The sequence below is a fragment of the Beta vulgaris genome, chromosome 5 (genome assembly GCF_026745355.1).
Source record: "Beta vulgaris subsp. vulgaris cultivar EL10 chromosome 5, EL10.2, whole genome shotgun sequence".
NCBI classification, from domain to species: Eukaryota; Viridiplantae; Streptophyta; class Magnoliopsida; order Caryophyllales; family Amaranthaceae; genus Beta; species Beta vulgaris.
In genome coordinates, this window is record NC_079206.1 from 21,216,681 (window position 1) to 21,285,398 (window position 68,718).

The following is a 68,718-nucleotide window of genomic DNA, read 5'->3' on the forward strand; positions in this document are numbered from 1 at the left end:
TTTGCTCATGCAATTGGAACTTACTAACAGGGGTACCCACTAATGGGCACACGTTTCAGCCGCAAATGGCACAGGAAACACTTAATCCTAACTATGTGCATCGCCAGGATATATCCATGGGAGGTTATCATAATCAACCTTTAACTCCTAATCCCAATCATATGTATGATAAAATGGGGAATATGAGAAATGGAAGTCCAGGCCATTTAGGGAGAAATCAAGATCCCATAGCAGCACAAGTTGAGGCGCTAGTCCAAAGACTAGTAGGAGATAACTCTAGGAGGGGTCATAGGCAGATAGGTCAGAAGCCTTACCCTGAATGGATTGATAGAGCTAATCCATTCCCTAAGACATTCAAAATACCCGACTTTACCTTATTCTCTGGCAATGATAGAGTGTCAGCCGAGGAACATTTTGTTAGGTTCAATTGTCGGTGTAAGGAGGTGGCTGACAATGAAAATTTGAAATTCAGAATGTTTTCTATGTCTTTAACTGAAACAACTTTTTGGTGGTACACAAATTTATCACCCAATTCTATTAACTCATGGCAGGATATGAAAGTGCAATTTACTAATCATTTTGAATGCACTGAACCTGGAGTGACTCTGAATGACTTAGCCAGAATCTAACAAAAGTTAGGAGAGTCTGTAGAAGACTACCTAGCTAGATTCAAAATGACTAAGATTAGGTGTCATGTTAGGATCCCTGAGAGATAATTCGTACAAATGGTTCAGGAGGGGATGTTGATTCAGTTTCAAAAAATGACTAACATATATCTACCTATCTCATCCCCCCGGGTCAATTAGCCTTCTACCCGCTCAAACAATGTTTTTGACATGAACCTTACCAAATTTTGGAGATGGATTGGTGGATAAATTTTGCATTACAATGTTGGAGGGTGAAGTCATGATTTTCATCCCCCGTGATGGCATAATAGGTATCGCGGTGGTGGTAGTTAAAGGGATGCCCAACTCCCCCCGACATAGGACACGAAATATTCTAGCAAACTCTGGGAGGGTTAGGCGGAAATCCTGGTTAAGTAGTCTATAGGACACATATGATACGGGTCCAGTTCGGGGTCTAGTGACCGTTAGACTAGTATAGAATTCATATACAAGTACGGGTTATGTGTTAACATGCATAGTAAAAAAGCGCTTCCATCCTGATTATTTTCATAAAATCCTTGAATTCGGAGGAAATACCCAATTTGCTTAAGATTTTAATATTAAGGAAAGGTGTAGGACTCACCTGGCGCCCTTTTAAGTGCTGAAACTGTTCCTGCTGTTCTTCCGTGGTGAAGATAACATTCGGAAAAGTGTCTTCTTGGAGGATGAGCGGTGGTGGTGGTGGCGGTGGTTGGGATTGTGACCCGATGCCAAATTTTCGCCCCCTCAAAAACATGTTGTCTGATTACCAAAATTGTAGGAAATTTGTCACTCACTCTAATGGTGGAGGAGGGAAGAAAGCTTATGCTCACTCACTTTAATGGTGGAAGGGAGGAGGAAGAAGTTGGAGGTGGGAGATAGAGGGAAAGAAAGTGAAGAGAATCAAGTAAAAATTAGTAGGAGATAATGAGGGAAGTAATTTATTTGGTGAAGATTTAGGAGCTTGAATGGAGTGTTTTAGTACTGGAGGCTGAATTTTAGGGAAGAAGCTGAGAGAATTTGGGGGTTAGGGTTTGAAGGAGAGAGAGAGTGTCAGAGAAAGTGAGAAAAAATCGGCTAAAAAACACCCCGCTGCCTCAAGCCCGATCGGGCATTAGTGCCCCGATGTCATCGGGCGTCTTTTTTCCTAATTTTTCCTTCAGTTTGGCTTCTTGTTGCGGGCAGGATCCGGCGAGATTCCCGATCGGTTGGACATGCATGCCAATTAGGCGAGTGCCTCGATTTTTGTGCATTTTTCAATTGGACAACAATCCAGCATTTAAAGTGATGATTAGTACCCTCTCACTCTCTCACCAAACTACAAAAAAATAGTAGAACAAAAAAAACTGAAAAGAAGAAAAGAAAAAGAAAGAAGGGAAATCAGGTTGCCTCCCGATCAACGCTAGTTTATAAAGGTCCCGCACGACCATAAGGATTCATCCCTCAAGCAGAAGGGGATGCGGGTTCAAGGTATACTTCCTCCACAGATCCAACATGGATTCTTCTATGGTACAGTTTTAAGCGTTGACCATTAACTTTGAACTTCTCACCGGTTGCATTCATTACCTCAATGGAACCAAAACTGTTAGTATTAGTGACTGAAAATGGACCAGACCACCTAGCTTCAACTTACCAGGGAAAAGTTTTAGTATGGAGTTGTACAATAAAACCTTGTTACCAATAGATAACTCCCTACTCAAAATTTTCTTATCATGCCATCTCTTAGTGCGCTCTTTCTAGAGACGCGAACTATCATATGCATTCAATCGTAGTTCATCAAGCTTATTAATCTGCAATAGGCGTTTTTCTCCTGCTAATTTAGCATTAAGGTTTAGCTCCTCAACAACCCAAAAAGCCTTATACTCCAGTTTGCTGACAGGTAGGTGACATGCTTTCCCATAGACTATCTTGTAAGGTGTGGTGCCAATAGGGGTCATAAAAGCAGTTTTGTAAGCCCATAAGGTGTCGTCTAACTTATCACTCCAATCCTTCTTAGATTTGGCTACCACCTTCTCTAAGATAGTCTTTATTTCACGATTAGACACTTCTACCTGCCCCACTTGTCTGAGGATGATATGCTATACTAGTCCTATGGCAGACACCATATTTCTTAAGTATGGCCTCAAAAGTTCGTTTGCGAAAATGAGATCCACCATCACTAATGACAACCCTTGGTACCCAAACCTTAGAAAGATAATCTTTTTGAACATTTTTATGACAACTTTAGAGTCATTAGTTGGTGATATAATGACTTCTTCCCACTTAGACACATAATCAATAACAACAAGTATGAAATTAGTGCCTGAGGAGGAGGGCAATAATTCAACTTCCAAAATGGGAGTTTGGGGCATCTCATGTCTACGGAAAGTATTTCCTGTTCGTTGGCATGCATCACAAGACTTGACAAAGGTACTAGCATCATGAAATAGAGTAGGCTAGTAAACACCAGGCTGAAGTACCTTAGCAACTGTTTTGGAGAGCCAAGCATGACCTCCATATTGAAAAGAGTGGGAGTGCTTCAGAATTTCATGCACCTCCCATTCTGGGATGCATCGCCTATAGATGGTGTCGGCATAGAGCTTATAAAGTAGAGGGTCGCCCCAAAAGTACTTTTTATCCTCATGGAGGAATTTCTTCCTCTGCTGGTAACTCAATTCCAGGGGAGATCCACTCACATATAAGTTGGCAAAGTATGCATATGACGAGGTGACAAAAGTGACTGCTAGTAGCTTATCATCAAGAAAAAAGTCATCAATGGGTAGATCCCCTTCCATATCCTCATACTGCAATCTGGACAAGTAATTAACCACTACATTTTTTGCTCCCTTTTTATCTCTGATCTCTAAGTCGAATTCTTGGAGCAGCAAAATCCACCAAATGAGTTTAGGCTTTGCCTCCTTTTTGGTTAGGAGGTACTTTAATGCAGCATGCTCAGTATAAAAATGACCTTAGACCCCAACAAATATGTTCTGAACTTGTCCAGTGCATAGACCACAATTAGAAGCTCTTTCTCCGTGGTGGCATACTTAACTTGAGCTTCATCTAGCGTCTTGCTAGCATAGTATATTGCATGAAGGATGTTGTCCTTCCTCTGACCAAGTACAACTCCCACATCATCGTCACTAGCATTACACATAATCTTGAATGGAAGGGTCCAATCTGGAGATCGAATGATAGGAGCAATAATCAAAGCTTGCTTGATCTTGTTGAAAAATACAAGACATTCATCAGTAAATATGAACGGGGTATCCTTGAGGAGTAACTGAGTAAGTGGTTCAGCAATTTTAGAGAAGTCCTTGATAAAGCGGAGATAAAACCCTGTGTGACCAAGAAAGGCTCGAACTCCTTTAACATTCACATGAGGGTGTAATTGCATAATCACTTGAATTTTTGCTTTATCCACCTGGATGTCTCGTTCAGAGATAATAAGACCAAGTACCACTCCTTAAGTAACCATGAATGAGGCACTTCTCCTTGTTCAGTACAAGGTTGACATCTTCACATCTTTTCAACACTTTAGCCAAAATTTATCAAACATGCATCAAAATCAATTACATACACACTTAACTCATCCATAAACACTTCCATAATGGACTCAATAAACTCAGAAAAGATGGTCATCATACAACGTTGGAAAGTAGCGAGGGCATTGCATAGTCCAAATGGCATACTTCGATAAGCAAAGGTACCATAAGGACATGTAAAGGCGGTCTTCTCCTGGTCGTCTGGATGGATAGGTATTTGGAAGAAACCGAAATAGTCATCTAGATAATAAAAATAAGAGTGACAAGCTAGCCTTTCCAACATCTGATCAATGAAGGGGAGGGAAAAGTGGTCTTTATTGGTGGCAACATTTAATTTCCTATAGTCTATACACATACGCCAACCAGTGACTACTCTTGTAGCAATTAATTCATTTTTTTTCATTTTTAACTACAGTAGTACCTCCCTTTTTAGGAACCACTTGAACTGGACTCACCCACTTAGAATCAGAAATGGGTTAGATGATCCCAGCAGCAAGCAATTTCACAACCTCTTTCTTGACCACTTCCTGCATATTGGTATTCAAACGATGTTGGCCTTGTATAGTAGTACGATGATTATCCTCTAGATGAATTTTATGCATGCAAAAGTCAGGGCATATACCTTTCAAATCATTAATACTATATCCAATAGCCTTTTTATGTTTTCTCAAAATAGGCAAAAGTTGATATGTTTTACCATCATTCAGTGAAGCACTAACAATCACAAGACAATTTTCATATTCATCCAGAAAAGCATATCTCAGAGAAGGGGGAAGGGTTTCAGTTCAGGTTTCTTTACCTCTACCGGTTGAGTAGCACATACTAACTGTTCCTCATCGTGACTGGTAATATTATCAAGCTCTACACAGGTAAGAGTTGCTTCTCAGTCATCCACGTCAGTACTCAAGGGACTACATCACTTGTGGAAGATGTAAAACAAAGTAAAGCCTCCAAAGGATCCCGTAGAAGGGATTGAGGCATGTCATCATTAACCAGCACATGAATGACATCTATTCTATAAGAGGCTTCCTCTAGCATGGGACTTTTCAAAGCATTGTTCAAACTAAAAATCATTGTATCATCTCCCACAGTCAAAGTCAATTTCCCATTTTCAACATCTATGACAGCTTCAGTAGTATGAAGAAATGGTCTCCCTAAAATGATTGGAATTTGAGTATCCTCTTCCATGTCAAGCACAACAAAATCTACAAGAATAAAAAATTTACCTACCCTTATAGGGACGTCCTCTAAGATACCTAGGGGGCATTTAACAGAACGATCAGCCATTTGAAAAGTAATGATGGTACATTTTAAATCTCCCATGTCAAGCTTTTTCTAAACAGTAAGGGGCATGGCACTAGCACCTAAACCACAAAAGGCTTTATCAATAAAAATGGTGGCAACGTTACAAGGATAGAGAAACTCCCCGGGTCTTTCAATTTAGGATGGGATTGATTTTGCAAAAGAGCAATACATTCTTCAATAAAGGCAACAATTTCGACTACATTAAAGGCTCTCTTCATAATCAGAATTTCCTTTAAAAATTTAGCATATTCATGAACTTGAGTAATAAGTTCATTAAATGAGGCAATTACTTAAAGATTCTTCACTACCTCCATAAACTTACCGAGCTGGTGATCAACCTTATTTTTCAATAGGTAATTAGGGAACGATACCTTGACCATAGGAGTGGGAGATAGAACTTTTTCAGGTACTATCTACTTCTCTGCATTTGCATTGGTGGCCTCCTTAGGAGCTGTGGAATTTTTAGTGACATTTGCAATTTTTTTCTGGCTCAATCGGATCATCCTTAGGCATCATCAGACCATCATACTCCTAAGAGTGATGGCATTGGCAGTATCTCTTGGTTGCATTGGTTGTGAAGGTAATGACAAAGGTGGCCTACTAGCAGAAGAACTAGCCAACTGAGCTAGTTGAGTCACCAACATCTTGTTATGCATACCCAAATTTTCCAGTTGTGCTTTTGTGTCAGCTTGAAAAACATTAAAATCTTTCTGCATCTGAAACATCATATTCTTAAACTCTATCATGGCGGGTTCGGCAGTAGGAGCAGGTTGTTGAGGAGCTTGATTTCGCTGGAAGCCAGGGTGAGCTTGTTATCGAGGTTGATATTGTTGAACCTGATTTTGAGGCACATATGCTTGTTGAGGTTGAGGATTCAACGCATTATTGCTCCTATATGAATGGTTTGGATGATTTCTCAACCCTGGATTGTAAGTGTTAGAATATGGGTTGAATTAAGTCATGGATTGTGATTGAAAAGCATTAACTGCCTCATAATTGCAACGTACATTAGAAGATAGGAGCGAAGGACACTCTTGAGAGTTGTTTCTAGGTATCACACAAACATTACAAGTGAGAGCATTGTAATTAGAAGCACTAGCCATCGCATTAACACTCATGTGGGAGGAGTCATTACCTAACTTCAAGAAATCGATCTTATATGTTAGAGTAGCTAGTTTACCTCCCTTTTTCATAAAGGAATGAATAGTAGATGCGTGATTAGATGCTAGTTTCTCTAGAAGTCCATACCCTTCATCAATGGCCTTATCCATGAAGAACCCACCAGATGTTCCATCAATTACCCGTCATCTATCTACATCAACTCTAGTGTAGAAAATCTGACACAAATACCACTGGTCGAAACCATGATGAGGACAAAGATGATGCAAATCCTTGAACTTCTCCCAAGCTTCATACAAGACTCACCAGAATCTCATGTGAAACTAACTATGGCATATCGCACATCTGTAGTATTTTGGTAAGGGTACCAATTCATGAGAAAAATCTTGGATAGTTCTTCCCAGGTAATGATGTTGGAAGGCAGCTTATTATACCAAAATAGATCTTTGTCATGCAGAGAGAAGCCAAATGAGATGAGTTTCATCTCATCAGCAGTAACACCAACTTGTTTCTGAGTAGCACAATATTGTAATAATCGTTCCAGGTGCTGATTTGGGTCTTCAGATGGTAACCCAACAAACTGATTATTCTGAACCATATTAAGAACATGAGACTTGATCTCAAAATTCGTAGCAGCGATAGTGGGCATCCTTACCTAGTGGGCACATTATCAGGAGATGGTTGTGCATAGTCCCCGAAGGTTCGTGTAACATTCTCACCCATTTTGAGAGTAATAGGTGAGACGGGGAATTCTTGTTGTGGTGAAGATGGTGGAGAAGGTGTCTTTTGGGAGGGTGTCCCTGCAGATAACTTTGCTTGCTTAATTTTCTTTCTTAGTCTACGAGCGGTCTTTTCAATCTCTGGATCAAATGGTTATAGTTGCAGCTTATAGTGCACTAGCTTACTATATTTGGTGGGCTAGGAATGAAGTGATTTGGAATCATACAGTCTGGAGGCCTGACGTGCTCATGAAGAGGATTAAAAGTATTGTCCTGTTAAGAATTAGTCTTGTTCTCCCAAAGAAAATCTCTGTAAAGGATCAAGAATGGTTTGATGTGTTAAAGTGTGAGATTGTATAATTGAATGTGTGTTTTCACTTGCCTAGGTGTTGAGGAGTCCAACATAGTTGGTTTACTCTCCCCAGGGTAAGTAGATAGTAAGTTGTATTGTGTTTGTGATTGATTAATGGAAGCTCTCTTATTTATCAAAAAAAAAAAAATCTCTGGATCAAATGGAATGAGATTTGGGGATTTCAATTTCCTGCTCATACACCAAAAACACTAAAACAAACATGAGATGCTCCAAGGAACAGGTGTTCTTCAGAATTGAGGTTAGTGTAATACTATAATTCAAACAAAATAAAAATAAACCGTCTCCCCGACAACGTCGCCCAAATTTCATAAGCTAAAGTCGTATCACCTAATCAAAAATAACCTAGGTCCACTAACTAGTATTAAACTAACAAAATCAGATTGAAGATGGTTGTGTTACTAAACTAGGCAAATAACAGAATTAAACACGAAGGTTTAAATCAATTAATAAAGTACTAGGATTATGGATCACTATGCATAGAATTCGGGAAATCCGGGATGAATAACAACCACCTAATAAGTCAAATTATCTAGGGCACATGTACTTTCTCTCGAACATTACCTCCCTCAAAGATCACCTAGCCGCTCTCCCATGGTCAACGGTCACTTTGCCTATTGATTGAAAACATATACGGTATGGGGTTATTCGCGGGGGGTGGGGGACGCAAGTGGTGTAGGTGGGGGAGGGGGAAATGAGGCAGGTGGTTCCCGCAGAGAGTGAGGAAGGGTTTCCGGTGGGTGGGTGGGGGTGTGGGGAGGTGTGGTTTCTAGTTGGGTGGGTGGGGGTGGGGGTGGGGGTGGGGAGGAGGGAGAAAGTGATTGACAACTTATCGAACCTAAGGGCTATTTCGTGAATTCAAAATGTGATGGAAACTTAACGATAGGGGCATTTCAAGAATTTTTCGAAACCTTAGGGTACCTGGTGAATATTGGAAAATACAATTGTACAAGGTGAATATTAAGAAACCTCAGGGGTACTTGGTGAAAAAACCGTTGTTTAAAGGATTGGGCGCTTCTTGTGAATTCACCAAAGACATAAAGTTATGCAGAATGCATGAGCGACCTAGGAGCGATCTCGGAGCAAGCGCTCAAAGGAAATATGCTCAAAGACTCATTAAATAAATCGAAGGTGGTGATTCATTGAGGGAAATCGACGGCATGGCTCAATTGACTGAAATAGTGGAATAATGCAGTAATAACAAGTTTGAGTAGAAGAAATGGACAACCATGATTTGTCGAGCTTTGATGAACGATTGTGTTGTGGCAAATCGAGTGGCTCAATTTGATGCAAGCGTTGGAATTATGGGAGGTCTGACAAAGCAGGGACTTGTTTCCCTTGGATGAAGCCACGAAGGAGAAGAAACAAAAAGGATTTTATTTGATTTTACTTTTTATTATTTTTCATTCTTTTTTCCTTTTTCTATTCACCTATTGCTGAATTAGGCTATGTTTAGTTCACCATATTTTTACTGATCTGGTTTGATGTAATCTAAAGTTATCTTTTATAAAACATATTATTACTAATAATAGTATTACTTTGTATTTCATTACTAGCTAGCATTACTATTATTATCATTTTAATACTATCACCACCACCAACAACCACTACAACAACATCAACACCAACAACAACACCATCACCAACAATAACAACAACACTAACAAAAATAACACCAACAACAGCATCCACCACCAATACCACCAACACTACCACCACCACCACCATCAACAACAACAACAACAACAACACCAACACCACCACCACCAACAACAACAACACAAACAACACCACCACCAATAAAAACAACACAAGCAACACCACCACTACCAACAAAAACACAAACAACACCACCATTATCAACAACAACACCGACAATTACAACAACACCACCAACACCAACAACACTAACAACACCACCACCACTACCAACAACAACACTAGAAATAACAACAACACCACCAACACCACCAACACCAACAATAACAACGCCAACACCAACACCACCACTATCAACAACAACAGCAACATCACCAACAACACCACCATCACCAACAACATCACCAACACCAACAACACCACCACCAACAACAACACCAGCACCTGCACCACCAAAAATACCACCACCAACAATAACACCACCACCACTAACAACATCAACAAGAACGTCAACAAGAACAACAGCACCACCACCAACAACACCAACAACACCACCAGCAACACCACCATCACCACCAACAACACCAACAACAACAATAACACCACTAATAACAATAACAACAACAACACCACCACCACCACCACCACCACCACCAACAACAACAACAGAAGAAATAAAATACTGAAAGAAGAGGGAATAGACAAACAAAAAAGCCCTTTTATCATGAAGACATAAACTACTATACTTCTCCAAATGTACTTTAAGAGTAGCTCGCAAGTGCTACTATGCTATTTTAAAATAAAAAGTTTTTTTGCATGTGTAAATTATATTTTACATATTATACGATAGTGTGACATGATTGTATTATGAAAAAAGTTGGATGAGAATCTGTTTTACCAGGATATTTCAAATCAATGTAAAATATTTTAGTATTGGTGCATATAGTTAAGTTTGATATTAGGTTAGCCGTTGGGAGTTTAATTCAGTAACATGTCCTTTATGCTTGGTTACGAACTTGAGGAAGGAATTTAATAATGTCAAAGACAAAAGCATAAAGGGGACAATTTAATCCAATACAAAACACAAAATGAAATGAACTAACCACTTTCTATTTCCAATTCATATTATATATACTTCTAAAGTTTGGTAATTATAATAGTAGTAATCATAATACCAACAGAAAAAAATAATTATAATAAGCATAATAAAGTCAGCAAAAATAATAATTATAACACCAATGATAATGATAACAACAATAATAATCAAAATATATAAGCATGATCTGAACTTATTTTTTCTGAACTTGTCTGATCTAATCTCAACTTATTTTTTCTGATTTTATCTAATTTGAAATAAGTAAAATAAGGTGAAATGAATATAGACTTACTTTAATTTTCTTGTTTTCATTTTTTGGTTTTGTTTTCTCTCGATTATCACTCCTTTTCTTACATTTTCATTTTCTTTTCCTTTTTATTTGACCTTTTTCTCTTTTTCATTCCTTTTTTGTATTTTTCTCTTTAGTTTTAGATGTAGTATAAATACTTTTAACCCTCAATTTTTTTAGAGGGAGTGAAGTTTTAAGTTTTATTCACCATTCTTAGTTTTAGAATCAGTTTTTAGGGTATGAAGGAGGATTAGCCATATAGGTTAGTTTAGGGAGAAAAGGGGAGAAACTCAAAGGCAAGTTGAATACTGTAGGATTAAAGGGTGGCAACTTGTATTGGAACTTTCAACAATTAATCAATGAATATTTCTTACTCTATCTCCTCTTTTATTGCTTTAGTTAAATTTTTTTCATTAGATTAGTTGTTCATGCTTAGTTTGATTATTTATGGTTTATTTGTTTAGTTTAATGTTAGATTAGTGTTAATTATCATGTTATTAGTTAATAATTTTCCTAAAGTTCTCATTTTTTGTGTTTATGGAATAGTTTGTTGGTTAAGGTTTGGGTGAAAGCCCCACAATGAAAGACTTGGGTTCAATTAGGCTTCTTAATTAATTGATGGCATGATTATTATTTGCTTGCATTCTAATTGGCCTCTTGGATGTTTGATGTATTGATATCTTAATTAAGTTGGTAGAGGACATTAAGGTTGATGGATATTTATGCTATTATCTTGCTTAATTACTCATGAGAGTGAGGTTTGAGTGAGAGTTTTGTGAATTGACATTGTGATTATCCCTTGCTTGCATGTTTGAGACAGTCTCATGAGAGGGCTTAGAGTTAGTTAAGATTTGTTCTGATTCTTTTTAAATTCGATAAATATTGGTTGATCGTATATTTACTTATAGTTCTATGATTCAAAATATCGTTTCCTATTTGATCCCTTTGAATTCCTCAAAGTATATTGTCTCGTGCTTGGATTGATGGAACCAACAACAATTACCATACCCTCTATACAAAGAAGAGAAATGGATATGAGTATGAGTCAATAACCTCAATTAGTTGCTTGGTTTTCTTCCTTCATGTTTCACCCTTCTGATTGCCTAAATCATGATTGGTTGGTGTTGGCTCCCTTTCCCTAATCTTATTTGTTCTTTGGTAGTCAGTTTAGTTTAATAAACTTTAGTTGGTAGTTTACACCTTCCGACTCTTTTTTCAACCTAATTTATTGATTAATTAACACATTTTGATGTTTCTAGTCATTGTGGAAGAATGACCCTTGCTTACCACTTTATTTAGTTTAGTGATTAGTTAGCTAGTTCGACTTTAGAAGATTAGTAACGACCTAGTTTTCCCCTTGTCAATGCTATAAGAATTTGATCATAATATTTAGGATAAGAAACGTTCATGTATAAGATCATCAGATATTTGCTGTCATTTTTAAGATCATTAAATTCACAAGAGAGAGTAAATTAGATTCAAAGAGAGAAGATACAATGAAAGTACACATATGCACACACAAAAAGGGATGAGGAGATATGCATAACCGTCAGAATGAAAATATGAAGAGAAGTTGTTAAGCGAAAGTGTTGATTAAACCCTCTAAGTTTGCTCAAAAGTGAGATTAGGCCCCTCAAGTTTCACTTGTGGTCATTAGCTCCCATAACTTTACCCAAATGTGAGATTACGCACTTATTATAACATTCATCCATTTTCTTATTAGTAAACAATTTTTTTAATACTAAGATATTAGATTACACGTATTTATATACAACTTATTCTTCCTGGCAATCAAGGCTATAACACTAGTAGAATTATTGCTTATTGCTGCGGTGATATTGCTACAGTTTTACCTATACGCAGCAATATATCACGTTAAAAGAAAACATAAAATATAAAACAGTCATATTGTTGTGGTTCTCGACAGAAACCACAACAATATGGTTTCAATGGAAAAAAATTTGAAAAAAAGTTGACATTTGACGAGACATATTGCTGCGGTTTCTTATAAAAACAGCAGCAATATATTAAAAAATTAACATTTTCATATATTGTTGTGGTTCTTATCAGAAACCGCAACAATATATCTACAAAAAAAATGAAACCCTAAATATAACCTATTTATCAGAAACCGCCCCATGTCGCGAGGGGCGTCTCCCTCCCTCTCAAATCTCGCTCCCTCTTCCCTCTCTCTTATTTCTCCTTCACATCTCACTCCGATCGCCATCTTCTACCCTTTCATCTCCCTTTTCGTACCTGCACAAACTCCTCTCAAACTCCTTCGAATCTTACAACTCCTCTCAGCTCGTTCGTCCTTCGTCCTTCGAATACGAAGCCTTCGTCCTTGGTGCGGTTTGAGACGAGTTTTCTCTATATATTGGTGCGGTTTTGGTGCGGTCCTTCGTTCTGATCGAAGGTTTCGACAAGAACAAAACAAATCGGGCAAACAAATTATTTGTCTTTCAATATTCTCTCACTGTTCTTATCCTTGGCCATTGTTTATATCTCCATATCCCTTCGTCGAAATTTGAAGCGCCATCTTCACCATTGATTATCTCTCCTGATCTGTTTTTTTATTTTTTTCGTTTCGTTTTCGTTTCCTTTTTTTTTCTTTTTTTTCGTTTTTTTAAGATTTGTACATAGATTTTTTGTTTTACGATTTCTTTTTGATTTTTTTCGTTTTTAGATGTGTATGTAGATTTTTGTTTTAGGATTTTTTTTTATTTTTTTGTTTTTTTAGACCAGTTTCTTTTTTTTTTCTAATATATTTATTTTTGTAATTGTAATCGTAACATTTTTTTTTTGCTTTTTTATTTTACTTTTTGATCTTTTGTATTATTTATTTAACTAGCTTTTTTTATCTTTGTATATTAATGAGATAATATAATTTTGGTTTTTTTATATTCTGTCTTAAATATATTGTAATAATATATATTAATTTATATTTTTTATGTTTTGGAATTTTGTATAATAATTTTTTGTCATTAGTTTCAATCAGTAGTGTTTTATTTTCTTTTAGCCTTTTTGCCTTTCAAATTTAATGCAAAATGAAAAAAAAAAATTTACCTGTACCACTACCTATTGTTGCGGTTTTTCCAAGAAACAGCAGCAATATGCCTATTTTTTATTATTAAATACAGCATATTGCTGTGGTTTTCTCCAGAAACCACAGCAATATGCTTTATAAATTTGATATAAAATAAATATATTGCTGCTTTTATCCAGAAACCGCAGCAATACCAATATTACTACGGTTCAAAACCGCAGCAATGTATTAATTACCTATTGCTGCCCCCTTAATTGTTGCGCGGCCAAAATCGCCGCAATACACCATTTAATGACCGCAACAATAAGCATTTATTCTACTAGTGTAAGAAAGATGAGAATAATTGCATAATGATAGGGCCTAATTTGGCAAGGCTATGAGGAAGAAGAGATGCATGTTTAGTGAAGAAATCCTTTTTTTTTGTCTATGTATGCATGTGTTGTACTTAATATGAATAATTTATGTATTTAAGATATTTTATATTATCATAATTATTTGAATGTTTTTCCCAGGTATTTCCAAAAAAATATATTTGTAACAAAAATAATAATTATATATACTAATGAGTATGTAATCTCACATCTGGGTAAAGTTGTGGGACTTAATCATCACAAGCAAAACTTAAGGGGTCTAATCTCACTTTTGAGCAAACCTAAGGGGCCTAATCATCACTTTGCCTTAAATAATATACTTTCTATCATTCCTACGAATAATATTAATGAGATTAGTATGGTAATTGTTTTATTCAATAAGTAATTACCTTTTCAAAAAAAATCAAACTCTTTAGTGCTCATAGTCGTAGACACATAATCGTGTCTTTCCATTTAAGAATCCAATGATGAAACATAGCACAGTATTAGTTGGCGCGACCCTACGGAAGAGCAATCTCAAGAACCAATCCAAAATTGCGTTTTGAAATGATATTCTAAAAGCCCAACTAATTGTTCATGATGATTAATTGTTTCAAGTCCATTTTAGGAGCCCAATTAAACATCTATTATTTTAATGAATATTCTCATAATGCTTTTATCGAAAAATCAGATTTTTAATCCGTAAAGTTCAATTCCCGAATTTTAGGGATAAAAAAGTATATTCGAAAGACGCGCAGAATCAAAAGTGAATATGCTGGAATATACTGGAATATGCGTCGGAAGCGGCGAGTGCACTCACCAACGTATTGTCCAGAACGTGTCAGGCGAGCCAATGAGCGTCTGACATGTGGACTTGTGAATCACACAAAGTCCTGCGTCTTACGCAAGTCCTGTGTGAGACGCAACTTTCTTTTCTATATTTTCAAAAACGCGTCTACACGTGTTAAAAATAAATTGGGCTGGCGGCGGTGTCAGGCCCACCAATGTATGCCTAACGCGTGGTTGTGTGCCTGCCATGTAGGCCTGCACCTGGCATAGAGCTTATGTGAGGCGCACGCCTCTCTTTGCCCATAAATACTTATCATTTGATGAATTACGGCCGACTTTTCATATTTTACTTCACGAATACAAAAACGTACGAATACCTCTAAAATACACTTCGACTTCCAAAAAACTCAAACACTCAAATACTTTCAATAAATTCCTCTTCCTAATCATATTGCGTTTCTGGTTCCACGATTGCTCCGCCTAAAGATTGTTGCGCTCTTCAATCTAAGCCGCAGAGGTATAATCCTGAAGATCCTTGAATAAATTCTCTATTTTATATTGAAGTTACAATCAATTTATTTCCAGATGTAGATCTTTATGTAATAATCGTTCTACTGTACTTTCTAACGCTTTTTTTTATTTCTTATTCATAATGTTATTCATGCTTTTGTATATTATATGCTTGTCTAATCATTCTATTCATATTATAGGAATGTCCTGCTTTATTGCTTTTATCACCCATATGTTATTTTTGCTAATAAAAGACCTAAAGAATTGTTCTAATATTAATCAGACTAATTTGGACAACCTGTTAGGTTCCCTGTAATATTGATTGCCTAATAACATATCATTAAATTTAGTCTTTTTACGTGTTTCTCGAACTAATCTAGACTAAATATTTTTAGGGTTTTTAAAAATATTATATGATTATTCTTTGGCATAAAATCTATAATGAATCGATATTTGGTAGAGGTTGGCAATGGGCAATATAGTTCCTGACTGTATTGTACCTTCACCTCCGAACTCGATCTATGGTTCATTTTGACCATGTATGGAGTCTAGACGGGGAAATCTAAATTGGATAATTTGTCCTTACGGTTTTTCCATATCCAATTAGGTTTATGATTCTTCCTAAAATGAATTATTGGGGACTTCTTTCAAAATAATTTTTAATAAAACCATAACAATGGGGTAGTCAAATATAATACGCACTCACACTGCGTAGGCGAAATAAAAACATGCCTAAAATATGGCGACTTCAGTGGGGAGGATTTTTTTAAAATTAATTTTTTTAAAAAAGTGAGTGGGTTAAACTTGAAAATACGATTCATTCTTATCACTAGTAGAATAATTGCTTATTGCTATGGTGCTATTGCTGCGGTTTTACCCATACGCAGCAATACATCATATTAAAAAAAAGACAAAATATAAAAAAACCATATTGCTGCGGTTCTTGTAAGAAACCGCATCAATATGATTTCAATGGAAAGAATTTGAAAAAAAATGTTAACATTTGACCAGACATATTGCTGCGGTTTCTGACAAATATCGCAGCAATATATATTAAAATATCAATTTTTTAATATATTGCTGCGGTTCTTGTCAAAAACCGCAGCAATATGTCTAACCCAAAAAAAAGAAAAACCTAAATATAACCAAATTGAGCGCGCCTCTCTCTTATTTCCTCTCTCACATCACTGCTCTTCCCTCTCTCTCTTATTTCCTCTCTCACATCACGCAACTCTCTAACTCCTCGCAACTCTCTCACTGCTCATAAAGCACCATCTCTCACTGCTCGCAAATCACCCTCTCTTGTAACCCGTCGCCTTCGCTGTCTTTGACCCGTTGTCGTCTCCGTCGCCGCCCGTCACCCGTCGTGGATAGTCGAGGCTCGTCGTGGATACTCGCTCCCTTCTTCTTCGCCCGTCTCCGCCTTTCACCCGTCGTCGTCTCCGTCGCCGCCTTTCACCCGTCGTGGATAGTCGAGGCTCCTCGTGGATAATCGAGGCTCCCTTCTTCTTCGCCGTCGCTGCCTTTCATCTCTTCACCGACGTCAATGCGCGAAACCTTCCAGATCTGAAAATCAGAAACACAATTCGATTTTTTTTTTACTTAGATCTGGTTCTTCGATTTTTTTTTTCTTTAGATCTGATTTTCATCATCTTTGTGTTTCTTTGTAAGTACCACGACATATTTTCTATTTTCGATTCTTCGTTTATTTTTCCTTTCTGTTTTTGATTTTTTTCTCTTCACCGACATTAATTTTCATCATTGTTATAATTTTTTAGATTTAGTTCCTCAATTGTAGATACTGTTATAATTTTCATCATCTTTATTTGTTTCTCTTAATTTGTCATTTTAGGTATTGTTATAATTGTGAATGAATGTGGTGTTAGGATAATGGATGGGTTATCTGCCTGTTTTAATTTTTCGAATCTAATGTAAAAAAAAAAAGAATTTTTTTTTCACCTGTACTGCAGACATATTGCTGCGGTTTGTGCAACAACCACATCAATATGTTTTTTTATTATTAAATATAGCATATTGCTGCGGTTTTCACTCGAAACCGCAGCAATATGCTTTATGAATCTGACATAACATAAATATATTGTTGCGGTTATGCCTATAAACCGCAGCAATATGCTACTTTTTGACCGTAGCAATAAGCATTTATTCTACTAGTGTATTTTTATTCCTTTGAATAATATACAGTTTTTCATGTGCATAGCTTTTGATCAGCTATCATAAGGACAATCTACCTTGCCTCATTAACGCATGTTCTATGTATGAGGTCACCCCCGGGGGGGGGGGGGTTTGCGTTTTGTCCTTCCAAAAATCTTCTCGAGCAACCGTGTTGGATCTTGGTTATAAATAAATCTACCCAACCATGACATTGTTCTCTTGTTACTGACTTGAGAACTGGAGTGCGTCTTACATGTGGCCACCTCGATCTTCAAGTAGAGGTACGAAGCGTGGGATCAATCTCTTATTCATGCGCCTTTCAGCCTTAACCAAAATCTGACCAATAGTTGAATGTAGCACTGGACTTTAGGTTGAGAACTTCTGCATCCATGTTACCTAACATTTATGTGTGATTGCAATTTTTGCCTACTAGTATGCTTTGCGCCCGAAAATATTGCAAGCCATGTCTAAAACAAATCGTCTTTGTCACCCGAACCTTCGTCAATTTATCAATACGCGTGCCACAGAGCATTACGCCGAACGCATTATGTTGCACCTGGCACAAGGCGCCTACGCCAGACGCATAGGCTGCGCGTCGCGCACACAAGTTGCGTGACACGCAGCCTATTCGTCCCATGCTTATTGGTCTTTTCACCTTTGTTCGAGTCTAAGATAACAAGTTTGGATCAATATAATATTTAAGAAAAAGGAGCAGTCTTTTCATGCAAGGTCGATTCTGTCCTAAAAAGTGCATCTAGAAAAAATGGTCATTATAGGGTTATCATGCATGTCTATCTCTTCCCATATCATCCCTACTGATCTTCCTTATAAAATTTACGGTTTTTTCACCATACGCCCCTGACAAATTTTTTTTGCACCATATACCCTTTCAAGTTTCCAAATTCACCATATATCCTCCACTTTTTAAAAAAATACATCCACTTACCCTTAATGACTAACGGCGTTAACGTTCGTTAGTCATTAACCCCTAATTCTCTCTGAACCCAAGTTAACTAACCTAAAACCTAACTCCCTCTAACCATAATTAACCCTAACCCTACCATAACCACCCACCCACCACCCCTCCCTTGTCCCACCCCACCCGTAGCCCACTCCCTTTTCCCCGACAACCCCACCCCCTCCCCTTTTCCCGTCAAACCCATCCCCGCCTCTCCCCTCACGCGCAGCCACCACACCCTGAACCCAACGCCACCACACCAACAAAACCCGACACTAACACACCAACGAACTTGTCGCCTTCAACATCTCTCTCTCTCCACCTCCAAATTTTCATACTCTTCAGATTTGTCTCATAAATGTCCACGATCGAGTAAGCAAGTCGAATGAGAATTGCTTGAATCCTCGAACTTAGGTGCGGATTAGAACTCGGCGGCGCTTGACCCTCAAACTCAGTTGTAGGGCAAGGGGAGGGGGGTTGTGGGACTGCGGAGAAAGGGGAAGGGCGGGGGTTGCGGGACTGCGGGGGAAGGGGAGAGGGAGGGGGGATTGCGCGCGGGGTGGTGGGAAGGGGGGCTGCTGGGGTGGGGCGATTGAATCCACGAACTCAGGTGCGGGGGAAAGGGAGGTGGTGGTGATGGGGTAGTGGAGGAAAGGGAAGAGGTGGGGGAGGAGTGGTGGTTGGGTGGTTAGAGTTAGGGTTAGAATATTACGGTTAGGGTTGGGATTAAGGTTAGGGCTAGTTAATTAGGATTAGGAGGAGATTAAGGGTTAATGACTAACAGACGTTAACGATGTTAGTCATTAAGGGTAAGTGGATGTATTTTTTTAAAAGTGGAGGGTATATGGTGAATTTGAAAACTTGAAAGGGTATATGGTGCAAAAAAAAATTTGTCAGGAGTATATGGTGAAAAAACCGTTAATTTTACCTTTTCATATTCAATTAATTTCAAAAACTTATATTTTTCAAAATCAATCCTACACCCATGTCTATTCTACCTTTTTTAAAAGGTACTTATTAATCATTATCAAACACGACATTTACAATAACATCTTCAAAATTAATGTATCCTCTTTTCCTAATAAAAGATAAAAACAAGGGGTTCCTTTCAAAAAATGAATTCCGAAAATTCTAAACCCAGTTCAAACGCCTTCATCCCATCCAATTCAATTGAATCAATCAAATTCAATCCAATTCATTTGCGTTCATTCTAGGCCCATATGCATTGGAATCCATTTTTCATTCATTCAGGCCCATGCACATTTAAGTCCATAAATTCTCTAGCATTGAAGTCGATCTTATACCCATATAAGTCTAGTTCATTTCAAAATCTAGGCTCATTTGCATCTTTATGTGAAGTCTAGTCCAAGTCTACCCATAATCAATTCCAATCTAAGTGTAAGTCTAGTTCAATCCAAATCTTAGGTCCATTTAGGCCCAATTCATTCCATAGGTCTAGTTTGCATTATATGCAAACTCTAGTCAATCTTCGGAATATAAAAGTTAGTCTTCGGACTATGAAGTTAGTCTTCGGGCTATAAAGTCAATCTTCGGACTATAAAAGTCAGTCTACGGACTATAAAAGCTCAATCCTAGGACTATAAAGTCAGTCTATAGACTATAAAAGCTCAGTCTTATGACTATAAAGTTTCCTTAGGTCTAGTTTGCATTTTATGTAAACCTTAGTCAATCTACGGACTATAAAAGCTCAATCTTAGGACTATAAAGTCAATCTACGGACTATAAAAGCTCAGTATAAGGACTATAAAGTTTTCCTAGGTCTAGTTTGCATTTTATGTAAACCCTAGTCAGTCTACAGATTATAATAACCTTTCCATTCTCCAATTTCCATTTTCCATTTCTCATCACCATTTCTCATCTATATATGGAAAATCATTTCTCAAAACTTACAAGCGAGGTTCATTTGAATCTGTTCATGACCAGTCGAGAGATTACAACTTTGATATGCCTAAACGAGGACAAAAAGTTGAGCCTACTCTAAAGCTCATCAAGCGCACTATCACCACCCCGACTTCATTTAGAGTCATGCCTCTACTTTTGACCGCCTTCACAATAGAGGCGCAATCGCTTCCATAGGGTCTACCGCCTTCACAATATAGGCGCGTTCACTTTTATAGGGTTACTCCAAACCCTGCACTTAAAACAAAATTCAAAAGGCACAACCTATATTTCTATTGCAAATTCTAACATAAAAATGAACATCTTACACCTAGTGTTGGATCCCTCAAATGCACTGCAAAACATGGTCGATGACAATAGACTACTAATACTTGCTACATGAGAATTAGCATCACCAGCAACCCCTTAGGTAGTGCATCAACAATTTAATAGGCTTGGTCTTTTATTTATGGTTTCCTAGGATGAGTCATTTACCCTAAGCAATTTTTGTCCTTTTCCATCGAGTCTATGTCACTATGGGAATTCATTTATGGTTCACTTTTATAGGGTTACTCCAAACCCTGCACTTAAAACAAAATTCAAAAGGCACAACCTATATTTCTATTGCAAATTCTAACATAAAAATGAACATCTACACCTAGTGTTGGATCCCTCAAATGCACTGCAAAACATGGTCGATGACAATAGACTACTAATACTTGCTACACGAGAATTAGCATCACCAGCAACCCCTTAGGTAGTGCATCAACAATTTAATAGGCTTGGTCTTTTATTTATGGTTTCCTAGGATGAGTCATTTACCCTAAGCAACTTTCATTGTCTTCTCAAAATAATCTCAACTTTAGATTATTCTGGAATAACCCTATTTTTTAAGCGATCTTCTAAGAATAAGGCAAACTAACCTTTTTCTTGTCTATACTAATCCATTTTAGGTCTATAATATATAGAAAATTAATAGTTTAGATTATTTTAAGAAGGTACTCCATAAAATTAGGATTATTCTAAAATAATCTGAAGTTGATTTTTTTTTTTTTTTGAAAAGACTAGTGAAAGTTGTAATTATTCATGTCAATTTTTTATTTTTTTTTTTAACATGGAATATAATGGCTTCTTGTACCACTGGAAAGTGTGTGTTTCAATCTCCTTTAATTTTCTTTTGGATGTGTATATATATCGGTGTCAATGAGAGCATTCTTAATGGCCCCAAAAGGATATGCAAAGATAATGGTGGTGTTGGGTTGTTGGTAGTTTGTCATATTTGGATGGACATGGTTATCTGCGGTCTACCTCTGCATAGTAATACTAGGTAATCTCACTACCGTCATGATGTAAGCAACAATACATCTAAGATCCAGCCATCTACTTATATTAACTTTCACAGAGCATTGAGAGTGTTAAATATGCATGTCATGTTATCATATCATATGAGTGGCAGGTGATAGCGGTGTTGGCTTCATCTCCAATTCCAGTGATTTTGGGATTGAGTCTCACTTCTTACAAGAAAGGATTCTCAATTTTCCCCCTTACTTGCAAGGAAATTCATCTTACCTTTAAAAAAAATGTTATCATAGTATCATGAACTAAATCTTGAATGAGAAGTAAATAGAAAATAGAGATGGCCATTAGTGCAGGTTGGACGAGTTGGTCCGTGGGTCCTAGTGGGTCGGACTGAGATTTCACGGTCCAGGACCGGATCATGAAATTCACGGTTTGGATGGGCTGGTTCACGAGATGAAAAATCTTGGCCCACACCGGTCTGTTATCGATTTTCACGGTTTGGGAAGCGGTACTGGCGGTTCGTGGGTCTAGCAAGCTGCATGAGAATTTTTTTTCAAAGTTATATAATCATTTATTATTGCTACATAAAACCTTTAAAATAAATTAAAATACATAAAATTATTAATATTAATGAATAATTTTATTATTTTTGAATTTGATTGAATTATAATATATGCAATTTGATTAAAATATATATAGTTTGATTAAAATATATACGGTTTGGTTAAATAATTACTTGGGCTGGGTCGGACCGGTTTCATGGATCAGGCTGGCGGTTTTAGTAGCGGGTTGGGTTCAAAATCTCTGGCCCACGACCCATCTACCAATTTCACGGTTTGAGTTGGGGTATACCAGGCTTTTTGAGAGTTCAACCCACGCGGTCCAAGAGGCGGGCTAGGCTGGATTTCCCCGTCCTGTCGGCCATCTCTAATAGAAAATTTTACAAAAATTTTGCTCATTTTACAACGTTTTTGCTCATTTTATGTTTTGGTTATTTATATTTTTGCTCAATTAATATCTTTATGTTCTTTCGCAAAGTTTTTACTCATTTACTTTTTGCTTATTTTAATTACGTTTTTTCTCATTTGACTTTTTATACTCATTTTACTTTTTCTCAATCTACATTTTTTGCTCATTTTATGAAGTTTTTACTCATTTTAAGTGATTCGCACTGATATCACAATAAGAAGTTTCTAATTAGAACTAGGCCTGGCAAAAGTCGACCCAACCTGATAACCCGACCCGAACCCGACCCGAAATTAGCGGGTTTGGGTTGAGATTTTCAACCCGATTAGTTAAATGGGTCGACCTGAACCCGACCTGAAAGTTAAATGGGTCAGTTTAGGTCGAATTTTCTGACCTGAAAATGACCCGCTTGACCTGATTTGTAAATGGGTCAAAATCAGGTCGGGTCAACCCATATAACCTAACCCGAATAATTGAACTAAAAATAAATTTCTCCAGCCCAAAGATTTTGGGGCCCAAAAAGAAAAGAATACATATCAGCCCAAAAGGAAAACAAAAGCACGCAATAGCCTAAAACCCTAAAATTCAATTCTCATCCAGTCACTCTCTCTCTCTCTCTCACCTCAGTCCTAACCCTAAATTTCTTTCTCTCTCTCTCTCTCTCTCACTCTCTCACTCTCTCACTTTCTTCTTTGCTGTCGGCGCCGGCGCATCTCTCACATATCGTTTCCTCCGCCGCTGGAGTTGAGGCCTGGGATATCTTGGACGTTCCCTCCGTCTTCTTCGTTGGTCTTCGTTGATCTTTTCGTCTTCTTCGTGGGTCTTCTTTATTTCTTCAACATTCAGGTAATTTTTTTGTCAATTTTTTTTCTGCTGTTTTTTGTGCTATTTTTCATGCTATTTTTTCTCGTTTTTTTTGGGCGATTTCATTTCGTTTTTTTATGCTATTTTATTTTATTTTTTTTCTGCCATTTTATTTTATTTCGTTTTGTTTTTTCTGGTATTATTTCATTTCGTTTTTTTATGCTATTTTATTTCGGTTTTTTATTCTATTTCATTTCGTTTTTTATGCTATTTTATTTCATTTTTTTGTATTTTATTTCATTTTTCTTTCTGCCTTTTCATTTCGTTTTTTATGCTATTTTTTTCTTTTTTTTTCCTGCTATTTCATTCTTTTTTTTTTTGTGCTATTTCATTTCGTTTTTTTTCTTCTATTTCATTTTGTTTTTTTTTCTTCTATTTCATTTCCTTTTTTATGCTATTTTACTGCCATTTTATTTCATTTTTTCTGCTATGTTAAATGTTCTGTTTTTTTTTCTTCTATTTTATTTCGTTTTTTATGCTAAGTTACTTCCATTTTATTTCGTTTTTTCTGCTATGTTAAATGTTTGTTTTTTATTCTTCTGTTTTCTTATTTGTTAAATGTTCTGTTTTTTTATTCTTCTGTTTTCCTATATTTTCTTACTCTTTATTTATTTGTTTACTTTGGTTTACAGCTTAATATGGCTGATGAAGATTTTAAGGAGCAAATTGAGCTCTCATCAGAGGCAGAGGAGGAGATTGATTACACAGTTACACTCATACAAATGCTAATAAGGAGAAATTTGATACTTGTGGTTGTTTAACTCTTAATAAACATTAAGGATTTGGTTTGTAATATTTTTAACTATGAACTTGCTACTTAGTAGTTAGTATTATATATGTGTTATTGCCAAGTATGAACTTGGTTAGCTAAGTTTGTTGAAATTTCATTGAACTATGCAATTGTTTTGAAGGTAAAAAAAAAAATCAGGTTATATGGGTTGGGTCAACCTGAAAAAAGCGGGTCAAACAGGTTCAGGTTGACCCACTTACAACCCGTTTTTAAACAATTCAGGTCAAAACAGATCAGGTCAGGTTGACCCGATAATTTTCAGATCAGGTTAGGGTTGGTAAAGTTGACCCGAAAATATAAAACAGATCAGGTTCAGGTTAGGGGTTCTTAACCCGATTTTACTTGACCCGAACCCGACCCCGACCCAACCCGACCTGATTGACAGGCCTAATTAGAACCCAACCTGATTGACAGGCCTAATTAGAACCCAACCTTTAAAGAATATATAATGTTTAACAATATATATACATATGTGTGTGTTTTATAGAAATACAAGAAAAATAGTTTTTCCTACAAAAACTAAATGATTAATTTATCTTTTGTTGCAAACTATAAAGAATCCTTATTTTATATGATTGAAAGGAGTTCCGCATATGCTTTAATATAATATCCATATACCATATATCTATATCTTTTTACATAAATTAGTAAAAGAGACGCTCTAATTTTAATATAAAAGTAGACATATCACTAAATAAATTAAACTAGTCACCGAAAGAAATTAACCTATTCATTATTGGGCTCAATTGCGTAATTTTAATTAAAAAGTAGCCGGACTCTTATAAGACAAACTCGTTTATTTATCAGTCCAACTATCTACATAGTAAACGATGATAGTTTTTTAAATGGGAAGAAAAAGATAATGTTTTGAATAATGAGCTCGCTACATTATGACAATGTTTTGGTTTAATATGATTACACTATTATATGAGAATATATATCTATATAGTTGATTATTAAGTACTCCTATTATATGAAAATATATATCTATATAGTTGATTAAGTACTAAATACTCAATATTTTTTACAAGAATCTAAGATATATATTTTATATATCTTATAAACTTAAAATGGATTAGTGTAAAAAAAAGTTTAGTTTGGCTTATTTTGATAAGGTCATTTCAAAAGTTGGTATTATTATACAGTAATTCAAAATTGAGATTATTTTGAAAAGACAGATGAAAATTGAGTTTACGCGTATCAATTTTTTTTTTTTTTTAAAAAAAGTCATTTATAGACATTAACGCATGAGTCCCTTTCTACAAAACTGGATCCCTATTCCCTACCTTACAAATTTTATGATAACATGAGATCACGAGAAATGATCGGATTATATCGTTCAAAGCCTCATCATGCTCATCCATGATGCAATTACATTATATTGGAAAGTATGTCATTGTCAGCAGAGCACTTACTCAATACTCACATTGTCGTACCCTTAAAAGTAGTAGCTGTATCATAGCACATATGGTATTCGTCGTCCTTCTAAAGTATTAGCCTGATAACAACTAGTATTTTCTTGAAGACACGCTTGTTGTGTTAATTAACTGAAAAATAAGTGGCCCATATAGATTAAAAAAAATAATTGAAAAATAAAGGGAATTACAAGAAATAGAATTTTTTAACTATAATAATGCAACAATCCGTTTTTTGTACAACACGCCACACGAAACTCAAACCGTGCGGGCCACATTATTGTAGTTCTTCCTCCTTCCCCGCCCCAATTCCTCTTCTCCTCACATTTTTCATTTTCTCACTCCTCTCGCCCCAATTCCTCTTCGCGAAAACACCAACGGCAACCACCACCACCGCCAGTGATCTCCTTGAGTCCTTCCTCGATTCTCTCTCCTACTCCCGCAGTCGCAATCGTCGGAATCTCGGTTTCTTCTGAGGGTTTCGGCTACGAGATTTTCATCCGAAATCGTTTAGTTAAACAAGCTGCTTGGGCTTACCTTCAACCAACTGTTTCTTCTTCTCCTTCTTCCTCTTCTACCGGATTTTGCTTTTCCTGCGACTTTTTCCGGCCGATTATCGCTGTTTTCCGACGCCTTATGTCGGAAACTGCTACATGTGTCTATGACAAGTTGGTCGACGCTTTGTGGCTTATCCTCTACATATAACAATGGTTTCTATTATGTTCTTTTTTTTTAATGGGTTTAATTTGGAGCAATTTGATGGAGTTAAGAGGAGTGCGTGATGGTGGTTGGTTGTTTGAGTCGGTGGTTGTGGTGGTCGTGTGGTGGTGATGGGGAGGAGGAGGACGTGGTGGTTCCATGGTTTGATCAAAGAGAGGGGAGGGAGATTGAGAATGGTTTGGTGTTTATATAAAGTAACCCTTATATTACAAAAAGCAACTCATACTTTCACTAAAAAGCAACCCTTCAACATTACAAAAAAAAACAACCCTTAGCATTTGAAAAAGTAACCCATAGTTTCAGTAAAAGTAACCCCTATTTACCGTAGAAGTAACCCCTTATAATTACAAACGTAACCCATACTTTCAGTAAAAGTAACCCCTTATCATTACAAAAAGTAATCTCCAGTTTCAGTAAAGTAACCGCTTAACATTCGAAAAAATAACCCTTAGTTTCACTAAAAGTAACACCTAAAAATTAGAAGAAAAAAAAATCTAGATTCAACAAAAGTAAGTCCTGTTATGAAAAGTAATCCCTCTGAAAACGGATTCAAAAATAATTCCTATTACGAAAAGTAACGCCTCTGAAAACGATTCACGTTTGGGCTTTTTTTAGGGGACGACGCAGACTTCATTATAAAGCCTAGCTCGGGTCTTTTATTAACTGGCGACACCCTTTGTTCAAGGTGTGGCCTACCTTATACAAAAGTTTGTGATGATACAAACTTTTGCTCGTTCTCTCGCAATAATACAAACTTTTGATTATTTTTTAATCATACAAACTTTACATCAAAATTCCTCCAGTAGGTCAATTAGTTGACTTGTAGCCTGTAAAACAAGTCAAAAGAAATTACAAAATGATCTTTCTTCTTTCTCCCTTCTCCCCCAACTCCCAACCCCCCTGAACCACATCAACTTGTTACCTCCTACAACAAGTTAATAACCGGTATTACCCTACTGAAAGAATTTTGATCAAAAATTTGTATTATTAAAGAATAATCAAAAGTTTGTATTATTACGAAACAATGGGCAAAAATTTGTATTATTCTTGTTAAAAAATTTTAAAAATATAATAGTTTTTGTTTGGAATTTTATTTCACATCTTGAGTACGTATTATAAAGACTAAAGTATAATATAGACAAAATACAAATCCATATACTTAATTAATTAAACAGACTTTAATTTATTGACATGTTTCTGTATTGATGATTTTCCTTCATTATGCAAAAAGCCGGCTGAAGAAATTTCAAAACGTGGTCGAATATTATATAGATAGAAAGATTTTGGAGAGAAGAATAAGTTGTTGTATTTGATTGAATTTTCCCTTGAACATAATATACAGTCCTAGGAGTCCTCATAAGGGAGGAGATCAAAATTAATCATTTACCCTAAATTTGTCATAGTATCAAGAGCCCAAGGTTGTTGGGATTTTCATATTGGGCATTTGTACATCATGCAACTGAATATGTCCCTCTATTGGACGATCATTCACGATGAGAATTGCCTTACCAATATGTTATAATTCTAAGGACACTCACATGTGAAGGGGAGTGTCGAACCCCTTGTATGTTGTGCACATGTGAGTTGTCCCACATTGGAGAAAGAGGAGAGAAAGTACCACAATATAAGCTAGAGGAGCTACTTCTAATATTGCCAATTGTTTTAGTATGGAACCTCCTTTGGGCTTGTATGTGCACCGAACTCTCCTCCTCTGTATTGGGTTGCCCAAACTCATTTTAAGTCATATCAACCTGAAGATCTGAAGCCCAATCTGCATAATTATCGGGACTGAGACGCGTAGGAGTAAGAAAATATCCGGGACGGTCCTGAGGCCCAAGAAAGAATGGGGAAGAAGGATCGAGTTTTGGCGACAGTGGCGGAGAATTATCTTCGCCAGCAATGGCAAAGCAAAGAAAAAAAATTAGATTTTTATGGTGGATTGAAGAACTTGCTTTGATACCATGACAAAAAGATTTTGGAGGGAAGAATAAGTTGTTGTATTTGATTGAATTTTCCCTTGAATGTAATATACAACCCTAGGAGTCCTCATTAGGGATGGCAATTGGGCGGGGCGGGTGCGGAGGATGGTACCCCCACACCCGTACCCGCATTAAATTCTCATCCCCATCCCCGCCCCACCACCCATTGCGGGGGAAGATTCTATCCCCATCCCCGCCCCACCACCCATTGCGGGGGGAAATTCTAGACCTACCCCCGCACCCGCGTCATACCCACTTCATCCCCGCAAAAAATTCACCAATTAAAAAATCAGTCATAAGTCCATTATAGTTGTCTACTTCACAAAATCACAATATAATATAGTAAAAGAAAAGTTAAAATACATTAACAAAGGCAAATATTTTATTACATTTCAAAAGTGTCTTCAAATACATTAGTAATATATGTATATAAATAGAATTTTAATAATAAATATGTGGGGCGGGCGGGGGTGGGGTGGGGCGGGCGGGGATGGGGCGGGTGTAACATAAAATCCACACCCGCTCCACCACCCATTGCAGGTACAATTTTAATCCCCATCCCCGCCCCATCCCCACCAAACCTAGACCCATCCCCTCCCCAATTGGGCGGGGATGGGGCGGGTCTCCTACTTGACCCGCCCCACTGCCATCCCTAGTCCTCATAAGTGAGGAGATCACAAAGATAGGAAAGTAGCCTAGAAGACAGGAAACAGAAATCCTAAAATATCTCAACATATACGGAGCATGTTTTTATTTTTTTAATGTGCATAATATGGAATGAAGCAACAACTAAAGTGAGAGTGTCACGTGATGCTTAGACTTATTTAGGAAATCTAGTTAATATATATATTAGTATAGATTATCTATGTGAAAAATTATAAAAAGGTGATATTCTGCGAATATTCATTGAGACAAATCTAATAATATGACATATACAAGATAATATTTATATTTATATATTATAGGAAATTAAAACATGTTCAAAGTAATTATTTAAACCGTGTACATGATGATCAAATTGTATTGAATATGGGTTAAAGGGAGTAAAAGTTACATGTAACAGATTTTGTATTAGCTAATTTCAATTATCCATCTAACTATATCAATTTACTTTCAAGTATGCAGTATCTTGTTTTTTTTTTCTTTTTGATGCAAAGTGGGGACATAGTAATCTCTATAATCTTATATCATGCAATGTATTACATAGATATATTTCCATCCTAGTAGGCCTATGGTTAGTTCTTGGAGTAATTAATTCCGATCCCATCATTTCCCGGTTCCCCTCATCTGAAGGACTAAACTGATCTAAGTTTGAGTCTAATATAAAGTCCTTCCCTTACCATAATAAATACATAAAGAAAGAATTTCCCACAAAAAGTGGCTTTTCACTCAAATATTTGATGTTATTATAGAGTGACACCATGCCGTAAATAATACTCCCACGACATTGCATGATACACTTAGTGACCCACTCAAAAGTATTGGAACAAGGAGGGCCATTGAGATGAAAGAAGCAAAGGGGAGTGTAAAGTGCTAGCTGTCAACTTAGTTTGTTCAACTTGAGTGACCAAAAAATTAAACAAGGTGAAGATGGATGGTGGTGATTCTGGTGATGGTGATCAAGTGATTGTGTTCATGGCCGAGGGTCATTGTACTCAAGGCAGCCAATCCTCAGCCTCAGGGAATTCCACCACCAACGTAGTTGATCGGCAAGCTCTAAAACAGCCACCACAATCGACGAATACTCTTAGAAAGAGAGCCACCCTACGTCGTCTTAGCATGTCCAAACCTAAATCTCGAATCATCGAGTTTAACCTCCCTCCCAAAAATAATGTCACTGATCAGTTTGACACGGATCAAACTATTTGGGAAGAAACAAATAACAACATTATTGAAGACCTTTATAGTAGTACGGATTACTCCTCCTCTTCGTCGTCCGAAGAGGAGGAGCAACTAGAAAGTGGGAGTAACAAATACCACAAAAAAACAAAGAAAAAGAACAAAAAGATCAATTGGAGAAGAATAGGAGAGTGGTCATTATTTCTTGTTATCTTAACTTGCTTGATCCTCTCCCTAACCATGACCTCCCTCCGATACCGCCCCACGTGGGGACTAATGCCGTGGCAGTGGTGCTTGATGGTGATGGTGATGTTTAGCGGCCGCCTTTGCTCGGGGTGGCTGGTGAGTTTGTTGGTGTTTATAATAGAGAGGAACTTCATGTTAAAGGAGAAGGTGTTGTACTTTGTGTATGGATTAAGGAAAAGCATACGAAATTGTATCTGGCTTGCACTTGTGCTATTAGCTTGGACTTGTATGTTCAATGCTCAAATGCACCATAAAAATGTGATGGTGAAAAAGGTGTCACAATTGTTGATAGCTGTTCTTGTTGGAGCAACAATATGGTTGATCAAAATTGTGTTGGTCAAGACACTTGCTTCCTCTTTTCATGTGAGGACTTACTTCGATCGTATGAAGGAAAGCGTCTTTCATAACTACATACTTGATGCACTCTCAGGTTCTTTTTTGTTGCTCTTGCTTATTTATTAAATTTTACAAATTTTTACTTGTTTGTTAATAACCAACTTTAAAATTATTAAAAAATAACCCATCATAAAATAGTTTTTTTTTTTTTAAAATGGAGTTGGATCAAGTAGTGAGATTTCTCTTATTCTCTAGCAAAATCTAGGATTCTATTCCTACCCTAAACTTTTGTTTAGAATTTAAGGGGTGGAGGGGGTTGAAAGGTGTATGACTTGTATTGAGCCTCCAAGTGAGGGCCCTACGAGTGTAGTCCAAAAGATTTTTTCTTACCTATTTTTGAAAAATAACTCTTTTATTCTTAACAAAATAATTTTCGTGCTTTTCTTAAGTAAATAAAACAATCTAAATTAATAGATTTATGTAGAATATATATAATATTTAAGTTTTAAATAAATAGAGTTTTAACTAGGAAGATCATAACTTGGAAGATTTAAATCCACATATAGAATTCAAGATAGATGAGTGATTTTATTCTTTTTTTAAAGGTAAGATTAAGTCCTATAATTAGCAAGGAAAGGGCGAAATTGAGGATCCCTCCTTGTAAGGGGTGAGACTCAATCTCTTGACTTCTGGTATCGGAGCTGATGCCAATACCACTAGCCTATCACCTGCTGTTTAGATAGATGAGTAATATACCGTGTTTTACAATATAGTACTAAATAAACTTGAAGTATCAGAAAATTGATTAATTATAAGGGTGTTCAACAATTGGTTATTCGTTAATTTATTTGATCGAATTGACCAACTTATTGTTTGTTTATGATAATTATCTGAAAACTAGTTGTTTATATGCATCTGGTAAAATCGATAGTTGCTACTTGCTATTCACTATTTAACATTTTCAAAGTAAAAGCCAAAAGTAATATAAATCGGCAATTACTTTTGGCAAAAAGATTTCCTAGCCACCCGAAAAGCGATAATTTAACAAACACCTTTTTGGTTGTTTTGGCCGAACGAAAATAACCAAAACTACCCAACAATTATTTTATCGAACTCTATTAGCTTTTGTATAAACTTCAGGAGATTTATTAAATCGAGTTTGAAAAGTACTTTCCGAGAAAATCTATTTACAATGTCCTAAAGATTTATATAATAAAACCGATCAATGTAGCGCTTCAATGAGAATATTAGAGCTAATTGCATTATTTTTATTTTCTTTTAGGGGAAAAATTAAACTGGAACTAATTGCATTATTTTGCAATGGGTTTTGATCAAGTAACTATAAAATAATTTGATATGGTAAATGTTTTGTTTATTTTAGACTACCGAGAAAATTACAATTTAATTGATTTAAGCTCTTGTATTGCACAAGTTTTAAATTTATATGATTAAAGATGGTGCTTCCTCCCTTATTATTCATAGTACAACTCTTATTATTTCAAGATCAAACTTTATAACTTTGACAACTAATTATCACTATATATAGAAAAGAAAATTATAATGTAGGAATTGTTAAATCCATTAGAATGTTTAGTTTTTAGATATTATATTTTGATGCTTTTTAGTTTTTACAAATATATAATTCAAGGTAGATATATATGATTTATAGTGTGCTTGAATTAGGAAATGAAGCTTCTAGTAAAATTCACAAATGAAAAAAATAGGAAGTGTGAAGTACTTTTTTTTATTCATATAAATAACGAAGACAATATATAAAAAAAAAATTCGAATATGTGATCGATTGTTTACATCTACTCACTATTAACCATTAGTATAGAACATTTTCGGTAAAAGTGTGAAGTACTTGATTGGAGTTGACTCTTTTTTATTTTTCCTATATTGCTTTCTTTAGGGAACTTTTTGTTTTGGCGGTGAAGTGGAAATATCACACAATATCTTCCTAAACAATCATTACTCATGACTCATGTAGTACTAAAATATAGTAAAGCTCTATTTTTTTAGTCTAAAGCCTATGTCATAATCACCATATCCTAGTACCCTCAGCCCCCTCACTCCGACATTCGTGCTCATCGACGAGATGAAGGTGTCGGCAACTAAGATATTTCTTCAAAGTTGTCCCTAATTAGACATAAAATATGTAAATAATTCTATCTATTAAATGCCACCTCTGTTTTTTTAGCACCACCTTCGTAACTCTGTTCTGTTACTTGTACGGTTGTACCCAAGGTAGGGGTGGCTTTACGATTTACGCCTTGAATCCTGGAGTTAATTGAGCCCATTTGAAAAATCAAATAATTGTAAAGTTTAATTCTAGAATTTGGGTAAACTTCAATTTTACTTTTTTTTTTTTTTGAATCTAACTTCAATAAGAAAATTACTAATTGACGCATTGAAAATTCTATCTATTATTATTTTCTGGCTCTAACAAAACATTGTTTCTCATGAAGGATTTGGCAAGTTGAATTTGTCAATACACAATTTCAAGCATCAATATAATATAATTAGAGATGTTATCTTCAGTAATCTTGTGCTATTAAAATTTACATTTAGTAACCATACTATTTTATTAGCAATCCTGATATTAATGAGAGGTTTGAATAAGTTTTCATGTAATTCTCCTTTTTTTTTTAGAATTTTCAACACTAACCATGATTCGTCATTACTTGTAACAAGTCAAATTATCTTGTTCGTTTTATTTAGTTGATGTTTATTAGCATTTCCATTGTCCTTTTTTATAAAAAAAAAAGAAAGAAAGAAAGCCATCTCACTCTCTTGAGGTGTAAACTGATGGAGAATCTCTCCCTCTATCTTCCCAAATTTGTATGTACATACGTTCATAAGGATAGAGCCACACTCACGATTAATATGAAGGACTAAATTATAAACACAAAGACTAATACCAATGAATATGTACCAACTAGAGATGTACATATGTTGATTTGGCTTGTTATCCATATAAATATGTTCATTTGATTTGTTATCCATGTATATGGGCGCACCATGCTTGTACCACCATCTAAGCTTTGCTCTATCTTCCTCTTTGTTTCCATTAATGACACATGCAAATAATTTATTATCAAACTATCAAAGACATCCTTCCCAATTTTTCTGATTCATCTACCATCAAATAGATTACCCCAAATTCTTTCCTCTTCCTTGAATTTCAACTGGTGTTGTTCGGTTAGTCGTTAGCAATCCATCTATCACCCACAGCTGGTGGTGCTAGTTAGTTGTTGGTCATATGAGTCGGTCGGTCTTTCTCTTTCTTTGGTGTGGGTGTGTTTCCCACCTTCTATCTCTCCTCTAGTATGGAAAGTAGTCGCCTTTCTATCTCCTCTTGACCACTATGTTGATTGGTAATTACTTATCCACTGCTACCGCCACACCATCTATGTTGCTTTCGGCAACTCGTCGCCAAACTCGTAGCCACCGCCGCCATTTGTACTCCTTCTGTGGGTGTGGGGTGTTGTTAAGCTACTACTTTGCTTTACTTTTTTTTTTGACATCAGATTAACTTGCATTAATAGAACTGAATTACAACCTAGGACATACTAACCAAACATAATGAAATCATCTTGAACAGGATTAGTTACTAAAATAGGGGGGAAGGGGCATAACATTTCTTCCGACAAGGATAGCAGACGTCCTCAGTAAAGCAGGATGGACTTCGCTTGAGTCCAATGTGCACCCTGCAAAACAAAGGGTTAGAAAAAGAGGTACTTCGATGCTTTACCATATTATGTTGGCTTTTGATACTGGAGTGCACACGAGAGGCGATTTTCATCTTGCTGGTAGATTGATTGTTGACCCGTGAAGTAGACTTTGCAGGCGAACAAAAGGAGGTGCTTGGAGGTACTAACAAAGAGACGCAAGACAATTTTTCGGAATCCATATTTGTAGCCGCTACATCGGTGAAAATTGGAGTTTGTTTACACTGCTCGTACCCTTCCAAAGGGGAGTGTCTCATCTCCATGGGTGTATGGTATGCTATAGTCGTGTTGCGATCCATCCTTGGTGATGGATTGATAGTTCGGATGCTAATGATTTTGTTTTGGGAAGAGCAATGGTAATGCAAGGTTCTCCCCGCTGACATCACCCTATACATTGAGGGGGTGATATGCAGATAGGTGTCATGCGCTTTCCGATTTGAAAATCGGAATTCGTACCCTGTAGATTTTGTTTTTTTCCCAGAAGAAAACTCTAGGATTGAAGTAGAAACTTTAATATCGTGGTCCATTCCAACGACATTCATGGTCACTTTCTCTAAGAAGGTTTGATTCTTTTCCACGTTGATAGTGGTGGTACCCTGGTAGGATTTCCTTTCTCCTACCTTTCTCCTTTTCTCCTCCTTCCCAAGGAATGAATATGTACTCAATACTTCATCCTCACCGACTATTTGATCATTAATATCAACAAAAGTTGAAGACAATCCTAACATGGACGATACTTCATTAAATTTTTGTTGAAATTCTCCATTTTTCGGGTGGAGTTTAAGAGCTTGGATAAGATCTAGTAATGCTATGCCGGGTTGGCTAAGTTCCAAAGCTGCCACAGCTCGCCTAAAAAAAGCTTTGGCAATGGTAGCGTCATACATTAAAACAAGAGAACATAACTCACCCACTTTCTGAAAATCCTTTTGCTTGGTAAAACACGCAGCTAAATTCATATTGATAGATAAAGCTAGACTTAAAAACACAGACTTTTCCTCCTCATTATTAACATCCGCAAAAAACAAGAACTTGATGGCTTGAATATAGTGTGCAACGGTTGACCTAATATCATTGTTTCTGTAAAAGGTATTACCCTCAGCTTTCAAACTTCGAACATACTCGAAGATACCAAACGAATTAATAAGAAAATCAAGCTTCTGAACCCAATTAGTTGAAGAACAGTCAAGTTCGTCAAAGTGATAAAGGCACAATTCCCCCTTTAACTCATCCATATTGTTCATGAAGTCGAAGAAAACTAGAACGCTAAAAAATAAAAACAGTAAAACCACTAGTAGATAACAGAGGCACCAACAACAGCCTAACTAGTTTGAGAACCTACGCCTAGTAGAAATTAAGCAACGAAATAGTAAAGCTTAAGTGGTAACCTCACAGTAGGTGTTGGCTCCGTAGCAGAATAACTCGGTTAGTAACATCAGGTGGTGGTGGTGATTCGCCGGCACCCAGAAAAGAGAAACCAAGGTGTGTCGATGTTGTGGCGGTCGATTTCAAGCGGTGGCGTTCCTCGCGAGTCCGGAAAACACACTTTTACGGGAGCGATCCACTGGTTACTGTGGGGGAAAGGAGGTTGGGCTCGCCGACGACCTTTATAGAGCCGGAGATGCTCATGCCGTCGACGAGCCAGTAGAGGGAGGGGGGATAAAGCGGCGGAGGCGATAAGAATTTATCGCTAGGGTTTTGCTAGGTTTCGCTTTTCGTTGGGAGGTCGCTTAGGTAAATGATTATGCTTTTTACTACTTTGCTTTACGGCGTTGAATTTGTGCTTCATTTCAGCAATATCGGTTGGGGTTAGATTAAATTGGGTGTAGATTAGTAATTGACTATATTACTAACCACAATTCATAATAAAATCTAGAAAAATAACTATCCAATGGAAAATTTATCCAAAAACCTGATTAATGTCACGCCTACTTATAAAATGGAAGTATAAGGTCACTTTGTGAATAAACTTTTAAAAATGATTACCAAATGTAATTTTCTATAGCACAAGGTTGCCTATGAGGTTATCTCATATGCATATGCATAAGTAGATAATACAAAAGTAGAGATTATTAGAGTATATATTGAGACAAAGTTGTATATAAAATGTCCATAACAATGTTATTTTTTTTGTATGATATAAGATGGTTATAGTGGCGTATGTGAATAAAGTCAAAAGTCAATATCTATACAAATACATTAAAACGTGTGCGTAACAATGTATACATGTTACGTGGGACCTCTGTTACTCTATTAGATATGTCCAAAGTGTACCTAAGTCATGTCAATTAACAAAAGTAAAATTACCTTGCAACAAAATTTGAACCCGTGACCTCTTGTTATTATACATGACACAATTACCATCTGAACCAACTTTTAATCATGCTTTAAGTGTACTCATTATTATATTTGTACCTTTTAAATGTTGAGTTTTCCTTAATATATTTTAGTGGGAATGGAAAAAAATATCAAGTTCGGAAACACAATACCAACATGGGGCGACGCCCGGGCCCAAATACTAGTTAATATAACTAAGATAGGGAGGAATTATGTGGTGCCAAATTTCAACTTACGAAAATTTGTCAGAAACTACCTTTTATAACCACTTTTTTTTTAGAGAAACCACCTTTTAAAAAAAATTGATTAATTAGCCACTTTTTTAATTCTTTTTTTTTGTTGAAAGCCACCACTTGCCGGGATCCGGTGGTTGACTTCGATTTTCCGGCGTTGACCATCAGATTTTGGCCATTTCTTCCACCTTCACGCTTCTCCCTTCTTTGGCTAGCATCTTCCTCCCTCGAATTTTTCTTTTAGGACCAGTTTAGGATCAATTTTTATATTTTCAAATGATCAGTTTAGAATTGAAGAGTTTGAACAAAATGATTTATTGTTACAATGGGGTTCAAGGAAGAGATTAAGGTGCTCAAGATATAAAGAAAGAGAGAGATGAAGGAAGATAATGGGTTTGGGGGGAAAATCGGGGGGGGGGGGGGGGAAGAAGGGTGTTATGACAACACGTGCCATGCACGTGATGGTCAACGCCATAAATCATCAATCAATTCCCATTTTTCGGGAATAGGTGGCTTCCAACAAAAAAAGAACAAAAAAGGTGGCTAATTAACCAATTTTTTAAAGTAAGATGCTCTGAGTAAGATGCATTGACCAACAGTGTTACTGATGTAGAGTATGTGTAAGGGCCTGAACATGAGAGAGCTTAGGACTATGCATATGTTGGCTCAAGCATTGCACAACAAAGGCTAAGTCAGGCCTTGTGTGGGTTAAGAAGTTGAGCATGTCAACATAACACCTGTATAACTCATGATCATCATAAAGGGGCCTAGGATCATCAGTAGACAACTTGAGATTGAGAGGAGAGGGAGTGATGGCAGGCTTAGAAATATCCAAAACACAATCATGAAGGAGCTCTTTTGTAAACTTTCCTTCGTGTCAAGATATACCCTTCAGAGGACTTAGTAATATCTATTCCAAGGAAGAAATGTAAAGTACCTAAGTCCTTGATGTTGAATGTGGTATGTAAATGACTCCTTGGAGCATTCATTGTAGCTTCATTTGAACCTGTTAGGATGATATCATCCACATACACTGTTGTAATAATTGTGATATCACCATTCTCTTGCTATAAAAACAAATAATATTATTTGATTGCACAAAACCCTGTGACTGAAGTTCATCATGTAGCTTAGAAAACCATTGCTTGTTGGCTTGCTTTAACCCATATAATGATTTTTTTGGAAATTTCCTGAGGTATTCCCGAGGTTTTACGTAATTCTCAAATTTTCTCCCAAGTTTTGGAAATTCTTCAGATACCCTTGAACTTTGACTTTATGATCAAAATACCTTTACTAAAGACGAAGCCCTAATGTCGTTAAGTTTTTATTTCTCTCCTCTCCATCTTCATCTCTTTTCCCACCATCCTTTATTGATAACACCCAAAACCTCCAATTTTTCTCTCTCTCTCTCTCTCTCTCCACCTACATGCCTTTCTCTCTCCTCACCGTCTTAATTTTGTGAATTTCCTCCATTTTCGATGATGGTGAAATTGATTCTATCTCCTTGTAAATTTCTTCCAAAATTAGTGATGTTTTTGTTGAAGCTGCCATGGGTTTTTTTGGGTTTTAAAAATAGGTTTTACATACCATTTTTCATGGAATTGGTTATAAAAGCTTGGCCAATGTTTTATTTTCATCTTCGATGTTGGGGAGTTAGGTTTTTTTGGGGTCCTGCTTGAATTGTGTTATGAGAACAACAAGGAATGAAGTTGAAGGGATTGTGAGGTTTAGGCGAGATAGAATTGGGGTTTGAGAGGGGTTGAAAAAGGATTGGTAAGACTTTACAATTACCAAAACTAATTATGACATAAGCAAGGAGAAAGATGAAGTAGATGAAGAGGGGAGGAGAGAGAGAAGGCGTGTAGGTGGAAGGAGAGAGAGAGAGAGAGAGAGAGAGAGAGAGAGAGAGAGAGAGAGAGAAAAGAAGGTTTAGGATGTCATCACTGGAGGATAGTGGGAGAAGAGATGGAGAGTAGAGAGAGAAAAACCTAAAGACTTTCGAATTCTGTCTTTAGTAAGGGCATTTTGAGCATAAAGTCAAAGTTCAAGGGTATCTGAAGAATTTTTCAAATTGTGAAGGGCAGTTTGAGAATTACGTCAAATCTCTAGGGTACGAGAGGAAATTTCCAATGATTTTTTAAGTCGACAAACGTGCCCTGGAGGAGCTTGAATGCCTTCAGGAACTTGAACACCTTCAGGATCCTTCAAGAAAAATCTCTTCATGTAAATGACCATGAAGAAAGGCATTGTTAACATCTAGTTGAAAGAGATTCCACAGTTTATTAGCAACTAGTGAGATTAGGCATCTAACAATTGCCATTTTCATCTTAAGTGAGAAGGTTTCTTGATAAGCAAGACCATATTTTTGTGTAAATCCTTTGGCTACCAACCTAGCCTTGTACCTCTTAATACTGCCATCAGCATGTTTCTTCACCTTATATACCCATTTACATCCTATGGGATTTTTACCCTTAAGTAAAATAGCATACTCCCAAGTAGCATTGCTTTTATCCATTTGTAATCAATTACAACCTTAGAGTATGAAGTAGGCTCAACTATATCAATGTGAGCTACTATGAAGGCTTTATCAAAAGGGAAAAGATACGAATCATAGGGAATAATATTATACCAAGTAGAGGTGGCTGTAGAACAAACAAAGTCACTAAGATGGGAAGGTTATTTGATTGTTCTAGTGGATTTTCTTGTAGGAAGAGAAGAGGGAGGTGGTGAGACTGAAGGTGTGGAGGTGTGAGAAGAATCAGAGGATGTAAGTGATAAAATAATGGAAGAATTAGGTGGAGAAATAGACTGAGGTGAATATAATGGAGAAGGAGTATGATAGATAGGAAAAGGAGTAGAATAAACATTAATATATGTGGTGTGAGGGAGGAAGAAATCTGTAGTGTAGGTTATTTGTGGAGAGGAAGAGTAATGAAAAGGGAAGTGAGATTTATGATGAAAGTGTATGTCCTTAGAAATGAGAACTTTATAAGTTGCTAGGTTCAGGACTTTATAGGCTTTATGGTTAGAAGGATACCCTAATGGAACACAAAAATGAGCCTTGTTATCAAACTTACTTATCTTGATAGTGGATGATGTGATATAACACAAACATCCAAATACTTTTAAATGAGAGAGGCTAGGCTTAGTGTGAAAAGGTTTTTCATAAGGGCTGAGGAACTAATAACTCCTACTTGCTAGGCACTTTAGATTAAATGAACAATGCTCTAGCAGTTTCATGCAAATGCTTGTGTTTTCTTTCAACAACACCATTCTTCTGTGGTGTGTTGCTACAACTCTTTTGTTGTATAATGCCATTTTCAAGAAACTTCTTCATACTTCCTTCAATTAGACAAGGAGCATTATCTGATCTAATTCTTTAAATATGGCAGTTGAACTGAGTCTTAACATACTTCAGAAATTATTCCATAATAAACACAAAATCAATTTTGCTTTTCAACAAATGAATCCAGGTCATCATAGTAAAATCATCAACATTATTGAGAAATTGATTATTAACAAATGAATCACAAACTAAGTAGGTTCCCAGACATCTATATGAAGTAATTCAAAAAAGCTTTATTACTCTTAATTGCACTAACAACAAATCGTAATCTGGTTTCTTTGGCTAATAAACAAATATTATAAAAACATTTAGCCAAACAACCTTTATATCAATACATTGATATTCTTTACTTTACCAAAAGACATATGTCCAAGTATAAGGTGCCACAACTTGGCCTATTCCATAGCTGAGCATGTTCGAACATTTAAGCAGCAACAATAGTAGTTTGTAGGAGAGCATTATCCAGAATATAAAGGCCCTTATCAAGTTTACCAAGCAAAGTTTGTTTGTCCTTGGAAGGATCCTTAAGCAAACACTCATTATTAACAAAATATATAGAAAAACTAGCATCTTGGCATAACTTGGAGACTGAAATCAAGTTAAACTGGAAACCTAAGACATGTAGCACATTATTAAGAGTGACTTCATTCCCTAGCTTGATAGTACCTTTATGTTTAACTTGTAGCTTGGTGCCATCAGGCTGGTATAGTAATAATAGGATATGTATTAGTTAATGGAACATAAGAATCAAACAATGTGAATTCTGAGAACCTATGATCAATGGCTCCACTATCTAATATCCAAGCACTTTGGTAGTTAGATAGAAGACAAAAATTATGTTCCAATTCTGAACTTACAGCCAAGCTAAGAGAATCGGAGGTTTGACCATGGTCTGAATTCTATAACCTATCCAGATACTCCATTAATTGTCTGTGCTGCTCTGCAGTGAAGCTGCCATGAACAGCTCCAACATTAGAATCTCTTGTGTTGTTCTAAGTGGCTATAAAAGCAATTTGTTTCGAATTATTTTTAGGATAACCATTCAGTTTCCAACACTTGTCAACCCTTATGATTTTTCATCTTATAGTGTTTACAGTATAAGTTATTCCTGCCAAAACTCTTCTGTGTTCCAATGCAACATTTCCAATGCTACTAGGCTGCTTGTAAGTTCTGATCTCAGAATATGTATTTACTGAGAATGTTGCATTGTCACTATTGAATTGAGTCTTTAGACTACTCAATTCTTTGTGTGTTTCTTCTTGTAACAACAAACCATATGCTTTAGAGATTGTAAGAAGAGGATGCATCATGAGAATGCTACTCTTAGTATGAATGTACTTATCATTTACTTTCATCAAGAATTGAATCAATCTCTTAGTTTGTTGAGATTTCAACAATTGTTCAGTGAGTTTGCAATCACATCCAGTGCATACACGAGATGGTAAGGGATCCAATCTATCAAATTGATCCCATAGTAACTTGATTTTAGTAATGAAAGTTGAAATTCCTTCTTCGTTACCTTGTTAGATATCCTAATTGTTGTTGCATAGAAAATAGTAGAGGTCCACATGATTGACTGAACTATTATCAAGATCAAGCCAAATCTCTTTTGTTGTATTGACGTACAAAACACTTTGACTAATTAAAGATTCTAGAGAATTCAGGATTCAAGATATTACCAGATCATTACATCTGTTCCAAAGCTTGAAATCTTATGAAGTTGTTGCAGGTCCAGCAATTGATCCATCAATAAAGCTTAATTTGTTTCTAGCTGATAAATAAATTGTCATTGCTCGTTTCCAATCATTAAATTCCATAGTTCTATGAAATACTGAATTCACCAATTTTGATGAATTAACATCAGATTTATTCGAAAAATATACTGAATTAGGATCTTGTGTGTTTTGTGTCTTTTTAGTTGGCATTGTAACTGAATTTCAAAGAAAGAAATTGATGAATATCAAGATTATGAGAAAAGATTGATTTGAAAAACTAAATGATTTCAGAATCTTCAGAGAAATTCTGTAGCAAAATTTGCAGAAACTTTAGAGAATTTTCAAATGAGAAGAAAAAAAATCGCAGAATTTTCAAGAAGATTTTGAACTTTTGATCATCAACAATTGATCTGATAAAACAACATGATCAAATGATCCGCTCTGATACCATTCCAGAGTTCATCATTTTGTATGAACTAAGATGTTGAAGAATAGAGAGAGAATGAGAAAGAAAGAACCCGTGTTTATTATTTCTGGATGAAATGATGAATCTTAGACAGATTGATATGTATACGAGAGAGAGAGAGAGAGAGAGAGAGAGAAGAAGATACAATGTGTAACTAACCTCAATCTTTCTAACAAAAATTAACTAAGAAGCTTCTGGTGAAAGGTAACTAACTAACTTTATAATGAACTAGCTAACTAAGAACTGGTTGTTGACTTTCTGCCTTGACCATATCGCCATACACCAATAGATACAAACTAATACATAGTGGAACCCAAATCAGTAATAAAAATATTTTTTTGATGGTCTATCCTTACTCGGTAGATCAACAACTAAATAGATACTAACATTATCCGTGTGCACACTAAGCCAAATATAATCCTATACGTTTCTCCTCCAATTCATGTAGCATTATGAATCTAATATTAATTGACTCATGTATCATGACTTTCTTGGTTAGTCTATTAAAAAAAAGATTTATTGCTTATTAGTTCTCATCATTGTATAGGTTGTTAGTGACTCAGTGGATTTTGTTACTCTTTATGTAAATAATATGCCATGATTTAATGGATGTTTTTTTGATAAACTAGATTGAAATACCATGTATATCCCCTTCACCATCTAAACTTTAACCTCTCCGTAATGTCATTGTCATCTTTCTTTGCAATAATTCTCCCCATAAGTAGTAAGAGATTTACAATGACACGCACCGTGAAGGATACTTCTTCTCTGCTTTTTTAGTTGCATTCATATGCCTCAAAAATATCACGTACACTAACACGTTTATTCAAATATTAATATATTTAATTTGTATAAATAAAAATTATAAATAGTTGATATTTGGAATTCTCATATTGAAATGAATCTAATAAAATCCCACTTGACTATATTATTAGTTTACCCGCTTTCTCTTTTTGGGTTGTCGCATATTAGTTTACCTTTTTTTTTTTTTTGAAATGGACCCACTAATTTTATATTAGTATCTTCTAAATGAAGGGTTATTTTTCTATTTGTCACTATTCGTCTCTCCTTGGCCGATAATAAATTAATACTTTCTCTTTCTCTTTAGGACCCTCATACTAAATCTCCTAAAACTTTGTGCCTAAAATAGGTGTTCGGATCCTCTATAGTATTAAAATAACTCTATAAGATAGAGTTTGAGCAATATCAACCATTGAATAAAAATTCAATAGCTCATATAATATCTTTTCAAAGTTCTCCCTATTTTTTCTTATCAAAATCCACCTCCTACTTTTTCGTTCCCCACCAATATGAGCCCTTGATTTTTAACATGTATGGTTTAAATACAACTCTACCTTGTAGAGTTTTATTAAAACTCTAGAGGATCCATACTCCTGAAGAAGTGGGTACACTAATAAGAGACGAAAGGAGTATATATAATGGTGAGAGAATATAGTCAAAGTTGGTTGATAATAATGCACAAAAGTGAAATAGTGCAACTAATAAAAGAATAAATAGGAAGTATATTGACACCCATATTATTACGTATCTTATTTCTGGTAGTAGAAATATACATCATGGCAGGAAGGTGGGTTTTAGGTGGGTTAGATACGAGTTGGGTGTATTTTTGTTCGGGTCGAATATGGGTTGAGTTATACGGCGGTTACATGTCATATCAAAATCAGAACACGGGACAAGAGTGTTGCCAATGGTTAAACCTTTAGGGGTTTATGAGGAGAGAGAAGGAAAAAAAATATCAAAGAAAGAAAAAATAGAAAAAAGGGGGAGAGAGAACAATAAACGGTTCATCTACATTCTACATGAACAGTTCACCAGGAGAGAGAAAAAATTGGATTGAGGTTTGGAAAAATTAAAGCGCCACATGTCGCAAACTCGCAATATTACTAAATATGATTCAACATTCAATGGCTTAAAATGCATGCTTCATATCGACAGCGTGGCTACAATTATAGAAAATTATTGATGATTTTTTCACTATACATATATCGAAAAATGGTCATATTTCAGTTTACAAATTAATTTTTAATATTTTTTTATCAATGGCTCTATTTTTTCTCCCTCTATCAATAAATCCCAATGTTAAGGTATGTTCACACAGTACTTTTTTTTATATTTAGGCTTCACAATTAAAAAATTATTAAATTAGGTAAATTAGCCAATAATATATTTTTAATTAACAAAAAATGATAAATACGGTGAAATTGGGATGAATTTAAGGAGAGAGAAAATATGTTGGGGTATGGTAATTGGTAAATAGTATGAAAGATAGTTTAATAACCTTAAAAAATTGGTATGACCATTGAGAGTAAGAAAATAGAGGTACTTGAGTATGTTAGGTATAAGTGATGTGAAGGAGAGTGAAAATCATAAAATACTTGATGATTTCCTAAAAGAGTTCAACTATTAAGTATGACGCCTTTTATCAACTTTATCTTTTCCTATTTTAATCTAACATCTAAAATGAGTATTTTTATATTATAGTACTACTATTTCATCTTTAGTATGATATAACAATTATATTAGTAAATATATACGATCTACAAACACAAGTGAGTTCATATGAGAATGCATAATTACATGAGAAATGAGAATGATATTAATGTGATATAAATCTTATGAATAAGTGATGTAGCTCTAATGAAAAAGTAATATAACTCAAAAAAATGAATATTCGAAAAGAAAAAAAAAATTTGGGCTCAATATATTTTGGGAGGGTATAACTCTAATGAACAAGTGTTGTAACTCTAATCCAATCATGTGGTTGAGATTTATTCTCATTTTTCAGGTAAGGAACATTCACATCTTGCCTCTCTCTCTGCATATATAATGTAATAAAGTCGATAAAAATTATATTAATAATAGTACATTGGTACTTCAAACGAATGAACCATATTCTATCATAACAATTCAAAATACAGTTGGTGTAAAAAATAAATATTTATTTCATATAGATATATAAGAATGTTAATTATTTATTAGTCATATTATTTAAATTCTTTTATTTAAATTCTTTTTTAAAAACATTATTAGATTCGAGTCAATCTGGTATGGTTGGGTTTAATGCTAACCCTAAACAAAAAATTTAAGGTTCATTGAATCATTGGGTTTGACTCGAATTTTTTTAACAAAACCCAAGAAAATTGGGTCGAATTGGGTAATTTTTAAGCAGGTCTATGACCGGTAGTTAAACCCTTATAGGTACTTGGCGTCAATTGTCAACTAATTAAAGGCAGGTTATCTATAGCGTTGTAGACTTGGAGTGGTCAACTGGTGGTGGTTGTTGAAGCAGCTTTTTGTCGTTGATAAAGTAGTACTTTTGAGTATCACTATTATTTCTAAAAAATATCTGGTATTCCTAAATGAGCAAGGTGTTCGATCCGAGCAAGAACATTATTGATTATCGTGAGGAAGAGCTTGTGTTTATTATTGGGCTTGTATTTGGGCCGGATCACCTTGAGATATCATAGTTATCTAAAGCCAGTATGTAGCTAGCCTTGATGCAATATAAAAAAAAAGTTCATAACCACGCAAAGAGTTCTTTTATTTAAGTGCTTAAATGCATAATCATAATCATAAGATGTATGTGGTTATTACTTATTAAATGTTAATTTATCGAAATATATTAAAGGCATTTTCTCAAAAAAAAAAAACAAAATATCAAAATATAATAATGCAACACATTATGATTGCACATTTTGCAGTTCCTATTAATTTAAATATTCTATGCTCGGGTAGCATGCATGATGATTTAAACGTTAGCAAAGTAAATTTAGAAATTAAACTACTTTAATTTGGACATACAATATACATATAGGTCTACCAGTGGATGGAAAACAATTGGAAGATGAACACAAAGCAATCAAAGGATCGAAATCCCTGCCTGCAAGATGGAAGGATGCTAAGACATCATTTAGATCAAACAAATATGGAACGAGGAAGTTGGACATGGAGAAGCTGAAGAAGCTTAGTATGAAAAGTCCGACGTCAATTTGGAGTTTGAAGAGATTGATGAATTACATAAGATCTTCTGGTTTGTCCACTATTTCAAAGAATGTTGATGCATTTGGAAAAGCTGAATATGAGATTTCCAGTGAGTGGGAAGCTAGAACTACAGCCAAACGCATCTTTCGGAATGTTGCAAAACGAGGTGCCACGTAAGTCAAAGTTACTTGCGCATATATGAGCTTTTTTTTTTACCCTTGTTTATGTGAATTATTTGATAAATCTATACAAATATTTTAAAAGACGTTCCCATCAAACGAACAGTAATACATGGCGATTTGTTAAACGTCACCTTAAAATTACTCAAAATCGTCCCAAATTCATTTTTATAGACTATTTTACCTTTCCTCTTTTCCACACCACCCACCACCACCTGCCTCCCCCTGCAACCACTTGCCATCACCTACCTCCTCACTGCCAACCGCTACCTCCTCCACCACCCACTTGGAAGGAGTCCAAATTTAGACATTCGGGCCATGGGGCGAACATCGAGGTCAGACGTTCGTCCATCGTCCTAAAAAAATTTCGACTCCAATCCTTCCAAGTGGCTGGTGGGTGGTTGTGGCAATAGGGTGGTGGTGGCACGAGGTGGATGGTGGTAGGGGTGGGGGTGGGAGTGGGGGTGGGGGAAAAGAAGAAAAAGGTTAGAAATGTCATTTTAACATTTTTTTGGGGAAATTTTAAATATTTTTGAGGGGATGAATAGAAGTTCAGTTATCAAGTTTATAATACAAATATTTATGATCTAATCTAAAAAAATAATTAACAATGTATAGCTACTGAGATTCAAACTCATGACCTTTGAAATAAAATGTGAGAGTTTAACCACCAATCCACTTTCAATATCAATGTTTAATGTTTCAAAGTAAAACCTGATAAAGTTTTATAATTATATGTAACTATAAAGACATAGACAAACCATTTGATCTCTAACACTTGTATTGAGGTGGTAACATTCTCATACCCCTATTCTATTGAAATTGTTATTTTTATCCCCCAATTCCTTTGAAGTTTTTTAAAAACAACTTATCATGTCATAACATCCATTTTCCAATTCCGCACTAGATATAATATTACGAAAAACTAATTAAGTCAATTATGTATGAAATTTATGAATAATAATATATTTGATAATTATAACTATCTCGGAACATCGCCCGGACCAAAATACTAATTTGAAATTAAAATGTGAAATTAATGGGCTAAAGTGATTGCAGTGGATTTGAGCTAGGATCAGCTTTCAACAACTAATTAAGTATTATGTACACTCTAGTGTAAACGCATAAGGCAAAATTTTGTACCACAAGGTGATCACTCTAGAATTTTTAGGAACTTCTAGGTATATAATCGTGGGCGGATTTAGTGTAGATTCAGTGGATTCAATTAAATTAACGAAAAATCCTGAAAAAAAGAAAGAAAAACTGGTGAAAATCGAAAAACAAAAATAAGATATAATATTCCATTCTCCATTTGTTAGGTTGCGAACATTTAGCTTAGTGGTCAACTGGGCTTTATCCAGACTTCCTTAGTATTGCTGGATGCGGGGTCAATTCCTGAAAACGAACAGTTAGAATATGTTACTCTCTTATTTTTCTATATAGAACATATTCAAAATGGTTAATGAATGTAAGAAAAGTAATGTTCGGATTATTTTGAGAAATTAGTCTTCTAAAACTTGAGAAACTTCCTGAATAGTATGCAAACTTGGGATTATTTTCATAAATTGGCTGAAAGGTGGGTTAGTGGTAATTACTACATGTCTACATCTGTCCCATTTTATAGTTCCTCTATTCCATTTTGGGTGTGTTAAAATGTTGTTCTCATTTTCTTTGTTTCCATTTTTAAACATCATTTTTTATTCTCTTTCTCTCAACTTTTTCACATGAGTTTTTGACATCTTCATTTAATGTTCTTTCAATCTCATTGGTTGGGTATAATAAACACATTTTTTTACTTTCTCTCTCCTCTTTTCACGTGACCACCATTTAATGTTCTAATTTTTTTTCATTATTTTATGACAATAATTCCAAAAAGCACAACAACTCCTAATACAAGTACATACTAATCATTCTATCCTTAATTTCCATGTCCAAATTGAATCAGGAACTATAAAATGGGACAGAAGGAGTACTAAATATTACATGCAATAATTTTAACAATTAACTAATGGATAAACAAATTATAATAATTCATAATTGATTTTACTACTTTTTGAATGTAATTTTGGTTGTAATTTAGACTAGTGTATTGAAACTCTTAACTAATCTATCTTGAATTTTTCGTGTGGGTCAATTCCTGAATCCGCCAATATATATAATAGCGAAGTAAGAAGTGAGCTTATAAGATCGTCACTTTAAGTAATTTCCAGAGTTGGATCTAAGATTACATCTTCATAGGAATCCTGATTAGTAACTTATTAAACTTGAACTAAGCCTAAATTGTCTTCTGGAAGGTACATTGAGGAGGAAGATTTGGCAAGGTTTTTGAAGAGAAATGAAATTCATGCTATATTCCCTCTCTTTGAAGGAGCATATGAGACCGGAAGGATCACTAAATCCTCCTTCAGAAATTGGGTGGTAAGCTATGATCCCTATTATCAACACTAATCTTAGCTCTTTTTTTTTTTTTGTAAGCGTAGAGCATAATTGAAAAATATTGTAGTCAATATTGTTACATATATATTTCTCTTAGTTAACTACGTTAATCTGATTGAAAGGTACGAGCTTATCTTGAAAGAAAAGCTCTGGCACACTCTCTGAACGACACCAAAACAGCAGTGCAACAGCTTCACAAATTGGCTTCAGCAATTGTCAGTGTGATAATATTTGTGGTGTTTCTTTTGGTGATGGGATTAGCATCACCAAGAGTTGTCGCGTTCGTTATCACACAGATAGTAGTTCTAGGTGTCATCTTTCACAACACTTTCAAGACGATCTTCGACTGCATCATTTTCGTCTTTGTGATGCACCCTTTCGACATAGGAGATCGATGCAAAATTGATGATGTTCAGATGATTGTAGAGGAGATGAATATACTAACTACAGTTTTCCTAAGGTATGACATGGAGAAGATCTACTATCCAAATTCAGCTCTTCTGACCAAGCCAATTAGTAATTTCTACAGAAGTCCTGAAATGTGGGATTCAATTCCTTTCACCATAGATGCCTCCACATCGATTGAAACAATAAACGCGCTTAAGAAGGCAATACAAAGGTAAAACCACTCTTCTAAACATCGTATGCACGCCGGTTATAATTATCAGGCGTTCATTTTTCTAATTCTACAGAACTAAACTGATTAAATTTGATTTTTGTCTGCTAAAACTTACTGTCTGGTGTTCAAAATTATGATGTTAGAATTATGTGTTTTTGCATGTACAGCTATATCGACAGCAAGCCAAATTATTGGAATTCAAAATATAGCTTCATAGTGAAAGACATAGAAGACTTGAGCAAGATGAAGATAAGCGTATCTGTGCAACACACCATCAACCACCAAAATATTGCTGAACGCAATACGCGTTTAACTGAGCTTATATTGGAGTTGAAGAAATTTTTTGAAACACTTAATATCAAATATCACCTTCTTCCACAAGAGGTCCATCTTTCCCAGATCAACAATTCTTCCATGCCAACATCATCTTAACATCCCATATCTAATAAAAATGCTACATATATTCATTTCTATCTTGAACAAGGCTGTGACATAATGATGTATAACTGCGATGTATCTTGGACAACTAAGTTACTCGTGCTAGATACGAGTATGAGTCGATGTATGCTGTTGAATATCTACGAATGGATCTCTATTATTGTTTGTTTAAAGTACTTCTTATGTTTAAACACAGTGAGCACTTGCAGATTTGACTAAGGTATTCTGGAACATATTTCAGAAACACCAAATGATGATGATGAATAGAATTAACGAATCTTCACAAATGGTGGAGTATAAGTGGGAAAGAAATACAAATAAAAATGATGAATGGGGGAGTTATAGAACATCAAAATGTCCCCAGTTACTTGCATTTTAAATCATACGATGAAATAGCACCCCCAACAACTCTGAGGAGAGAACAAAGAAGATCTATATGAACTATGAAGTTCAATTATTCACTAAAAAATAATTTTAATCTTGTCAACATGTAATTTTAATCTTAGGTTGATATTTTGAAATACTTCGTTATATCTAAAAATTAGTATATAGTACAAAAGTCAACATGTTGAAGTAATTATTTGGAAACGTATGATAATATTATGGAAATACAAAATAATCACATGCTTCTCTGTATAGTTTGTACTAATGTGGCATTTTCTTGTGTACCACTGTTTTCGGATCAATATCATATGGTGTGAAACTGAGGCTGAGGTTGCAGTCTATGCAATGTCGAGCCAAAACCGATATAAGCTTTCTTTGACATAACTCTCTAATTAAGGGGGACACCTATTTTCAAAAAGGACAAAGAAGAAGGGTATCTCAATGTGTTGTGCTTTACTGCTCCCACCACAAGTTTAGCAACTTAGCATGCAGTTCACCAGTTTACCATATTTATCCCCGCCGCATATAAGTATATGCCAAAGTTGTGTTAGATGTATGATCAATAAGAGAACCGGACATACCACTTCAAGGCACGGAAACTACGCTTTCCTATTAGTTTAATATCGCCCCTCTAGATTCAATGGGTTAAGACGAAATAACCAATGAGCTACGATGGAGAGAACAATTAACATAGATGATCTTCTATGTGAATCAATAAGAACTATGTGTTTGATGTTTGCGATGCACACTTGAGAGAAAGAGTACAAGATGTTCTCTCAAGAGAAGCAAGCTTGTTTTGTGAAAATAAAAAACTGATTTCTTGAATTTACCCCATTTGGAAAGAAATTAATCTTCTTATATTAACTTAGGGAGGTTAATTATGATGATATGTCACCATTCTTATACAATCACTGAAAACCGGACAAAAACGAACCATCGCAAAGCAACGGATTGAAACCGTCAAAATCAAAACTCGCAGTGAAAAAGATAAGAGCAATTCGCACTGTGCGATACAGATCGCACCTCGCGACCAGCAGGGTCGCACCCCGCACCCTGGGCTTCTAAAGCCCTTTTTCGCTTGCTCGTGTTTCCTTTTCTTTTGTCCAACCTCCATAAGATCATTCCAAACAAGGTAAAGCCCATTTAACTATAAATGTTCCAACAATCCTCCTCCCATTTCTAGTACTAGTTTTATATGCACACGATGTGTACGAAAATACATAGAAAATTATTTTTTTAGGGGATGTAGAAAATTAAATTAATTGTTAATTATATATAATAAATTAGGGATTTTTGAATTGTTGACGGTTTTCTTTTTGTAATGCTTTTTTCATTATCTTTTTTTACTTTTTTAATTAATAGGTAGTTCCTTTTTCTTTTCTTTTTTTTTTACTTTTTTTTATGTTTTAATTAAAGTAAGTAGTTACTTCTCTTTTTTTTTTCGTTTTTCTATTTTTTGGTGTCCTACCCCTCTTGACATATAGAATAGACATAAATGTTGAAAATCTTATAACTTGCTATTAATCATTAACAAGACATGCTCATGCATCATGGAAATATCTTACGATTGAACTCCTATTTAGTAAAAGTATACTTTACAACATTTTCGATCATAATGATAGACAAAGCTTTGAATCATATAACCACCACAAACCATTGAAGATACTAATATACATAAGCATAAACTTAGTTCTGAACCTCTGACACCTACGAAGCATTGATGTCCAATCTATTCACATGTGTTCCAAGTCAAGCCTTAGGCTTGGTGAAGTGGCCAAACCTCTAGCTTATATAGGTAAATATTTACTAACATGTTCCTACAATTGAGCACTTATCAAAGATTTATTAAGAAATTAAATTCAACCTCTTATCACTGTAGAATCAAGCACTAACATTGGGATGTGTTAACAAATGCTTCCAACCTTCAACATAAGTACTATCTTCATTGAATACGAGATCTAACGTCGTATTAGATGTCAAATTGAGTTTTCCTTAACTATAGGTTGATCAATAGGTTTAAGACCCATCCTTTTGTTTAGTTTGTTCACTAGCTCCCTTGGCAACGGTTTAGTAAATGTATCCGTCAAGTTCAAACTAGACCGAACAAAATCAATATGTATACAACCATTCCTTATCACTTCACGTACATAGATATGTCTGACTCCAATGTGCCTTGACTTGCCATTGTAGACTTCACTATAAGCTTTAGCTATAGTTGATGCACTATCACAATGAATAGCAAGAGGTGACATAGGTTTGACGCATAAGTCAACCTCACTCAATACATTCCTTAGCCATTCCGCTTCTTGGCACCAAGATGCCAATGCTATGAATTCCGATGCCATAGTTGAATCCGTTATACATGTTTGTTTCTTTGATGCCCATGAAATAACACCTCCTCTAAGAAGAAACACTCATCCACTTGTGGATGAATAATCTTTCTTTTTGGAAATCCAACTAGCATCGGAGTAACCAACCTTCTAAAATAGAAGGTTCTCCTTTGTAAGTTATGACATAATTCAAGGTTTTATTCAATTATATAAGCACTCTTCTCAATGCCTGTCAATGCAACATACTAAGATTACTTGTATACCAAATGAGTTTGTTCAATAGCATGCAAAAGCTATCTCCGATCGAGTGCTAGTCATATCATACATCAAGCTTCCAATTAAGCTTGCATACTCCAATTGTGAAATAGGAGTAGCACTACTCGGAACTAACTGAACACTAGGATCCATTGGAGTAGCAAAATGAGTCGAGTTCGATTCATCAAACCTCTTAATCACTTTCTCAATGCAATGCGATTGTGATAAAGAAATTGACCATTTCCATCTCACTATTCTAATACCTAGAATAACATCCACTTCACCCAAATCTTTCATTGAGAAGCTAGTACAGAGAAAGGCTTTGGTCTTTCCGCTTGTTCCAAATCAGTCCCAACGATAAGCATATCATCAGCATATAAGCAAATTATAACTCCATTAACATTATTATTATCAAATTTACTATATACACACTTATCAGACTGATTTATTTTGAACCCACTAGACAAAATGACTTCATCAAATTTTTGATATCATTGCTTAGATTCTTGTTTAATTAAGACCACCATACAACGATCTAACTAGTTTGCAGACCTTAGTCTCTTGTTCTTTGACCACAAAACCTTCAGTTTGATTCATGTACACTTCCTCCTCCAATTTGCTATTAAGAAAGGAAGTTTTGACATCCATTTGGTGAATTACTAGACCATGAATGGCAACCAATGCTATCAAAAGTCTAATGTTAGCTATTCTAGCAACCGGAGCATAAGTGTGAAAGTAATCGATACCATATTTTTGCCCAAAACCTTAGCTTGGACCACTAACCTGACCTTATGTTTTTTTATCGATCTTCCTTTTCCTTACGAAAATTCAATTACAACCTAGTGGTTTGCAACCGGGAGGTAAATTAGCTAAAACTCAAGTGTGATTCCCATATAGAATCCATTTCATCATTCACTGCCTCTTTTCAAAAGGCGGAATCATGAGACTTCATAGCCTCATCCAAGGTCCTATGATCATCCTCCACATTGTAACAATATGAAAATTGAGTCACTATTAACTCTCTTGAACCTTCAACTAAGTATAGTTGAAAATTTGGTCTGAAAGATTTTTCTTTTCTAATTCTTTTACTTTCCCTAATTTTCGGTGTTGTAGTATCATGATAATTGTTAATGTCATCCATAACATTGGAACTAGTACTTGGTATCATGTCCTTTGGTCTTGAAATTGATGAAAATCGAGCCTCATAAATATTGCATCCCCTTGACTATATCACAGTATGGATAGAGACAAAATAATTGGGCTCAATGACATAAAACCTATAGGCTTTGCTATGTTCCGCATAGCATATAAAAATGCGATCAATTCCTTTTTCACCTATTGTTTTCCTTTTAGGTTCCGTCAATTTGACGATTGCCCTACAACCCCATACCTTAAGGTAATTGAGATTAAGCTTTTTGCTACACAAACGTTCATAAGGGGTAGTCTTATCCCTCTTATTAGGAACCCGGTTTAATATATAACATGGAGTTAGAATTGCATCACCCCAAAAACTGTCACTAAGGCCCGAATTAGAAAGCATGGTGTTAACCATTTCTTTTAGAATCATATTTTTCCTTTCCGCTATATCATTACTTTGATGTGAGTATGGTGCGGTTGTTTCATGAATTACACCAATGAAACTAAAATAGCTAGGATTATAGTATTCACCACCCCTATCCCTCCGAAGTCTTTAAACCTTTTCACTAAATTGAAGTTCCACTTTAGTTGTAAAGACCTAAACTTTTCTAGTGTTTCATGTTTAGTAAATAATAAATATATGTACAAAACCTTGAATAATTATCAATAAAAATCACTATATATTTTTAACGGTTTTTCACCAAATACCCCTGACAAATTAAAAAATTCACAATATACCCTCAATGTTCCAAATATTCACCATATACCCCTGACTATTCGAAAACGTTCACCAAATGCCCTTTTTGTAACTACCGTTAACTCACCGTTTGCATTATTTAAGATTTTGCCACAATTAAACCCGAACCCTAATATCTAATCTCTGATCCCTGATCCTAACCCTAACCCACCTCCTACCCTCCACCCCATCCCCCACCCCCACCCCACCCCTCCTCTTTAACCCAGCACAGCCCCCACCCCCATCTTCCAATGCCACCACAGCCCTCACTCCATCCATCCCCCTTCCCTTTCGATATCTACCGTTAATCCTCCCCCCTCTCGTCCTCGTTTTTCGATTTGCGCATCTTTTTATCTCCTCCTCATCTTGCGATTTGCACTTCAGATCTTGCCTGAGTGGAAGAAATTTGAGGAGAGGGTAATTCGAAGGGGGGTTTGCAAAGATTTGTCAATTTCCGGCGGTTGGGGGCTCAAATTCCACCGCGAACACTCGTGCTTCGTTTGTGTTTTCCGACGGTTGCAGACTCAATTTCTGGCAGCGATTTTCGAATTCAAAGGGGGGACTTGAATTCGGCTGTGTAAACTGAAATTCGAAGGCAGGTGTTGCATCGGTGGAGAGGAGGGGGACCTGGGGGACTGGGGGGAGGGGGTGGGGGCTTGTGGAGGGTGGGGGGAAGGGTGTGTTAACGTTTAGATTTTAGGGTTAGATTAGGATTAAGGTTAGAGTTAGATTAGGGTTAGGTTTGGGGCTAATAATGGCAAAATGGTAAATGAAGCTAACTGTGAGTTTTTTTTTTTTTGCTAATTAAGTCACTAATATTAATAACCAAATAATTACAACCAACTTCCCTCAAGGGAAAGCAAACCAACTAGGTTGGACTCTTTAACCCAAGAGGAAACACCAAAATACAGACTCCTGATTACAACCAAGTTACAAACTCCTAAACCAAGACTAATCCACTTTAGACACTTTACTAGGCGTTACACTAGTAATTCTAAGCTTCAGTTCAGCTTTGACAAGTTTCATAGTACTATGAATAGTCGGAATACACTGATTCCAGTAACTGGAATTCCTACTCCTCCATACTTGGTACATTAGAGGAGCAACACCAGCAGCAAAAATTTATTTTCTAAACATAGAGCTCTTGCATCTTCTGATCCATCTCCAAATCTGCACCAATTCACTTGCAGCACATTTAATTCCCAGCCATTGCTTGAGTTGCCCAAGATATGTTCTACTGTACACACAGCTAAAAAATAGATGACTGTGAGTTTCATCTTGTGAATCACATAGTAAACATAAGGAAGATCAACTGATGCCTATGTGACCAAGTCTAGCTGTAGTATGTAATTTCTTTTAAATTTCCAGCCAAAAAACAAATCTGTGTTTAGGAATGCTAAGCCTATTTCATATAACTTAGCCCACTCTTTTTTAGGCTGCTCCCCTTTCATTTTCTCATACACTGCCTTAACAGAGTATTTAGACATAGCTTGCAATTCAACATTTGTGTAAAAGCTCTTCAATTTCTCTTTAATAACACAAACTCTCCTCTAGTACCAGCTAGCATCAGGCTTTGGACATAATCCCACCAATCATCTTCTCTGAGGTAGACAACATCAACCCATTCAATCCATACGTTATCTTGTTTTGTGGAAATGGCCCACACATATTTCCCCATACAAGCTATGTTCCATAACTTCACATCTCTGAAGCCTAAGCCACCTGCTTCCTTCTTATTGCATATATGCTCCCATGCTATTTGACCAGGTTTGCTGCTGAAATATTGACCACTTTAAAGAAAAGCTCGACAAGTCTTGATGACCTCATTGAGTATTCTTTATGGTAAGATAAAAACCTGTGCCCAGTACACATGTAAACTGAGCAACATTAAATTAATAAAATGACATCTGGCCATGTAAGATAGATGCCTTGTACTCCAGATTCTAATTCTTGCAATGATCTTGCCTGTCAATACTTCACACTGTGCTGCAGAATTCTTCTTTGAACATATAGGAACACCAAGATATTTGAAAGGTAATATACTCCTTTCAAAGCCTGAGGCAATCATGATCCTCTGAACATCCTGCTCCTTCATTCCACATGTATACATTGCTGATTTTTGCACATTTGCCTTTAAATCAGATGTATTTGGAGAACAATTTAAAAGCCCCCACTAGTAGATAATGGGAAGCATAGTCACCTTTGCAGCATAAAATAAGATCATCGGCAAAGCACATATGAGTCAATCTCATGGCTTTGCACTTGGGATGAAAATGGAATTTCTCTAATCTGCTCATTTTGCACAATACCCTTGATAGATATTCCATGCATATCACAAAAAGAAGGGGGAATAAGGGGTCTCCTTGTCTCAATCCCCTAGTTGATTTAAAGAACCCTTCCATAGACCCATTTATCATCGAGGAAAACATGGGTGTACTTATACATTCAATGAATAAATGTATGAAGCCTTCTCGAAACTGCAAATGAGTGAGCATTTCTCTCAAAAATTCCTAGTTCACTGTATCATATGCCTTTTGTATGTTAATTTTCAGTATGCAACTTGGAGTAGCCTTTTTCTTCCCATAGTGTTTTACCAGATCCTGGATCACCATGATATTGTGGACTATGTATCTACCATGAACAAACCCCCCGGATTCTCCATTATAATATCTGGCAAAATTTGGCTCAACCTCCCACAGAGCACTTTTATAACACATTTGTATATTGTATTATAACAAGATATAGCCCTGAATTCCTTCACACTCTTAGGACACTTGACCTTAGGAATGAGTGTGATAGTGGTGGTATTTAGCTCCTTCAACAGCTTCCCACTTTGTAATACATCAAGAATAACATGTATCACTTCATTACCTACTATATCCCATGAGTCCCTATAAAAATATGAGCTGAATCAATCAGGACCCGGAGCATTGCATCCTGGAATGGATGATAGAGCATATTTCACTTCCTCCACTGTATATGGAGCTTCTAGTATGCATTTATGACCTTCCGTGAGCAAAGGACCACACTCACTGAGGTGAAACAGGACTCCTAGCTTCAATAGAACCAAGTAACTCTTTGTAATATTTTAAGAAGGCTTCAATAACTTCTTTAGCATCATCTACCATCAGCATCATATATGCTGTAAACATGATTTTGAAGTTTTCTAGCCTTGATACTTTGGTGAAAAAGAGTGGTGTTTTCATCCACATTCTTAATCCACTCTATCTTGGCTTTTTGCTTCAGAAATTCAACATATGCTTGATGTTTACAAGTATAGTCTTGAACAACTGCAAGCTCAACATCTGCATACAATGCATCCCCTGGGTGTTGATGCATATATAAGAGTCTGTGCTTCCACCATTTTATTATATACTACTACCTCTACTACATGAATCTCTTCAAAACCAGTTCTATTCAACCCCTTTAACTCTTTCTTCACAGCTTTTAAATTCTGCAAAACCACATACATCTTGGTGCCTTGAATAGCTGTACTCCACCCCTTCTTCACCATATCCATGAACTGTGGAGCAGCTTTCCACATTGTAAAGTATCTAAAAGGCTTCACTCCTGTCATAAAAAGGGTATCTGGTGAACGGTTTCGAATAGTCAGGGGCATATGGTGAATATCTGGAACATTGAGGGTATATTGTGAATTTTTTAATTTGTTGGGGGTATTTGGTGAAAAAGCCGTATTTTTAATTTTCCAAAGGAGGAGAACTATGAAAGTCACTATGCACCAATTCTAGTAATACCGATTGTCTAGTCACAACTAGGATAAGGATTCTTTGTAATTTTATTTAACATGCATGTATTAAACTTCTCTAACTTTAAATCGAAAGGAGGTACTAAGCCTAACTTAGACATATCATATAATCTACAATAATTTAGATGACATAATCGAGTGTGCCATAGAGAAGAAATATCAAGCATGTTAATAGAACTTGTATCTTTTGCGTTAATACTAAATTTAAACATACCATTACAATAATATCCTTTTCCTACATAAATACCACCCTTAGAAACAATTAATAAACTTGTCCGATTCAAATACAACTTTAAAACCGAACTTAATCAAGATACTCCCAACACTAAATTCTTTCTAACTTTCGGCACACAAACAACACTCCGGAGAGTTAAAGTCGTTCCCGAGTTTAGCAACAACTATAATTGGCCTATGTCGTTTGCCTTCACCGTAGAATCATTCCCCATATACAAGATTGGACCATCATCCAATTCTTCCAAGTCCTTGAAAAAGTGTCTATTGTTGCACACATGTCTAAAACCCCCCAAATCTATCCACCAAGAGTCATCAACCTGGACAACCATTATTTCATAAATCATAGCCACAAAGTTCATTTCTTCAATTACATTTTCATATGCAACTTTACCTTGGTCTTGAACAACGCTAGATTGTTCATTCTTTGTCTTCTTCTTCTTAGAAGGACAATCCCTCATAAATTGAGATCCATTGCACACCCAACAAGTGAGGGCCTTCCTCTTTTTGTTTGCACAATTAATTTTAGAGTTATTATTATTGTATTTCTTGGTCCCAATAGACCCACCAACCTCTACCATATTCACATTCGACTTAGGAACACTAGTATTAGTATCCTTAACTTCATCTTGAGCCCGGATCCCTTCTTCAATATGAAGATGTGTTGGTAATTGCTCCATCACTAGTGGAATAAAGCCGATTTGATGCGGTCAAAACCGGGCTTACTGCTGCGGTATTGGTCCGCATCAGATGGGCTTGCAGCAATTACGAACGACAAACTGATGCGGTCCATAACCGCATCAGTTTCTCACTAACTGATGCGATATTGCAAGACCGCATCAGATTTTTGGGTTATGTAATTAAAAAAAAAAACCTGCTTTGCACTGCAGGTCTGCAGCAACAAAGCAGGACCGAGTAAATTAAAGAACAAAAGACAACCGATTGGGCGAAAATCTGCACATGCAAAAAACTTTGAAGCTTGTGTACCACAAAGGCACACTCACACACACACACACACACAAACACACACACACACACACACACACACAACAACACACACACACACACACACACACACACACATATATATATTAAATCCAAAATGTATATATACATATATATACAATAACAATACATATGAAAATGAACGAAAAATACAAAAAAAATCTAACTAAAAAACGTAAATTACATAAACTGAACGAAAATTACAAAAAAAACGAACTAGATCTAACTAAAAATATAAATTACAGAAAATAAACGAAAATTACAAAAAAAACTAAAGAAAAAAATATATAAATTACAGAAATTGAACGAAAATTACAAAAAAAAAAAACCAAAGCTCAGAAAAAATAATAACAAAACTCAGATCTAAGAAACGAAAAACGAAAAAAAAATTGAAAAAAACCTTTCTAGATTCGACGTTCGTTTCGTCCTCGATTCGTCTTCGTCTTTGACTCGTGAAGACAACGACGTTCGTCTTCAATTCGTGAAGACAACGACGAGGATTCGTGAAGACTCGTCTTCAATTCGGCGATGAAGGCAGTGTCGTGGGTTTGAGAGGGAGGAGGGAAGAGGAGAAAGAGGGGAAAGGATTTGGGTTCACTATTGAGTGAGGAGAGAGAGGGGGCGTCGTGGGTGGAGTGAGGAGAGAGAAGGGGTGCCGTGGAGTGAGAAGAGACGGGAGAGGATTAGGGTTAAGTTGAGTGAGGAGATAGGGAAGAGGATTAGGGTTGAGGGAGTTGAGTGAGGTGGGATGGGGTTATGATGAAAGTAAATGGGCCAAGGTTTCGGTTTCTTTTTTTTTAAAAAAAGAAGAAAATCTGATGCGGTCCTAAGAACCACATCTGCTTTTAAAAAAAACTACATCAGTTTATTGATTCGATATGGTCTACAAGAGGACCGCATCAGATTTTCTTCTCAGCTTTCCTTCCTATTTTTTAATTGATTTTCTGATGTGGTTTTGTGAAATCCGCATCTGTTACTAAGTGACAGATAGGGTTTTTTTCACTAGTGCATGGACATATCTTCCTTCCTATGTTTCAAGGAATGCTTAGTGTCTTTCCAAGAATGTGGTAATTTATCAATGATTGAGGCCACGACAATAGCCTCATCCATCACTATACCATGTACTCTTATTTGGTTCAAAATATGTTGAATTTCATGAAATTGCTGTATAATAGGCCTATCATTAGTTATTTTAAAGGAATTAAAATTACTAACAAGAAATTTCTTACTTGAACCATCTTCCGAAATATACTTGGCCTCAAGACCATCCCAAAGTTCCTTTGCACTTTCCACATTTTGGTAAAGTTCAAACAAAGTGTCGGTAAGAGAGTTAAGGATGTGATCCCGGCAAATGTAGTCATCATGCTCCCACTTCGTTCTCTTCCTTGTGATCTCCTGGGTCTGTTCCTCTCCATCATGTGGGGACAGTAGCATTGGTGTTGTAAGAACGTACACCACATTCAAAGTTGTCAATAAGAAATGCATCTTCGATAACCCATCCCTTCGAACTTTTCCAACTTTTGAAAGTTCATCGTCATGTCTTTGAGTGATTGAGTCATATCCAAAAATCAAGAAGATTAAACTAATAGACTGTTAGATATATGATCAATAAGGCAGCCTAATATACTACTCCAAGGCACGTAAACTATGCTTTCCTATTAGTTTAATTTTACCCCTCTAGGATCAATGGGTTAACACGAAATAACCAATAGGATACAATGGAGAGAAAAATTCACAACGATGATCTTCTTTGCCAATCAACAAGAACTATGTGTTTGATGTTTTGTGAATGACACTTGAGAGAAAGACTACAAGGTTTTCTCTGAAGAGAAGAAAGTTTGTTTTGTGAAAATAAAAACTGATTTGTTGAATTCACCCCATTTGAAAAGAGGTTAATCTTCTCATATTAACATAAGGAGTTTAAGGATGATGTGTCACCATCCTAAGTGAGTGAAAAGATCCTTATTCAATCACTTTAAACCAGATTAAAACGAACAACCACAAAGCAATGGATTAAAACCGTCAAAATCAAACTCGCAATGAACGAGACATAAGCAAATCACACAATGTGATATAGAGCGCACCGTGCGACCAGCAGGGTCAAACCCCGCGAGCTGGGCTTCTGAAGCCCTTTTTTGTTTGCTCGTATTTTCTTTCTTTTATCCAACCTCCATAAGATCATTCCAAACAAGGTAAAGCCTATTTAACTATAAATGTTCCAACAAGCTGAGATTTCATACACCCAAGAACATAGAGTATTATGAGTAGTAGGTGATAGCGTAGTGGTGTTGGCATCACCTCCGATCCCCTAGAGGTCCTGGGTTTGAGTCTCACCCCTTGCAAGGAAGGATCCTCAATTTCTCCCTTCTTTGCAAGGGACTTCATCTTACCTTAAAAAAAATAAAAATAAAAAGAACATAAAGTATTATGGTCATAATCTTGATATTCTTTAGAGATATTATCTGTGTAATAATGTATAGATAAATATTACACAAAGTATTTCATATTCTCTATCACCTATATTTATGGCTATGTGTGTATAATGGCTATTCTCAAGATTAATTGGTTGCATGGTTTGAAGTATCGGGATTGCATATATTTTTTAATAACCCAAATATGGGGATAATATTTATTTTACGGTTTGTTTTACCAAGTGTCCCTATGGTTTGACGAAATTCACCAGGTACCCCCAATGTTTTCAGTTATTCACCAGGTACCCATAAGGTTTGGTAAAAATTACTGAAATTTCCCTACCGTTAAGTTTTCGTCAACTTCGTTAGATTTTCGTCCAAAATCATTCATATTAACCCAAATTAACTTTAATTAACCCTAATTAAACTTTAATTAACTCTAACTAATCAAAATTAAACTCTTATTAGCCTTAATTAAACTCTAATTAAACTTTAATTATCCCTAATTACTTTAAACCTCCACCCACCATCACCCAACCACCCTACCCCCCCCCCCGAAAACAACCCACCTCCCCTCCCCCCCCCCAAAAAAAAAACCACCCACCCAGCTCCTGAAACCAATCCCTACCACCTCACCTGCTCACGAAAACCACATACCCTCCATCCTACCTCCTAAAGCTAACCTTAACCACCTCCCTTTCTCCCGAAAATCACCTTTTTCCACTACCCTACCCCTTGAAACCCACCCAATCCACTTCCCCTGCTCCCAAAAACCACCCTACCCACCACCCTACCCACCACCCTACCCCTGAAACCCATCCTACCCACATCCCATGCTCCACCATACCCCCTCACCCTACCCCGCCGAAAACCACCCCAGTCCCAAAAAACACCCACCCACCTCCCCAACCCTTGAAGCCCAATACCGTTCACCCCCCAACTCCTGAGTCCTGACCACCAGCTTCGCTCCTCCCTTTGCTTCTCTCGTCTTGAAATCACCCATGAAAACAAGTTCGTAAAATGCAAATATTAATTTAGAGGGGGGTAACTTGGTGAAAACCATAATCGATTTGGGGTGGTTTTAAAGATGGCGGTGGGGTTGATGGTGGATTTGGATAGGGAGGGGATGGGAAGTGGGTGTTGCGAGGGAGTTAGATGTGAGGGTGGTGGTGGATGTTGTAGTTTAGGGGGCATTAGAGCTGGTGGTGTCTGATGAATTGAAGGAAATATTGTGGTCAGACATGAAAGAGAGTCGGTTGTGTGGCGCTAAGATGTGGTGGATGATAGACTCAAAGTCTAGTGTTGGTTAAGGTGAGGTGTGTATGGTGTAGACACCTACATTTGATTTCCTGTCCCAACGGGTAAAGCGATGATGATCGTCACTTTTATATGCAAGATCGACGCTAGCTACTATGAAACTTCAAAGAACATCGATTCTTTGGACTCATTCTCGGACTCACCTACACATATAAAAACAAAACGAGGGAGAATCGAGAACTAAAATAAACAAAGAAAATAAATGAATGACGAAATGAGAACTAGAAACTAATAATAACCGATATTCATTATATTAATTAAGCTAAAAGAAAAAAAAAACTAAAAACTAATAAAAATCACTAATTAAGCTATTGTTAAACATTTTAGGAAATTTATCAAACCTAATGGGTATTTGGTAATTAAGAATGTTACGGAAACTTAACGGTAGGGGCTTTTCAAGAATGTTTATTAAAACTCAGGAATACCTAGTGAATAACTGAAAATATTGGGATAACTGGTGAAGTTCATCAAACCACAGGAATACCTGATGAAAAATTGTAACAGTTAATAATGTTGGAATTATTTTGACATTGCTTAAGCAAGCAATGCCACAATAAAAAAAGAAGCAATAGAAGTATTCAATTCATGTGGTAATCTTAGAAGGGAATTATATGAAAATAGAGGGAGTAGTATGGTAATAGTAGCGTGGAAATTGCGAATGAGTCATTAAATCATTGTTACATGAAGAACTTAATTTTCAAAACGAAGTTTGGAATTTTGTCTTGTGTTGCTATGATTGCTATCTTGATGATTAAGCAAATGCATGTGGTTTACAGAAGTTCTATCTGGTGAAGAAATTGCCATGATAAGCTTTATGTCGGATTGGTAAATTGCTATAAACATTTGCTATATTTATTTGTATTTTCCAGGCCTTTCTATTCAGCGTACACATGTTTTTTTAAGCGTGATTTAATGAAAATGGGAAATTATCATAAATAAAATGTCATACGTCATTTACAACAACAATAATAACCTTAAATAAAAAATACTCTAAAACATCAATTTGAAAATTGTTATCCACGCAACTAATATAGTCACTTCGGGACTGCTGTCGTAATATAATAACATTCCAACCATAGTCAATTTTTAGATGATTCAACGTCGTTAAAGGCTCATGTGATAATAACCTGGAATCTGACGTTTATCTTGATATTTTTTTATTTTCAGTGGGAGAGTATAACTTCACATATAGGCATTTTGTAAAACAACGCTTCATAGTGCCACAAATGTACAAGACGAAATTAAACTTTCAAATCTATATTTGTGAATCCATATAAAAAACAAACAAAGAAATAAAATTAACTGATCCATTATAACAAACCTCATAAAAGAAACAAAAGTAATCACAAAAAATAAAAGATGAGACTTATTAAAACCATAAGCATAGCGAAACAAAATATTATAACTTAATTATTAAATTCATTTCAACATATAATTTTAAGTTTTTTATTTCAACAAACACAAGTAGTTATAGATTTGGTCAAATAGTAATATAGTATATTAAAAATTGTGTATGATGAAGTTTTTGTTTGTATATACAAACAGTATAAGTCAGTATTGATCAATACTTCGTCCAATTTTTTAAATATTCTTCCTACTTTATCCAATCATCTGTTTCTCAAAATATTATCATCGATCAAATGCAATAATCAAAAGGGTTTCTTTCACAAACCTAACCTTCGAGGACAAAACTTGTAATATCCGAGAGTTATTGTGAATGTTGATTGAGGGGTAGCAGTAGCATCAGGAGTAATAGTTTGTCAATAATTAACTTTGGTGCTTTCCTTGTGTACCGCACTATCGGCCTAGGTATCGAAAGACAAGTTACACAAACTGTACGTGTGGCCGAGTGTTGAAAAATGAAAGGTTGACAAATTTTCACCATGATTCTAGGAATATTAGAGATATTTGATTGTTCATATGATGACATGACAGTATGAAGTTTATATGGTAGGTTTTTTTTAAGGTACAGTAGTTATTTTCAAGATTTCTCACTTTATTAACAATCTTAGCAGTTAGCACCATCTTCCTTGGATACCACCCGCGAGGTAGGATTCTTATTGGGTGGGGTATAGGTTAGTAATAAAATAGGTGGTAATTACTAATTAGGGTACATGCAGTAAAACATTAAATTACCCGGAGCAAACTTTTTAAACAATAAATTAGCGCCGTGTCAATGTATACTCGTTCAAGTTATATCTAATGAATTATTGTTTTGAAATTTAGATAGAATTGTTATGACTTTTTGAAATTTAAATAGAATTATTCTCATCTAGTTTTATAAAAGTTACAAGTTTTGAAATTTAAGTAGAACTAGATTTTAAAATTCGTGCAATGCACAATTTATTTAATATGATTGAATTATAATAATGTCATAGTTGTGTATGATAATAAATAAGATACATTATATATTTATTGAGAGACATATTTTATACTCCTTTCGTCCCATAATATAGTGCTTGTTTCTTTTTTATACGGTCTCGAAGACGTAACTTTGATCTTTAATATCTTCAATTTTGTATTAATAAAAAATGTAAAAAGTTGATATTATGAAACTACACATTGAGACGAATCTAACAAGATCTCACATGAATATGTTTTTTTATATATACAAATGAGAATATTCGGTCAAACATTTCAAAATTTGACCCACCAAAAATGAAGTAGACACTATATTTTGGGGACGGAGGGAGTAGTAATATAATTATGGGTTATGCTATATGCAGCCCTTAGGGTTGCATAAAAGACATAAACACAATACTTAAAATGAAAATAAGTTGTGAATTTATGGAAATTTTTTGCATCAACCGATGTAATAAATGATCAATTAATAATTTTTTTAATGCAAATTTCATGCTCTATTGAATTGTAATGAGATTGTAATTTTTTTGTAGTATGTAGCAAAAGTTATAATACTCAACTGTATTATTTATTTTAAGATAATTTATTAAAAATCAAACTCTAATTTCACTAGTAGAAAAAGGAGGATTTGTGTCCCCCTAAGTGCGTCGCACTACAACGAAAACGATGCAAAAACATAATTTGCGTCGCATAGGAGCTAGAGTGCGACGCAAAACAACTGCTCACAAGCACCAGATACGAGTCATATGCGTCGGATCCTCATGATGTGCGACGCATATCGCTCGGATACAAGGATGTGCGTTGGACCCTGAGACCCATCTGACGCACATTGCTGACAAATTTTGAGGCTATCGAAGCTAAGCCCTATCTTCGCACGTCGTTAAGGTGGCATTGCAAAAGGTTGTTTTGCGTCGGACCCACAGGCCCATCCGACGCAAATCAGTTGGGGGCGTCCTTATTTTCGAGCCCTAACAAACGTATCCATGTCAACCTCTAATCTAAAACTCCCCATCTCCATCTTAACCTAAGACTCCCTTTTCTCTCTCTCTAAACGTCGCTGCTTTAATCTTCCTCCCCTTTTCTCTCTCTCACTCCCTCTCGTTCTCCCTCCCTCCCTGTCTCCTTGACTCGTCGAAATTCATCAAGTTCATTCGTCGCGATTTAGAATAATACTCAGCGAAGGAACCTCACTCTCTCTGGCGAAGGAACGCAACCTCACTCTCTTCGGCAAAGTTTTCGAAAGCATCACTCTCGAAGTTTTCAATAACACTCGGCGCACATCCTCACTCTCTCCGGCGAAGGAACACAACCTCGTTGGGACGTCGATTCAGATTTGAAGTTTTAGGGTTCGATTTTTAACAGAAAAAGGTTGGACATGAATTGAGGTTATGTATTTAATCGCTTCAGAATTGAAGTTGTTTTTGGAATTGATCCTTGTACATGAATTTTTAGGGTTTTTTGCAAGTTAGAACTTTTTTTTTGTTCAATTTTTTATTTCGTTTCATTTCAGCATTCATGATTTTATCCTTGTATTTTCTTGTATTTCGTTCCTTAATTTCGATTCAAATTTGCGTTCCTTATTTCATTCTTGTACTTCTTTCATTATTTCGATTTATATTTGTATGTTAATATATGTAAAATTTCTGTATATTTTATTTCAGCATTATCTTGGGTGTAATTTTTATGCGTATCGTGTTGGTGTATATCATTTTTGGATACGAGAGTTTTTTTAATAAACTTAACAGTTTGCGTCGCACATTGAATACCGTGCGACGCAGATTCTTTTTTTAAAAATAAAAAAGGGTTGATTTGCGTCGCACATTGAATACAGTGCGACACAAATGCTGCTGGTGGTGCTTTGGCTCAAGGGTCATCTGTGTCGCACATCGCTTAATTCCGATGCAAATGGCTTACGATCTGCGTCGAGTCTTAGTCCGACGCAGATCATCTCTTTTCATTTGCGTCGAGGCCTGTGGCGTCAGACCCATGTCCGACGCAAATGGGTTACTCACATTCGACGCAAATTATCGATTCTGTACTAGTGTTTCTCTTAATAAGTCTAAAATTTCTATATTCTTATCATAATTATGGAGTACTTCTTATTATATTATAAATCAAACATTTCATCTAGTTTTTGTATAAAGTTGTAAGCGTGTTCGAATGTGTAATAGTTATATTCTTCCGAACAATGTAATAAAAATTGTACTTAATTAATATTGTACAATCCTTTTAGGCTACCTATTCAAAATTTAAAAATACTTTTTCACCATCAAAATTTTACTACCTATGTATTAGTTTACTTGCTACATTTACCTTTAATGCATGTCTTTGTTTTTTACTTGTTACATTTCTTTCTTTAGTATCCATGATCCACAAAACATCA

At 35.8% G+C, this 68,718-nt stretch overlaps 1 protein-coding gene and 1 pseudogene across 1 annotated transcript; both read left to right on the forward strand.

Moving 5' to 3' along the window:
• Window positions 1–6,832: 6,832 nt before the first annotated feature.
• LOC125498036 (small nucleolar RNA R71) lies at window positions 6,833–6,946 on the forward strand (annotated as a pseudogene).
• A 22,820-nt stretch (window positions 6,947–29,766) lies between these two features.
• Window positions 29,767–50,578, forward strand: LOC104893072 (mechanosensitive ion channel protein 10). The gene is made up of 5 exons (XM_010679139.4): window positions 29,767–30,997; window positions 46,564–46,903; window positions 49,204–49,327; window positions 49,468–49,964; window positions 50,132–50,578. Exons 1-5 carry the CDS (start codon window positions 30,073–30,075, stop codon window positions 50,394–50,396), a joined length of 2,151 nt encoding a protein of 716 aa, XP_010677441.2. The 5' UTR covers window positions 29,767–30,072; the 3' UTR covers window positions 50,397–50,578.
• Window positions 50,579–68,718: the final 18,140 nt, after the last annotated feature.

Coding starts and splice junctions, on each gene's coding strand:
- LOC104893072 (XM_010679139.4), top strand. CDS start 30,073: ATGGATGGTGGTGATTCTGGTGATGGTGATCAAGTGATTGTGTTCATG. Junction 30,998..46,563: donor CATACTTGATGCACTCTCAG/GTTCTTTTTTGT, acceptor ATATACATATAG/GTCTACCAGTGGATGGAAAA. Junction 49,328..49,467: donor CCTCCTTCAGAAATTGGGTG/GTAAGCTATGAT, acceptor TCTGATTGAAAG/GTACGAGCTTATCTTGAAAG.